This window comes from Pelecanus crispus, chromosome 1 (genome assembly GCF_030463565.1).
Source record: "Pelecanus crispus isolate bPelCri1 chromosome 1, bPelCri1.pri, whole genome shotgun sequence".
NCBI lineage: Eukaryota > Metazoa > Chordata > Aves > Pelecaniformes > Pelecanidae > Pelecanus > Pelecanus crispus.
In genome coordinates, this window is record NC_134643.1 from 103,239,704 (window position 1) to 103,311,792 (window position 72,089).

Sequence of the window (72,089 nt, forward strand, 5' to 3'; positions counted from 1 at the left end):
GATCTTACAACTCCTTTCCCTTCACTTTCTATTCTCTCTGAACAGGCCAATATCTCTTGCCCAGGAAGACCATCAGTTATCATGGTGACAGTTATTGATTTTAATTAAAGTAGCAGAAAGAAGCTGAATGTATTAAGCCCTATTCTTCCACGTTCCAGGTATCAAAATAAATGGTACTGAGAATTTACACTGACACAATCACATATTTATGCTTATGTCCAAAGCTACAGCCAATCTGCGCAAGAGATGCCAACAGAACACTCCAACAGCTTTAATTAGTATAGAAAGCTGATTTGATGGTAGGAACAACATGTAATAGTCTTGGCACCAGCAACTCACCAGGAGAAGGGAGTCCCTATTGCAGTGAAAAACTTGATGGGCAGCAGTAGTCACTTAATTTGTTTATATAACCAAGCAAGCTGGGTTTGCCCCTTTTGTTTTTTCCCCCTATTGCTTACTTCATGCAGGCAAAGAGAGCAAATGTTTGGGTTAACATCCAGCTACTCACAATTACAGCTTGAAATGCCTGCCAACTGCATAAATCTCACAAGCCATGAAAAGGAAAAAGGCTTTTTCCTAGAATAAGAGACCTAGACACACATACATGTACACAGAAAACAGGAGTACAGTCCACTCCTCAGCTATGTATTCTGTCAAAGATTCCCAATATCGTTCACAAGCGATAACTAAATCTTGACATCCCCAAGTTGCAGAAAACCATTTCAGTCATGGACTTCAGAGAAGTAAACTGATTCAGAAAGGCTGTGTTTCATCTAAACTTGCACAATGTGCTTTTGTTGAGGGTTTGGGTTTTTTCTGTCCTATCAGAAACATCACCTTGTAATACAGCTTTGCTGCCTTGCGAGAATTGACAAAATGATGTTCACAAGGCACAGGGCACACCATTTGGTAAGTGTCAGATACAAAGACTGTTACTCTAATGATCAAAAGAAATCTATTGATCTCTCAACCTTCATCTGATCGATGGGATCAAATTGGTTTTAAATGTGATCCCACTGTATTTTAGAGTAAGCCGACTGATGGACAGACTTATGCAGTCTATCTTCCCTTTGGAGATTTCAGGTATACATTGTTATGTGCATGGATTGGCAGATTTTTTTCTGTGTATTACATTTTTGTTGTGGAATCCCTGCAGAAAAATAAAGTGGTTGCCTTTTCCCAATGATTGCCATGTATTGCTTAGATATTAATTGGCAATTTTACTTATCAGGGCAATTTTTCCTACTTTCTCTCAAACAACAAAAAGATGATATAAAATCCATAACAGCCTTGTTCCGTCTGTAAATCCATATGGTTTTTAGTATATGCCCTTGAAGTACTGATGCATTTGGGGACAAACACATTGCAAATAAACAAGTTTAATATACAGCATTACAGTTTTAGAATGCAAAAATTCATCATGCCTTGAAAGGTAAAATTCCACTGCATTCCTGTAACAGATATCCTTGTCTTGCACGTTGTAATACATTGCTGTCATCTGAATGTTTATTCCTTTCTCTACAATACTATTTGAACAGGTACCTCACTTCAATAAATGAAAGATGTAATAGAAGAGCCGTTTGGCAGCCTGAATTTTGTCCATCTCTTTTCCCAAGCATCTGTGGATTTGGCCATTTCCTTGATAGTTCCTCCTCTGTTTGATTTTCTGCCTGCATCTTACAGGCATGGAGATTTCAGGGGACCTGATGTGACTGCAGGTCCTTTTGGAACAATATGCTGAACAACTTTTACCATCCCTGCTGGCTGAGTGACACATATTGAGCACAGGTATGTGTCTCTGATCAGGGTCATAGAGGAGAACCAGCTGCTTCTGAGGCAGTTCTGAAGTCAAATAAAAGCAATTCCATGCTAGTCAGGAGAATCGTCTGAACCAGTGACTCTTGTCCCTAGACAACAGTGTTAAGCAAGAGATTCACCATGTGCAGCAATTTTCTGTGCCACCTACAGAGAGACTTGGCAGAAATGTAGTATGACATTAACAACTGTCACTTACTTACTCAATTTGCACAGAGAAAAATTAAATTGTTTCCACTCATTTTGAGCTTTGACAAGGGAAACAGGATGCTAATGTTTCCAGCATGCACTGTCTGGGGTAGACTGCAGCATAAACATCCATCAATCCTGAAACCAATTACTATTCTTCTAATGTCCGTCACAGCAGACGCCATTTTGTTTCCATGAATATTCATTAATCAGACCACTACACATTACTGATAAGTTCAAGGAGGCTTTCCTTTTCATGAAATACAGGCTAAAACTTACTACAGTATAAATACATTATAATGTATGTGGCCAAATTTTGCCAGTATGTTGCAATTCATTCACAGCGCCACTGGAAATTCTCTAGACGTGTCACTTTTTGGCTTGGTCTGAGTTAATGACTAAAGTGGCACACACAAAGGATTTCGGGAGGTTGTGCAAGCATTTATCCACCAGCAGATATCCTGTCTTTGGCTTCTTTCAGGGAATGACCCTTAAATCATGGAATGAACAGGAGAAAAAGAGTATTTCAGAAACCTTGTGCAGCTAAGAGAGGAGTATACCAAAAAGTGGAGAGAATGAGGAGTGCTGAATTTCATGCCACTCTAAGGTGTAATGAAAAAGTCAAATTTTTTTCTGAAGACATGAATCTTGCCAGGTTTTCAAGAGCTCCATGTCTCACTCTCAGCTGACAGAATATAGTCACCTTGGGGTTATATTGAACAGAAGTAGCTATCGATTAGAAAAGCGTTTGCAGATTAGGAGCCTTGCAAAAGAGTTACTCAGCAATCTCTCTTAATTGGATATGTTCAGCACTTGAAAGTTAATTTCTGTCTCCATTTAAGTGAGTCAATATTGTGGAAGCAGCTAGAAAACAGGTCTGGCACAATAAAACTGCAGTTCTGTTCCTATTCGCTTAGATCAGTCTAGTCAAAAGACGAATCTGTCTGCGTTTATTTCAGGTCAAATAACCACTGGCCTCATGCTCTATGAAAAGGCTGTAATGGTTTCCATTTAGCACTGTACCAGGGAGTCATGGACTATACCAAGTTTACAGAATCACAGCTTATCTGGGAAGGGGTCTCTGGTGGTTGCCTAGTCCAAACCCCTCAGCTCAAGCAGGGTCAACTACAGCAGGTTGTGCAGAATCATGTTGGGTTGGGTTTTGAATATCTCAAATGATGGAGACTCCACAACCTCTCCAGGCAGTGTTCCAGTGTTTTGACTCTCCCCTGTAGCAAATTTTTTTTTTATACTGAGCCTTCTCTTCAAGGCTAAAAAATCCTGTCCCTCTCAGCCTCTCCCTGTATGTCCCCATATGTACTCCCTTAATCATCTTTGTGACCTTTGCTTCACTATGCCCATGTCTCCTCTTGTACTGGAGAGGCCAGATCTGGACACAGCACTCAAGATGTGGTCTCACCAGGAATAAGTAGAGCCTCCCTTGACCTTCTGACAAAGTTCTTCCTAATACAGCCTTCTTTGCCACAAGGGTGCATTACTGGCTCATGTTCAATTTTTTTAGTCTACCAAGACCCCCAAGGCATTTTCTGCAAAGCTGCTCCTCAGTCAACCCCCAGCTTATGCTAGGCAAGGACTTTTTCAGCTTCCCATGCTCTGCCAGGTGCACAAGAAACTGGGAGGGGGCACAGCCGGGACAGCTGACCCAGACTCGCCAAAGGGCTGTTCCATACCATATGACATGGTCAGTATATAAACTAGGGGGGAGCTGGCCAAGGGGCTGCGATCACTGCTCAGAAACTGCCTGGGTATCGGTCAGTGGGTGGTGAGCAATTGCATTGTGCGTCACTTGCTTTGTATATTATTATTACTATTATTATCTGCCCTTCCTTTTCTGTCCTATTAAACTGTCTTTATCTCAACCCACAAATTTTACTTTTTTTTCCCCCTGATGCTCCCCCCCCATCCCACTGGGGGGAGGGGGGGGGCAGTGAGCAAATGGCTGTGTGGTGTTAGCTGCCTGCCAGGTTAAACCACAACACCATTATCAAAAAATGTAGTCACAATCCCCCCAGAATTCATGTCCTTCTGACTGTTGGGCTTACAGAGGGTAAGGTACCTCTTCACATGTTTGAAAGCACCAACTGTTCATAGTTGCTGAGGTATATAGTTCTGCAGGAACACAGAAATTAGCTGACCGTGTTCTTCTCTCACTTTGTATAACTGCTGTAAATTCCAGTGCTTTGCACTGATCCAAGTCCACTTGCACAGCTAAAGTTACCAAAAGGAAGTATCAGTACCAAATTAAGATAAAGCTTTCCTAAAGCTCATTTATGATGGGTTCATGTGTCCTTTCTTTCCCTTGACATATGTGATTGTTTCACCCATACTCCCCATCTGCAGTAAAAGAGCAAAACTTTGTGAATGCACCTCCCCTAACTTCCTAAATCCTTTCCTTCCTGAAGAAAGACTTGGTCATGCTATTTTTACTGTGGTAATATGATATATGCTAATAACTTTCTGATTTGGTATCACTAGTGTCTCAGCAATTGTTTTTTCATCATTTAGTTATCTTGTGAAGATTATTAGTCACTGCCAAGGGTGACCTGCTGGCTTTATTGTTAATGGTTAATAAACTATTTTTCTTTGCTTAATTTATACCAAAAATTAAACTCTAAAGGTTATGCTAGATGTTCCTGATCCTAAAGTCCAAGTCTAAAGATGCAGGTATTAAAAAGGTGAGAAGCATGAAAGCAGCACAGCTATTCTTGGGCAAGCATTAATAATTAGATATTACTTTGGAGAAAGGGCAATGTTTCATCTGAAGATGAAGTATTATCTTTGATATCTTTTTGTGCAGTTGGCGGAACATTCCCACTGATTGTGCTTCTAATCTCAAAATAAGCTGGCAGGTTTGCCCTTTTCTAGCTGAAATATAGTCTCTTCTGGGAAACCTTTACCAACACATCCTGAGAATTGTTATGTCCTATTAAAGGTTGTTCACTGATATTTGTAGTATCTTAAATACACACTGCATTATTACAGGTGAATTCTACATTTGCTTAGAGTAAAGATTATGCTGAAAATAAAAGACAAACAGATATTCAAAGGGCTACCTTGTTTAGGAAGCAGACTGTGCTAGACTATTGCTGTATACTACAGAGTTGCTTCAGGAACAGCAAAGTCAGCTGGGGATGAAAAACAGGCAGTTGTCAAAGCCTGGGAGAAATGTCATTATTTGTGATCTCCTACTCTCTAAGAACAAGGGGGTTTGCTCCACAGCCATTTTAGATAGAATAGGCAAAAAACCAGAATGACTGACAACTCCACCAGAGTTACTCTAAAAGATTATTTTGTCTTTTCCCCAGATGGCAGTAGGAATTTCCTCTTTGCGTGTGTGTTTTTTTGGGTGTTTTTGGTTTTGTTTTTTAAAAGGTTGATCACATGAGAAAACACAGGATTACATTGCTTTCATGAAGGAGGAAAATGCATGTTAGCCTCATTTAATTGTTGGGAAAATTTACCTTGGCTTCAAACAAGTAATTTAAAAAAAAAAAAAAGATCTGCTTCCTTACAATAATGAAGAAACTATACCAGAAACTAATGCAATAATTAAATTATCCTTTAGGGCTGGCAAAACAGCTTACACTCCATTTAGTCAGAAATCTACCCTGGAACATCTGATGTTGAGATAATTTAGCTTTTATGTTTGTAACATTTTTAAGGTACCCATTTGTGTTTACCACAGTAGCAAAGGACTGCAATAGTTAGTTTAAAAAAAAAAACCAAACCAAAAAAAACCCCAACCCAACCCCCAAAAACCTGGGGGGGGGGGGGGGGAGGGAAGCCACTTAAAATCCTTTTTAGAACCAGAAGTTAGAGTTCAGTAAAATAATTCCACTAGGTGAATCATTGCAGAGAGAGTTACAATATTGGTTAGCAGACAACATACTGATAACATCTGACTGTTACAATTCAGAAAAAAAAATTATAAAATAAATTAACACAAAGGCCGATTATGATACTACCCATTGTCCTTCACAAAATACATATCATATTTTCTTGTGCTTCTTCTAAACCTGTGTATAGGTACCAGAAAGGTAATGACATGATTTTTTTTTTTTTTTTTCAAATTATTAAAAAAGTCCATAAGAGCAACTCTGCTGCCATCTGCCACGCATCCTTGGGCTAAAAGACAAGTGTCACTGAAAGGTAATTGCATATAAAGTGCTATAGCATGTAATTATTGAATCCCTTTTATTTTAATAGCCACATTTAATCAAGAAGGTTGGTCAAAATGGTTTTATCAAATGTTTTGGTTAACTGGAATCTGAACAGACATTTTCTGAATACAACATTTGCATGAAATGAAAGTCATTTGACCTTGTATGCAGTTGCATATATGTATTTAGAAACAGCACCAATCTGTCTCGAGTCAGTCATACTCAGAATGCCTCATCCAATCTATTTCTCATTGTGAGCTAGCACATCCTGCTGAAGCACGTATCCTGTGTTCCTGCAGCTCTCCAGCAGCAAAATCCATGTGCTCAGGAATCCAGTAAGCAAAACGGAACAGTTGGGTATTTTTAGTTTGTGATAGTCTTAAAGCAAGTGCTATGCACTCACCAGCAAAATATAAAGTCCATTTAGCCTACTTGTTTCATGAAAAAAAAAATTGACACAATAAGTTTAGCTTGTTTGCAAGTTTCTATTAGGTTGCCCATCACAAAAAAATATTTTCCAATATTTATTGTAGAAGAGACAGCTCTTATTACTATTAGTGATAATAGCCATAACCTATGAAAATCAGCCAAAATCTTTACTCCTAAGACTTTAAACACATACATAGAGTATAGACACATTTTAAGCAAGGGTTGGAATTTGTGACCTCCAAACATAAACTTATAATAGTGACATTTATAAATGAATCTTTAAGGTTAATTTAATGACATGAGGTTGAGTACACTGTTAACCTCAGCTGAATAAGTTTTCTCTTTGTATGCTGCAAGTCCTTATTTAACCTCCCCATTTCTTTGTATGCCCTTTGCATTGGAAATCTGTACATACTAAATGAACAAACACAGGCAGAAAAAAATAATCACAGATATATGTTAATATAAGTGGTTTATCTTCATGTGACACTTCAAGGACATATGTTTTACTGGGTGGGATCTGAGTCTGTGTGTCCTGAGTATTCCCTCAACAACAAAGACCTGTAGGAAGTCACTTGTATCATGTCTCGGAGAATACAAAACACAGCTTCACATCCAAAACATATTCTACTGAACAAATTAAATTAGATGCTCCCTACTTTATGAAGTAAATTGAAGCAAACACACCTACATGAATGAATTCTAGATGTTTGACTATTTTAAAAAATAAGAATGGATTGACTTTGGAGGGGAGAATTTTCTGACAAAATGAAGGAGAAATCTTCATCCTCCTTTCATTTTGATTACTGGAGGGGGGAAAAAAAAAACAAACAGGTGGGGAAGAAAGTATGAATAACCAGATAAATTCACATTTGTTTTTCTTACAAGAAATGAGGAAAATAAATTTCAGAACTTAAAAAACCCACAAAACTTTCAAAAAGTAGATCTGTAATTTTATGTATGTCAGACAGCTGAAACACATGAAAAATCGAGTGATGCTACTTAAAGCCAAAAATCACATGCACAGTCCACATTGAGCTGTATTTCACAGAAGTAACAAGGACAGTAATTACAGAATAAAATATAGGCATTTATATTCTAAAATGTGAGTCAGTCTACAAATCCAGTTAAATGTTTCTAACTTTTCCAAAATACATTTTGCAATAACAATATGTACATGGTAATTGAGCCTATGAGAGAGAGGCCTACAGAGTAAGTACGATTATGCATCTCTAAAAGCTTATGAACTGAAAAGATTAAAGTATTTCCTAGGCAGCTGGAATTCAGGAATCTGGTTTTGACAGTGTAATAGGAAAATTGAAAGAAAGAGAGCGTGTGCACAAGGCAGCGTGTGAGAGGGCATGAAAAAGAGTGAGGGTGAGTGAGAAAGCATGAGAGGGAGAGAGCAGTAAGAAAGAGCAAGCAAGAGCAAGTGAGAAAGAACATAAGCGAGCACAAGAGTACGCATGAGTGCGTGCAAGAGCAATAGGAAGAGCAACAGTGAGGGCAAGTCCGAGCAAGTGAGGGCAAGTGCAAGCAAGAAAGCAAGCATGTGACAGCATGTGGAAGAAGGAGAGATTGTCTAAAATGTTCAGTAATGTCAGCTATTAATAACAGATGAAGGAAACTAACTTGTCTCCAGTGAACTGTGTTTTGACCCATTTATTACAGAAGTCAAACACAAGCTAAAAAGTCGGGCTGGGAGCACTGAAGTTCAGCTACTAACACCATGTTTAAAAGCAGTATCAATTAGTTGGATGAGAAAGCAATTAAAAAAAAAAAAAAAAAAAAAAGATCAGCAGAACCCAGGAGAGGCAAGGAAGGAAAGTCCTATAATTGAAATAGGCTATAGTTTCAGTTGCTGGTGATACAAAGTTTCACAGTTTGTGTCATTTCTCTGCCTCCTTCACAAAGCAAAGCTTGCAAGCATGTGTTGATTAAATGACACCATGGATTCATATAGACTAAAACTGTTGCCCTGAAGTGTACCCCCTGATCATTCATTTTGTATTCGAGGTCAAACTCACACTAGACTCTATAAGGAATACATATGAGAGCCCTGGCCCACCAGCATGGATCAACTGATGTGAAAGAATGTAGTGCCCTCATCCATCGCCCACTGCCACCCCACAGCCTCACGTGGAAATGGAATTCTGGGACTGCTTCTGAGAGCAAACAAGTAGCTTGGATCAGTGTTTCCTACATGGGAAGGAAAGGACCCATGTTATGTTATGACCAACCTAGTGGCTTTCTATGAAGGAGTGACTGCATCAGTGGACAAGGGAAAAGCAATGGATGTCATCTATTTGGACTTCTGTAAAGCCTTTGACACAGTCCCCCACAACATCCTTCTCTCGAAATTGGGGATATATGGATTTGATGGGTGGACTGTTCAGTGGATAAGGAATTGGCTGGATGGTCACATCCAGACTGTCGTGGTCAACGGCTCGATGTCCACATGGAGACCGGTGACAAGTGGAGTCCGTCAGGGGTCTGTACTGGGACTGGTGCTATTTAACATCTTCATCAATGACATAGACAGTGGGATTGAGTGCACCCTCAGCAAGTTTGCAGATGACACCAAGCTGAGGGGTCTAAGCAACCTGATGTAGTTAAAGCTGTCCCTGCTCACTGCAGGGGGGTTGGGCTAGATGACCTCTAAAGGTCCCTTCCAACCCAAAGCATTCTATGATTCTATGTTCAAAGTGAAAGCAAAAATAAGGTGGGAAAGGAGGAGGAGTGGCTCTAGAAACACAGCCTGAAATTAGCTGAAACTAGCTCCAGTCCTTGCAAGAAGCAGTTTGGGTTTTGGCTTCACTATGGCTGAGTTTCTGTATCCTGTTACTTACTTCTGTTTATGACTTGCAGGTTTGCAAGTTTGATGCCTTTTGAAGCATGTCTGTGACCTGCAACTACACCCTTCTGCTATCTGTCCTATTTGACACCAGGAGTCCCACTATTCGTTGCCAGACGATTGGACTACTAAACAGATGCATCTGCCATTTTGCATCAGGCAAGCTAAGATGAGTTCAGGTCATGCTGCCCTTGCATTCAAATGATCAGGTAAGAAAAAGCTGGACTTCCTCAAGGATTTACTTTCCAGGATCACACTTGAATGTTGGGAACCACTACTGTGTACTGCCCCTTTGTTTTTAATTTTAAAAGAAAATCATTTTAGCTTACTTTCTCAAACTAAGAACTTGAAAGACATGTAATTACTCATCCAAATCACTAACCAAAAATATTTCCTCACTTGTACCTATGTTGCATAGTGTAACATTAAAAAACAACCCACACTGAGCAGGAGTCTGCTTACCAAACATCCTTCAACCCTTCTGGAAGCAGTAAAATGCTTCTGCTGAAGGCATGGAATAATTCTAAGAAAACTAAAAAAGGCTTTTCATAGCTCTGGGATTAATGAGATAGGTAGCTTGTCACTACTTGCTCATTATAAAACAAGCTCAGATCAGTAGTGAATAAAAGTCATTAACTTCTGGCAGCAGCTCAGTGACATATGGGAAGAACTGGTGGCCTCAGCTCACTTCTTAGAACATCTAATATTTCTCAATTGTCAGTCCCAGCAGAAAGACTACAGTTTGAATGCAGGCTGGAGAGCTGCTTTCTACACCCTAACTATTACAGCTCATGGAATTTGGAGACTAACAGATGAGCTACACCAGTGGCTGCTGGGAGCTGTCTTCCTTGAGTAGCACACATCAGTTACAAATTAGGTAATTTGGCATCTGCTGTGAATACTGACTTCAAGGCAAAGGGATTTAAAAAAAAAAAAAACAAAACCAAACCAAACTCAAAATATTATGCCCCTTTAACAGTCACAGGTACATATTCAATGCACTTACTGCTCAGTCACTCTGTTTCTCTTAAATCATGGCTTTTCAGTTTATTTCTCTCTCTTCTATTTTGAAGAGCTGCATAAAATGTCTACAGCATTTTCTTTTAATTATAGCTGTGCCTGCAAGAAACTTGGAATTTACAGCTCTTGGAATTTACCAAATAGTGCTACCACACAACTCCCTTGACATACTTTTACAAAAACATGCAGGCAACTGGATAAGCTAGGGTTTTTTTATGGTTTGGGTTTTGGTTTTTTTTTTTCAGTCATAGGAAATACCCATTAAAAATACATAAGTTTGAACAGAAAACTTGTAGTTTGGTCAATGGCTTATTCCACCCAGTCGTGAAGTACAAGTCTCTCTTCGGACTGAGCAGTAAGTCTGAGTCAGACCTGCGGCAGCCTGTGAGTTGAAAGAGGCAAAATATACACAGAGAGAAAATACCTTTTGTTAAACTAAGCCAATAAACTTTGAGGAAAACCCATGCTAAAAATGCTGACAAACTTTTAAGCATGTAAAGTCTTCTTCTAGTAAGCACTGAGACAAGTAAGCTCTTGAGGATCTTCTTTGCAAAAGCTACTACCATGTTTTATGTTATTTAAGTAGTAGAGGTTGAATCCAGACCCAAATTACAAAGTAGTTTCTGTGAAATTTCCATTTATGCAAAAAACCCCTATGTGTAATCTTTCTAATTGGAACAAACAAATCAAAGTTTATGGTGACATATTCTTGTAAGAAACTATTTTGCCCACCAGCTTCAACCAGTTTTGCACTGTGTTTGAACCCAGTATTAAGTTGTCCTGCCTTACACTATACTCTGATGCCATTTACATGTCTGCATTTAATGCAAGTAGAAATAGAAACTAAAATCAAACAAATTAACTCAGCCCCTTTGCCTTAGGGTGTGCAGTTGCTTTTCCTCAACATTTCTTCTCTAAATAGCTACACCATTTTGAGAATAAAAATCAGTTAGTGACAGAAAAGTTGCCACAACACTTTGCTCATGTTGTTTCTCTTGAACTCAAGTCAAGACACTATGAACAAAAATACATGATTTCTTTCCTTTTTTTTTTTGCTATGAAATACCTATTATGAAAAGCATGTTTCACTTCCATTACTGTTACTTACCACCAATCTTTTAACCACTGAGTAATTTGCTGCTGCCTGCACCATAACAGCTAGCAAGCCTGACATGCACAGCTTTGTTTCTCTGTTTTAATACATTGCAACTGAAGATCCTGTACTCAGTCCAAGTAGTACAGTGTGAAATCAGGACAACTATTTTTCCTATAAATTCAGGACCCATTGCTGGCAGTTTAGGACCCTGTTATTGTTCAGGTATCAGAGAAGATGTTTAGACATAATGCACTTCTACCAGTGAAAACATATGTTCCTATAACTTAATGTTATAAGAAAAGGTCAACTGCATTTCAAATAGAGTTAGGTGGAGGTGCAAAAAAAAACAGAAGAAAAAATAGTGGAAAAGCTTTAGGCAAGGACTCGCAGCTTCCATTCTGTTTGCTGTAATAAATATTGAGCAAAGGAAGTCAATGGATCCAGAACACCTAGACAGGGTAAAGTGGTAGCTTAATGGCACATTGAAAACACTGGCTGCCAGAGAAAAGTCTGAGATGGGATGAGCAGTCTCAAAGGAAAACAGACGGATTTTCAAGAACAGAAGCAGACCTCAGTGCTGCCTCAGACACTGGAAAGTGAAGAGCAATGCCATGTTTAATTCAAAGCTAATTGGAGAATCAGGCTGATGACCATAAACATTTTGTTGATTTGCTAGGACAAAAGGTCATAGACCTTTCAGCCTAAGACCATGACATTAGTTGCAACAGTTCACAGGCACAGACAATTACAGAAACAGAAGTTAGCTGTTAAAAAACACTTAAAGCTGTACTATAAAGTAACTACTTTTAAAAAGGGCAAGCATAGCAGCTCACTTAAACCACAAAGTATTCATAAATGCCTCCCTTGTACAATGATGGGAATATAATTATACCCTTTGCTATGCTTTTGTAGAGAGCTTATTTGTGTTTTTAATTTATAACAAAGGTCTTCTCAGTTTCAGATAAAGTATAAGGACTCAAAAGAAAAATCTAAAACTGTGATGTAACTCTTAGACCTCACCCCTGGGAGGGAAAAGAGGAAGAATTTGACTAGTGAAGATCATGCTCAATGTCCTCCTAGCCTTCTGAGGAAGTATTTTCAAATACAGATTTCAAAAAACATTATCAAACTGCAAGAAGGTAGTTCTCCAGGAAGGTCTTAATTATGCAAGAGCTTTGAAACCCAAGACCACCTTTCTGCAATTCTCTCTTCCTCACTTTAAATCTTTTAATAGATGGGTTGTCATCCCTTCTTTGTTCCTTGGTTGCCCTGCAACAGTATCTCCTTTTTATCTCCCCTTTCCTACATCTTTATTCTTCATTCGAAATCAGCTGTGGGGTGTGTGCCTGCTCCACTAGATTGGGTACTAAATTAGAAGCTGCTTTTGCTAGTTGCACACCTGAAAGAATACACATAGTTCCACCTCCAAGGGCACCCAAAGCCATTCTGCCAGTTAAGGAGAGAAAATGCAAGTTCACATAGAAAGAGAAAGCAAGCAGCTGTGAAGAACAAACTCTTAATTATAACAATAAGCTTTGTGTTTCTTCTTTTGCGCAAGCAGTTAAAAAACGTGGGGAAAGTTACTAGAAATTACAAGGAAGGACACAAGTACCACGCTTCAGTTTTGAAGGTAAAGAGGAACATTTCAACCTCCAGCAGCAGCAGTAAATAAGTAAATAAATAAAAATCCTGGTATTCTACAGCAATGCCTCTCATCCCTTCCCCATATCACCATGTCATTATGGACAGTAGGGTAAGACAGTGACCTTCAAGAGAATAACAATGTCAAGAACTCCCACTGAGTTTTGAAATGCCATGGACAGGCACACACTTTAAAGCTACAGTTATGGTTGGTGGGATCTCTCTCCAGTGGAGAAAGTCTAAAATATCTGCAAGACCTGTTAGAGTATCACACACCAGAACTCACACTGTCGTTGCCAACTGCTACAGCAGATAACTAAGTGGGGTGGAGGAGGGGCTGCTTCTTCTGAGGGCAGGAGAGTAATGAAAAAGTTAATTCTACATTGGCAAAATGCAATAAAACACAAGCATTCCGCCAAATTATTTGGAATTGTAGAATCACAATTGTTTCAGCAACTGTGTCATTGAATCCCACACAGCTCCATCTGATGCTTTATTCTAACATTTTTTTTGTAGAGTGTTGCCAACAGTGATTGATCCAAGATGTTAAAACACTCCAATTTTATGTGATTGTGATCTGTAATCAGAAAGAATTTGAGCAGTTAAAACTGACAATTACTTTGGAGTTACTAAAAACCTTCATAAGAGCTGCAAGTGGTCTCCAAAAATTGCCCTCAAGGAAAATAAAAAATATATTATTTGTTTCCTGTTTAGCTGCTTGATTTCTTTTACTCATAGCTTCAGGTTTGGTGTCTCTAAGCTGTGTCTGCACCCATCAGATCTAGAACCTTATTTTTAAATGAGGCCTGAGACCCTGATGCACTTAGCTGAGACTTAGTGCAAATATACCCAATACGCAGATTCATGATAAAAACTGGCAGTGAGTCACTGGCAGCCCTTACGTCAAAAGTCAACTCAGGTGACTGTTGAAATCCAACAGGATTTCATAAAATCCAACAGAATCCAGAGCCCTTTGAATCACAGTTACTGATCTAAGCTGAGGCCTGATTATAGCATTGTCCTGTGCTTCACATTTATTGCTCAAAAAAAAAATAGTAAAACTTATCTTTCTCAATATATTGCTGCATGCAAGTACTGTAACTGTTTGCTTTAGAGTACAAAACCAAGATACACTGTAATAACTTCTGGGCATAAATCTCTGAAGGAGATACCCATTAAGATTAAACAAAAGCCTGGAAGGGCAGCATGAAGTAGACTTTATTACATTTTTAGACAGAAAACAAGGAGTTAGTGTTAAGACAGCAGGGCTGTGCTTCCCAATTTAGTGAGAAGAACATTATTAGCTCATATGATCTTGATTCTAAAGTATCCTGTGAGACATTCTACCTCTACAGCTGAACAATTATCAAAAGGGATTCATTTGCAACTCAAAAATGGTCTCATTTTCTCTGCATTGTTCAGAATGCTTTATAGAACACTATTAAAGGAAATAAGAGTATTTTAGTGCTTAATATGAGTAACCTACATTAAAATAATCTACATTTGTTATGAAAACAAAAAAATCCTAGAACAATAAAAATTGTTTGAACACCTTGGGAAATACTCCCTTTCTATAGTGAGTCTTAAAAAATTAAACTAATTTTATTATGCTATCTTTCTGCAGATGTTTATTATCCATGAATCGATGGGTTACTAGGCTTAATCATGATCCCTCTATTAAAGCAAGTGGTAGCATTGATTTACAGAGTATCAAGGGACAACACCTTTCTCTCTCACCTGCCCTCGGTTTTTCTACCAGTGAAGTCCTAATTATGACTATATAGGAGAGTGTGATATGCAGCCAAGTTACATTCCAGTCAATACACATCCTGTAAGCTCCCAATAAGCACCACACATAGGACAGGGCAACATTTGTTATTGAGTAGCTTAGCTGAAACACATAGTTTCAGTCAGCACACATTTATTCACAAGACCAGGAAATATTTTTTGTTCAATTAAAAGAAAATAAAGCTCAGGACTTACATGAAATTCACGAAACAAGGATTCTGTTAATCATCTATAGTCCCAGTTTAATCTCCAGCAGATCTGTCAGCCAAAGATTCCCATTTGCTCAAGCTACTGATAATGCATTCCAAAAAAATACAAGCAGTAAGTTCCCTCATCCTGGGAGCAGCCAGCTACTTTTTCCTGCAATGTGCCATCCACTTCTCAACCGATTAAGTTTCAAGAGATATTTACCACCCACACTTACAAAGGGAAAGAATATGAAAAAAAAAAAAAAATCAGCCAACCTCTCTAAAGTCTCCTTCTCTGGGGCCACCTTTACCTGAGACAATGACAGGTACTCACTGACACAAAACTAGAGCCCACACTCAAGCACCCTGGATCTTTTTCCCACAGCTGCAGAGGAAAGTCCACAGTGACAGCTTCAGTTGGAAGGCCCTGTCCTCTTGCCAACAGACCTGAAAATGTTTGCTAAATAGGTATGGGATGCTACTGATAAAAACGTTATGATCCTACAGAAACCTGAAAGGGTTGTGAATGCCTTGATACAGGCACTTGACATTTTGTGAGAGTTTGTTCTATTGTTCAAGGTAGAGATGAGCACTCAGGAAATGACAGGAGTCAATCAAAGCCAATATAATATTATCTTCCTCCTGATTTTAATTTGAAACCCTGCATAAAAATGTATTATAAAGATGAAACCTAAATCAATGCTCCCTGGCAAACACACAAGAAACATCTTGGTGCCAAGTGTTTCCAGCTGTACAATAGTTTTGCCAGAATTTATCCATCCTGAGTGCTTGCCACACCACAAACAGCTTTAATCGGAGCTCCTAATCCACAGAAGGTCTCTAAACCAAGTTGCCTTGATGGTTTTTTGTTTCCTCTTTCCTTCCACCATTTCTCCTGTGCCTACTGAATCCCAGAGTCACTGCTGCCTTTGTGGTATGTCACAGATTTTGTACTAAGCTGCTGTTGTCACATTACTACCTTGGTTTTCAGCCACAGTAAATATACAAGTGGCAGCACATTAAAACTAAAAATTTATAGCTCTAAGAAATTATAGTTTAAGTTGCTATTCATCAACATAATTGGATGTTAATAATAGGGTGTACAGTGCTGGCATTCATATTAGGTACACATGCTATACATTTATTAAGTATAATTCATTCTCCTGAAGTTCTAATGAGGGCTGCTTAATTCCAGCTTTAATCAAATGTCAGAGGAGCCAGAAACCCAAGCAGAGACTGTTTTTCACAGGTGGCATTTTGTGAATAAGTCAAACAGATTTTTTAGTGTTAAGTGTGATTATACTTGGCTTTATCTCTGCCCACATACATTCTTTTGCCTATTTGCATTTATTTGTCTTGCAGCTCGTAACTGGAGATGAATGGAACTGTATGTTATGTTCTGATTGTCTGCTTGTTCCAGTAACTATTCTTCATTGTATGACTACCTTTAATGGATATATAGTATATATTTGAAGACAGGTGGGGGAAAAAAAGGTAATTTGGAGATTTTCAAGCATGTTTTTGAGATATTTTTGAGCTACATATTATGTGAGCTTTTTCAGCTGCATGCAAACAAGCTGATACATGCTTTTGAGCTATTATGCTAAATGCTATGATCATGTTAAGTATTCGCTCTTTTGTCAGAAAGTTCTGCCATTGGCACAAGATTAAAAAAGAGAAACTAGTAACAGCTCATAATATTTGATAATCTCTAACTGTCATCCACCATCACTGTCAGTCACAATCTGAATGCAAACTGGTACATAGACATGTTCTTAAAAAGAAAGGAAATTCATTGATCACAGAATTACTGCATCCTGTACCCTTGAGAGGACCATTCCAACCCCTCTTTTCTCTGGCACATGCTATGAAGAAAATGGAAAGGGATATGGTGAAACACAGCAATGAGCACCAAGAAAGACCCAAAATAAAGTGACCTTTTAATCACCTGCTTTGGAGAACAAATTTTGCATCTTTGTGGTAGTAAACCTAAGATACTCTGATGACATTCTGATTATCTTCACAAAAAACTTGGCTTCTAACACTGATTTCTCCCACAAATTTGGAAACTCATCTTCTGATTGAACAAATTTAGAATACTCCCTTATCACCACCAATTTCTCATGTAGCATGATCAGCCACCAAAATGGTTGCTTAAAAGCAACAGTATACTCTCAAATAATAAACTCCCCAAAGGTAAGCATATCTATTCCTGTAAAAAACAGTAACCATCTGAAAAATCCCCCCAAAAGCACTTTTACATAACTAAGCCCTCAGACTTCATTTTGCTCTGAGAAGAATATACCCCCTCTGCAACCAAAAAGCTGTTTACACAGCAGAGCACTCATTTAAGGAATTAAGTCAGATTTTGAAAGAAGCACCCAAACGCTGTGCAAGAACTTCTGTAAAAGCCTCTGGTCCCACCCCTGTGTTTGCTCCATGTCATTCAGAGCTAGTGCCTATACAGAAAGATCACCAACTAATTGTGACATATGCTTTCTTGAAAAAAGTCCTCCTAGAACCAACTATTCTAATCTTCAGATCCCTCCCTATCCCTACTACATAAGGAGATGGAGTCTACCCTGAAAGGAGCACTCCAGATACATTAAATGAATCTAGAGCAAGCCTGAGTAAGTGTAAGGCTTGTCACATCTCTGCTACTAACACAGTAAAATAACCCTACAGCAGAACCATCAACATCTTACCTCTGCATTTCTGGGAACATAACACTTAATCCACTGTCCCAGGTGCCCTTCCAGTATCTACACAGATTAATCTGAACAACCATTTCAAACCAAAATAAAGTTATACAGACAAAAATGTCCACTTGCCAGCAAGGGAACACAAAACAATCACTCCATTTTCTGATCTTTCATTCCTGAGTGATAAATCATAACTCTACTGGGCATTTAAAATCATAGGTCTGTCCTTGCCATATAGATAACCACTTTATCTCCTTTCCCAACAACTTTGTAATCTACAGGTATAAGATAGTACTCTCTTTCAATCAAACTCACAGCCTAGCTAGTTGAAGTCATAAAGATTGTTCCCAACATGTATTTAGTTTTGAAGTCTGCTACTACCTTTTCTGATTTGATGAGTGGCTTGGACACCTGATAGCTTGTATTTTATTTCCAAACTAGTTTCACTTTTCATGTATTTAAAAGAGATCAACTCTACCTTCACAGCTCATATATGTCACTGGACTTAGATCATCGTGAGTGAGTACAACAGATCTTCCACTGGAAACTAGACATAGCATGTCCACCATGGAAAATCACCTTTTTGCTATGGTAATAAACATGTAGATAGAATGAACTCTCTTACATATCAGTTGCAGAAAATACTGAAATTTGCTATCAAGATTTCTGAAATAAGCAGAAGAAGGATTTATCAAAGATGTAGTACATTGGTATGCAAACACTACTTACATCAAGTATCCCTGATATTATTCAGTCTCTGTTACTCATTTATTTTTAAAATGTTAGAATTCTATCTTACTTTATTAAAATCAGACCACTACATAAATACATGCTGTTGCATAAATAATTTCTGCATGTTAGCTTTTGTAAGTCATGCCATTGTGTTCACAGGCATGCAGGACTACAAGATCTGCCCTTGAGCATGTAATTTGTTTTGGGGAGAACTGATACAAAAGCAGAAGAAAAATTACACCCCTTTTGCAGTCATATTACTTTCATATACACACTGTGCAATCCTAGCATGAGTTTAACAGAGCAAGTATGAAAAGTGCCATCTTGGTAGTTATAAAGATGCCACGTATAGTTAAGTGCCACAATTATTAAAAGCCTAAACCATTGTTTAAAAATTAATGCACTTCCTGTACAAAAAAAAAGAGGGTATCTCAAGGTCTTGGAGAATGTGTGTTTTTCCACCAAGATGTATTTGACAGCTGTTGTACAGTAGTTAACCATCACAATATCCAAGGAGTGAAGTGATTCTTCAAATGGCAGTGGAACAACTAATAGCAATGTGGCACCAATTATCTGGTGCATATCTTTTCCTTGAAGAGTCTACCCGTTTTATGTACTCCTGATTCCTTTAAAGTAACTCTGAAAACTGAAAACTGTTTGTACAGTCTGCAACATCTCTGCAATTGCTTTCACACAGACATTAGTCTTTTTCTTTTCTTTCTAGTAATCCTATAGTTTGCAAATCTGGAAAATCCTGCTGACTCTCAGCAGTCCACCTTACATTTTAGATTTGGTTCCAAAACCAGCACTTAAACTTTTTCCATTTACTCTGTGTGTCATAGTCTCATGTAATCAATCATATGTTTTATGAGGCGGGGCGGGGGGGAAGCGGTGCAAAATCAGAAACTCTTTAAGGCTCTAATCAACACAGGGAGTTGTTTCCAGGACCTGAGACTGACAGAGAAACAAAGATTCAGTGTAGCAGCTGCTAGAGAAACTTGTTTGTGGTTTTGGGTTTGTTTTTTTTTTTTTTAATAAAGTTGCTAAAGGACTTGAAACAAACAAACAAAAAATATGCATAATGCATAAGAGAACTTACAAGTAGCAGTCAGAAGCAGGCTGTACGACGGGCAGTCTGATGGCACAGTGGCACTGCAGCTTATGTAGAAGAGAATTTAATGTTGAGAGCACCAGGAAACCAGTCATAGGTTTTACAAAGTGGGAAAAGATATGCTGGACTGCAGATTTCCCAGGCCTGTCATCCCATGATTTTTATTCCTCCCACCCAGGAAACAAAAAAAGACCCCAAACAACAATAGGCAGATGTGAAAAGTTGTTTCAGAGCCTCTTGTTTACAAAAAGCTCAGATAATGGTATGTAGATACTCCTTGAGAGTAAACCCCAGGCTCAGCAGGCCTGCAGGATGCGCCTGGGCTCTTGGTATCACAGCAGGGTTGGAATAACACAGCCCCCCAAAGAGCTCAGCTGTGCATGGCTACCTGTTGCACAGCCTGGGAACGGTGAATCCAGAGCAGCTGCAAAACCATAAAAAGAGGTGAATTGCCTGCCCATTTAAGTCAATTGTACCCAACCAAATTCAGCCTCCTGGCTCTCAAGCAGTGACCTACCTCTAAGCAAAAATCCCAAAGGCTGGAAAATCAGCTATTACAAGTGTCAAAGAAGAGGTTGTTATCAGCCAAGGAGGGACACAGAACTAGGTAAACACAAACATGATGCCTCCCATTCCCTATGTCCAGATGAAAAGAACATTTTAAGGACTATGGTTGCTTCCAGTAGCATTTTGTCTGGCTGTGCTGAGCAAATCAATTGGTAAATACTGCTACCGCTTAAATACCTTATTGCCTGAACAGAATTAACTGCTTTAAGTTTTGATAAACGCCTGATAGAAAGACAGAAGGAAGAAAGCCCTGTTGCAGAAAGCAACTTGAACTCAACAAAACTACATTAAATCAATAAACTTAAGCAGATATAAAGTTTCAACCAGACCAGAGTTTAGCAGAACTGTAAGGAAAGGAAATATGATTCCATTGCTGTAAGTGCTAGATCAGCTTAGCTATACCTACTTTATCAGCACCATTTTTGTGGAACAAGCCTTTGGTCCAGAAGTGAGTGATTCTCAAACTGGCTCACATGTTCCACAGAAGCCATTGAAATCTTGGAGCTATTTACAAGTCTAAGAGCTTTGTCACATGCCTAAATATTACCCACAGTTACCTAAGAAAGACTTAACACACAGCCAATTTGCAGTTGGAGGAGTCCTCTCTCAAATTTCCATTGTGTGCCACAAAAAGCTCAGGGAGATGTGGTCCCTGACAGAACCCCCTTTTCCCAGCATACAGGAGACCTATCTAGCACAAAGTGTGGCCATTGTGCCTCTGCTTTCTGACCTGTAGGTCAGCTGAAATGGAAACAGCGCTCATACTCTGGGAGACACGAACCCGGTGTTGTGTAAACTTAGTCTTTTAGAGGTGCGCTTGTGACTACTATCACCCAAATAATCTTACAAGAGTTTTACATTCGGAACTACTATTAAGAGGTAGCTTAAACTGCTATTGGCATACAGTATATTTTATTTGAAGAATTTAGGGGTTCAGTGTTTTAGGAAACTTACAGCCCAGGAAGACATTAGCTGCAGTCAACTACAAGCGTACTAGATGCTACTAAACATCCATTCTCTACAGGCTTAAATGCAGGAATGTCATCAACCCTCTTCTGCGGGAGTTCATCTTCTAGTAAGAAAATGGCATTTCTACTTTGAATCCCTGTTCCACTTTAAGAATTCCACCCCAACCCCTTTTTTTTTTTCTCTTGATCCTTAGGTACTTGCTTTAAGAGAAGATAAAGAACTTTGTGAGCTCATAACACCATCCCTGTTATAATTTTTTTTTAAAGGCAGGCTGCTCTGGTGAACAAATAATCAAATAACATCTTCATTTGACATTGCTTCCCTTAACAGGTGTCTCCTAAGAAGCATGATCTTTGGGACATGATATGCCACAAGCCCAGAAAACAATTAGGTTTTCTAAATTAATCAGAGAAGTGTTAATTTGATTAAACGAGTACTGTCTGAATATCATAGCATCCAGGTTACTGATCAAGACCTTGGATACTATCCAAACATCACTTTTAAACAAAAAATTTATGTTGAAAACAAAGTGGGTAAGTCTGCTTTCCTGTTGTAATGTTAAAATCTTTTACATAGAACTAAAATGTATACGGTATAAATTTTATTTTTTAAGGAATTTATCAAAAGGAGAGCTGAACTTTACATTAAAAGGCCTGTTTAACAGTAGGTATTTCCTACAAAAAATAAATAGGTCTCTGGTAAAAGCTGTAATTTCAACAGTCAGCAGACAAGTTAGCAAAATAGGATGAGGCAAGCACATCACAGAGTGGCTGGTCCACTTCTTCATTCCAGTGTTCAGTCCTGTTGTTGTGGTTCTGGAAACAAGACAACTGAGGACATTCATATGGCATTTTGCGTACCTTATTCCATAACTCAGGTTGGAAATCAGACACAATATACACAACTACAAAATCATTTGAGTGTTGCTAGATGACCCAAGTATACCTATGTGTCTTCATGCCTGATGCTCTTTGCTCTGTAACAACCATCAAAGAGTAATATATGCGGGCACACCGTCACACAGCTGACTTAAGATAAGTGAACAAAATATCTAGCTCAGTGTCAAAATAATCACAGTTCAGAAGAGTCTCTGTTCAAACTGAATTACTTGCAGTCTTCTCAATTTACCTTGGAACTTCTCCCATTTTAAGATTACATCATCTCATTAAGACACTCATTCTCCCACCTAATACCTCAGTATCTAACTCTGGAGATCAAGTCTGTCAATGCCTGTGGTAATTCACAATAAAAATACAGTGACATTTCAAAAATCTGAAAGCCTTATTGCATGTACACTTTCTGATAAGCTGATAAAATAGAGACCTTCATTCTGAAGTGCAGACATTTTGACATCTTTCAGCAGTGCTAAAGAATGCTGTTAACAAGAATAAATTAATCTCCCTTATGATGTTGAAGGTAAGAATTTATCCTCCACTGAAAACTTCCCTGTCAAGTTCTTAAGAGATCAGATGTTACTGTGGATAAAGGATCTTGAATGAGAAATAAAATCAGTAAAATAACCAAGGAATCTAAACTTTTTTTTTTTTTAATCAAAACACAGCCTTACTGGCATTTATAGATTTTATCCAGCTACAACAAGTTTACATCAGATCAAACAGAAGTGTTAAGAAAAATCTCAATTTATTATACCAAAACCAAATCTAACTTCCAAACTGGAAGTCTGGAATGTGCTTAAGACCGATGCAAAAGAACTGTTTCATACCTGTTTAAGTGGAACCTTTTTAATTCAGTATTTCAGTTTCATTTTAGAACACTTCAGTGGCCCATATGAAACACATGAGTAAGGTTACTCATCCTCTGTGGAACAGGAGACAGCCCATCATACACTGCATTGTTACCCTTGTAGAAAGTCTTAACAGAAAACAGAGACTGAAACATCATCCTTCTACTCAGAGGTAGTCTCTCCAGAATAAAAAAAAAAAATTACAGAAGAAAGAAAAACAGTAGAAGTTTAAGCTTACTGCATACACAATAACCCTATCACAACAGAACATGTTTTCTGCAGCAATTGGCCAGGGACCCCTCACCATCCCTCTCCCAGAAAGACAACACCTGTGCAGAATCATTTGGAGAAGAAACAAGCAGCACAGCAGATTTATTTTAGCCTGGTCTTTATCAGACTTAAAATATGGAAGTCTGCTCCAAAATACTGCAGCTACTAGGATAAAGTCTGTGATCAACCCACATTAATGAAAAGTCAGTGACTCAGAGCTGTATAAAACACCCACTAAGAATCAGTGTTCACTGACTGCAGCAAAACCAGAAGCACGAGGTACCCTCAAAGCACTCCCACAACAGCTGAGGGAAGAAGTGGCACAGGTGCCTAGACTGGCCCAGCTTTAAGCACCTGAGGTTCTCAGATTCAGATATTTCAGGCTTGTTATACAGCTGAGAGAGGTATTCCCAGGAGATTGTTCAAAACTTCAGAAAGGTTGACTTGCCCTCTGAAGATGCCTCTTTCTCTCCCTGCATTACCAGAGGATAGAGACTAGGGAGACTATGTTCCTTAAAATTGCAGCAGTATGAAGTGATGCTAGTAGGATCAGGATTTAGCTAAGAACAGAAAATTTGTACAGTTCAAATCTGTAAGAAAATTAAATTATAGTGGCAGCCACTGAATTTATGACGACTTGAGTAATTCATGGTATCATGTTAAAATATCAATGAGGGAAGCAATTAATGTTATCGCTGACCATAGCATACAGCAATAAAGAACAATGAACGTACAATTATTAGTGACCAAAACCAGCAGATACACATAAATTTAAGACTGAAAATAATAAAAAAATGTATTCTTTCCTCATTGGAGAATGAAACATTTCCATGTTTTCCCAGTTCTCAAAGACCAATTAAACGTTTTGTAGTGTACCAAAAATACTAGGCTATAAGGAAAATAAAGAAAGGAAACCAGAGAGAGGACAGAATGGGTACTTTTAAGGAATATGTTTAAACTTGTTCATTTTTAATGTTAAAAGGTGTTGGTGATAGGCTTTTTCTTATATTGATCTATGAATATGAGAAACCATGGAATCGAATATTTTCAGAAAAAGTAAGGGAAGCTAAGGTGTTAGGAGAAGAAACAAGTCTTGGCTTTACTTTAATTCATTAAAATATTATCAGAGGGCTAATATTGCACCATAGCATCTGCTGATGTAACATTGTTTAAGTGCTTTCTAGAATAAGGCACTTAAAACCCCACTCATAAAATTTAAAACTACAAATTTACAAATTTTAGTCATTAATTGATACAACAGTAATATATTATATTTACATATGAATTTCAACTTCTCAACTTTGAAAGGTCTGCACAAGTGTTAATTGGGTAGTTCTTCTCTGAGGAAGTGCATTACTCTAGCATAATGGGGAAAAAAGATAAAAACAGATAGGAAAAAAGATGTAATTCAGTATTTCTCACTCCTGAGCTCTCTCCAGCCTAGAACCTCATGCTGCTTCATAAAAACCTGTGATGAGATATCCTAGAAACTGAACACTATTTGTTCAAGTCAAAGGATTCACAGATCAGAAGCACAGTGTGCTAGCTCACGATTTTTGACGGCTTGTCAGTGGCGGTACCAGAAATCTCTGTATCCAGCTGCTTGCGCCATCCCTACCCCAACATAGCCCTACTGGCTAATGCAGCAGTTCCTGCAGTCTATCCACTGCTATGCCAACATACTTCATAGCTGGGTGCTGTTAACTTCAAATACCATCTATTTCAACCAGGATATGAGCTCAGCAGATGAGGGGACACTGATCATCTATTCTGCTACTAGGCAGTAACTCCACCAGTGATGGGCAGATGGCAGGCACAAGAGCCTCTTAACTCCTCCTCATAACCACATCATGGATTGGATTCATTTTAGATCACAGTGAAATCTTGTAGACTGGAAACAGGAATGCCTTGACATTGGGCACCTGGGTTGCAGAAGGAGAAATGAAAAAAGCCAAAAACATTGCTGAATCCATGGTCTAACTTTCACTTATCTCCAGAATCTTAAAATATGGAATGGTGTGAAGGAGGACAAATGTGTCTGGGTACTATAGATTCCTGGAAATATCCAGTGTTTGGCAACATCCAGCCTGTAACGTACCTGTGAAATAAACATATTTCTTCAAATATTCCAAGCATATTAGCAGCTTCAACTCATTCCTCTGACTTCTGTAGCTCACTGTACGAAATATGTTTCTAAAAGAAACTTTCAAATCATAATGGAAAAAGCGTAGACGTTTTGTAGTGTGTTCTGACGTCTTAGCATTTCCTGAAAACAATGGCTGGATTGAACGACAGGAGATGCATTTTCTCCCTACTCAGTCCTACTTAGGTTTAGCTGGAGACTGACAGCACTCGCACAACATGGTGCAGAATAAGGTCACAGCAGGCACAGCTTTCAGTGTCCCTGTATGACAAGACTACTTAGCTTTTATTGATGAAGGATACATATTGGTCTACCAGAATCAGCTTTGGTTGTATTCAATGAGCTATATGCTTGAGGTAAACAAGAAAGCTGATTTGGAGGGGCAAGTCAGTGGTTGCAAATCCTTTTCCTACACAAAACCAAGATTATTTAATTGAACTCTGCCTGCTGCTACACTATTTCCAGACATATTGAACAGCAGTCTGGGTTTTCCAGACAATTATTTGCCCTCTGTTTCATTACATACATCTCTCTGCACTTTCTTGCAACCATATGGGCTACTGTAAAAATACCAAAGCCACCAACAACAGCTTTAGTTATAAATAGCCCTAGGAGAAAGTAATCTAAGCTTTGGGATGAGCAGGTGTGAAAATTACACACACCTGGGAAAAAATGGCATTCTGTAACACCCTCTGATATGGCTAGCATGCATATTAGCAAACACTCGCCACAGCTCCTTTAGCACATTTAATTTAATTTAGCATTAACAAAACTATGGAAGCTGAAGGAAAGGACAAAGACCTCCATAAACCTATGAACAGCTTCCCCTTGCCGCTTGAGACACAAATACTACCATTTCCCCTAAAACTGTGATCTTTGATAAAACTATCCTTTTATACTAACATAAAAAGTTATTAGTATTCAGCAGTGGAAGCTCTGGAGAGCTATTTCTAACAGTTTAAAAATAGAATTAAAAAAATGTTCCTTTAAACATCACCAAGGGAAATTGCACAGTCAGGAGAGAAATTGCTTACAGTTATGCACAAACCCGTGGTACTTAAGAGGACATAAAGGCCTTCAGTCACAGAGCATTCATTTGTGTCCTTGGGAACACAGGGAAAGGGGAAAGAGAACTTGAAGCTAAGCATTTGCAATGTCTTTTTGAGAGTGGGTTCAAAGGACTCTGTGCAAAACAGCTGTTTGGATACAGTAAAAAGAGTACAGAACTGTGTGCAAAGGATGAACAACTAACTGACAGTCAAAAGCCATCTCCTTTGGATGCACAGGTAGGTTAGGAAACTCATCAGTTCTAGTCATTGAAAGAAGAAAAATGTTTCCTAAAAGCATCTTTATCTTCCTAGACCATAGGAAACTATCAGGTAACTGAGGTGCCCATAGACCTCTCCTCAGTGTCTTTCCATTTTCTGGGCACTCTTCATTCATCAAGAAGCAGTGTAGCATAAAGATACAGGGACACATGGCTCAAAATTCATATCCAGTATGAATGTGATCTCATAGATCACGTTTCTACCATCCCACAAAGTTTTAAAATGTTCCTTAAGATCCCATGAAGGTGAGAAGCGGAGCATATGGATCAAATCATGATGTGGTGAGTACCGAAATCTCCTAACTCCCCATTCACAAAATCATGAGCACTTATGGACCAGAGCACTGGTCCATATGCTATGGTCCGAGCTATGCAGAGTGGCATTTTAAGAAGGAAGAGGATACTTCTCTATAATATAGAGTTCAGAAAATAAGATTTTCCCTGTGTTTGTTAAGGGTACAGGACAACGAACATTTTGTATTTCCAAAGTGAAGAGAGATGAAAAATGCTGTCACAGCTATGCTCCAACAAGAAGACTCAATGGAAGCAAACACTGAATCTGGATAATATGGGATTTCTTTCCTCCCCAGCCCCCTCTTTTTATCCCCTAAGGCCTTAGATCACAGTTTAATGGCATGTTACAATAATAAAAATTTTTCACATAGCCACTTAAAAGGATTTATTGTAGTTCCGTACAATACCATTTGTTTATTTCTCTTCTGAAATTATGTTTTCTCTCTACTAAGCTGAGGGTAATAGCTGTTGAATACTGATTAGGGTTTTCCTTATTTGATTACTGTTAATTAGAGTCAAGCATGTAGTGCATCAGACAGGAGGACTGCAGATCATCGTGACACTTCAAACAGCCTGTTTAACTTCAGCAGAGACTGTTCGAAGTTTGGGGTCGGGATAAATCGTCAGTAGAGCTGTTTATGCATAGTTGTGTAACATTACACAGCATGGGGTACTGGACTGTTTGGTTAATTAGTTTAAGAGCCTCTCAGTGGCAGTTCACCTCCAGGTTTACAATTCAAAATTGCAATTAGCATGAAACAGTTTTCTTTTTTGGTCCAATTTCTCCCACACAAATCGTTCTCACAGATGTCTCGCCTAAGAAACCCAGGACCGTAGCCAGTCAACATTCACTCACTCTCTTCAACTGGTATCTCTATGGGACGTCTAAAGTAACATCAAAGAGTTAGGCTAATCCCAACTGATCCTGGAAAAAGTCCAGGGTTTCCTGAGGCTTTAAGGCTGTGATTAAAGAATACACCTGTCTGCCCCAGTAATGAGGTCAGACTGTTTCTGCCAACAACAGGCACCTCCTGGAGGAACTGTCAGGAAAAGGTGCAAATATGAAGCAGTCAAACAGCCATTCAGCATCAAGTAACAGTCTCTACAAAGCCACATCTATTACAGAACTGCGCTCCAAGTCCTGAATCAAGTCCCTCTTCTTCATATGGCAAATAAACTGCAAATGACATATGGTGCTGAATTACTTCACATACAGTGCTGGAATTTGTTGGTTTTGTTTAGGTTAGCTGAAGGTAATGCAACCTATACAGAAGGTATCTGAAACAGGGACAACTTAAAATTTACTTGAACTTCAAAAGCAGAAGGAAATACTATCCTCTCCCCCGAGTACTCAGGGATATAGACATTTAACAGTGAATCCATAACCATGCAGAAAGTCAATCATAAAGTTTGTATTTCAGTTTACAATTAAGTGACATCTTTGTATATGTTCTCAATACTACAGTGATTTATCTTACAGCCTTATCAGCTGAGCTTAGCAGGTTACAGGCGTTAAAAAACTAACCTGCTACCCCTCACATCAGCCAACAACAAGATATTAAAAAGGAGTGAAATGGGCTCGAAAGAGAAATAAATTTTTCCAATCAAGAAAATAGTTTCTCACATACTACATTCTATTGACTGCATTAGTAGAATAGTAGAATCTTCTTCTACCTTATGTCAGACTCACTATCTGTTCAGACCCATCTGCTTGTGCTAATTTCAGGGTCAAGCAATTAAGACATGAGGGTCTTCCACATATCTGGGTCACAGTTATTCAGAGGAATGACTGGTATTCATTAGTCACATATAAAATTAACTGCATTATGCCAGACAGAGACAGACCCATCACATGGCATTGAAAACAAAACCTTTTGTTTCCAAGTTATTCACCATTTATTGTAAAAATATGTTTAACAAGAGATTGGATTAAAGGTAAAGACATACTTTTTGGAGAAAACAGTTTCAATTCTTTAAGATGATATTTCTTTTATATATATTTAAAACAGAGTTTCAGCCATCAGGAACTGCAGGAAATTCTCTCTTCTGCTAATGTTATTGAGGCAACAGTGTTATATTGATGGTGCAGTTTTACCTGGGACCACTGTCTCCAGCAATCTGTAAATGCTCTGGCACTAATGATATTCCCAGTGCTCTGGCAAAGCTTGTCAACTGCTCCTCAACCCCTCTCCAAGAAGGGTACCAAAGGACCTGTGCTGAACATCAGCACAAGAGGCTGAATTCCTTAGACCATTCAGGAGGCTGCCAATGCCTAACTGGTAACATGTTCACAACAGGGCTTCACCTACCCCTGTCCAGAAAAGATTATGGCATGCTGCTTATCCACACAGACAAAGGGAAGGGCTAGGAGACTTCAAGTGATAAAAAAATGCTTTGCTTTTCTGTGGTATTTTCTGTTTATTAGTTATTGTATCAAACCACAATGTTTCATGTGCTGCTCTTGAACCTATGCCTGCAACGTCTTAGAAAGTGAGGCAATTACTTGTACTTTTTTTAAAGGGTTTCATGTTTTGCTAAGCCTTAGAATGTTACATTAAACAACTTTCATTACTGTTTATAATAATTCTTGATCTTGATCAATTCATATACTTAACTTTCTTGACAATTAAATACATCATGAAACTTCTCCAAGTTTGCTTTCTTCGCACTTTTCTTAAGACTCTTCTCAGAGCTGTCTCGAGAGCCTACTGAAAAATTATCTTATTTCTGTCTTAAATGAACACAGAAATCCTAAAATCCTAAAGTAATCTACCCATTGCCAAAACAAAACTCCCTTTCTACAACTATTAAACCACTCAACTGTGGGACTAAAGATACTCTGCTAATTATTCTCACTTTTAATGAACATCATATGATTCTGCTATACTACGCCTTCCTCTTATCAAGTGCACTGCTTGTTTTTCTTTCTGCTTTTGGTAGTCATCACTTCACAAAAACACCCTTGATTCTGCTATGCCTGCAGCCATACAGAGTTATTTGTGTTCCAGGAGAGAGTTAAAAAACAATCCAATCCCAGCCACCAACTCAAGGGTGAAGACAACCAAACCAATGTGGTGGTTCACACTTAAGACTGGGAAACATTCCAAGTTTGAGAAAGAAGGGAATGTTTCTTTTGTCTTACCATTTGAGGTAGAGTGGTGGGGGGTACATTGTCTGCCACCATCACCACGACACTAGCTTACATAGCTCTACAACCAAAGGCAACTTGAAAGTAAACAGTTTAAATCAGAGAGCATAAACTTTTAGTTTTATGTGCATGGATTTTGTTGGGTTTTTTTCCTTAGGATAATTACAATTACATTTTTATGGAAAATACAAGTGGTTTGCCTTGTTCTAATAGTGCAATAAAAAAGTTACTGTAAAACAGAGTGGACTTTCAATAAGCAAAGAATTTTCAAAAGGTAATATATATTGGCCCTGTATATTATTTAAAGATATTAGATGTTCCAGTAATATTAATATTTAATTTACAATTAGAGAGAGAATATCCCTGTTCCATCAGACACCTACCTACTACAGAACTCATTCCATTTGTCATTAATTCATTTTTTTTAATGCTTGAACCTCCAGTTATGTTTTCACTGCATTAACAACAAGCATTTGAAGCATTGCTGAATTAATTTCAGGGAATTTCTTCAGCCATTTTTTGTGACTGTCCTACAGTCACCATGAAACAAATGAACTGTCTGCATATGGTATCTCCTACATAGCTTTGGATGATCCTTTTTACTCCAGTCTCAGGAAGCACCATGACCAGCAGGCTGTGGTAGAACATACAGTTGGGGAAATTGTGGCATAAGTTTCTTCCATCTTGTGATTAATGGACAGTGGGATGAACCTTGCTCCTGAATCCAGCTCATTGATGTTTGCGGGCTTTCCTTAGAGATGTAAAAAATGGGCAGGAAAGCAGGACAGAAAACAACTTTAAGCAAGTCGCTTTTGACAGGATCCTCATTAGGTCCATCCTCCTACCGTGTTGGCAGCACCGCCAACACCCAGGCCCTTTCTGCTTCCTACTTACCAAACCTCTTACTGACTACCATAACTGTGAAGGCAATCTGGTTTAGTGCACAACATCTACGTGGCAAAGGTGTTTTTCCTAATGTTTAACCAAAATCTTGCTGCACTTCAGGACCATACTGGTGTTGAACAGACAACATACAACTCCCATTATACAGCCATTCACCTTTTCCACATCAACATAATACTGCTTATTGCCTTTCAGCTTCTGATCTGCCCCCTGCCCCGATTATGCTGTTCAGTTGATCATTCCTTTTTCTACAAAGAAATTCTCCCTCTTGAACAACATCTTATTTGTTATAGCCAGTTTTTCCATTTTGTAGAGATAATTTTAAAATCTAACCTTGTCTTCTGACATTCTTGCAGTCCATCCCAGCTTCAAATCTAATATCCACACATGCTATTCCATCATCCAGGTCATTAATAAATATGTTGAACTGTATTAGAGCCTAGACAGGTCCCTGCAGAATCCCAGTCAGTTCTTTCTTTCATTTTGACAATTGATCACTGATAGTGCTCTAAATACAATTTTCAAAACAACATTGCACCATCCTTATTAATTTCTTCCACATTATGGTTCCCAAGCCTGCCTATGAGACTGTCATATAGGACAGTGTAAAAAACCTTAACAAAGTCAGGATATGTGACACCTACCATCTCTTCTCTAACCACAAGGCTTGTTACCCTGGGGAGGATTTGAGAAGGAAATTAGATTGGTTTGACATCATTTGTTCTCAACAACTCCATGCTGACTGTTAATCATTTCCCCGTGTTCTTTTCAGGGCTGTTGACTTTGGCTTTAATGCTCTGGGCAAAAGTAACATAATTTTGATAGTAATAGCAGGATCAATCCTACACTTAATAACAAACTTTGTCCTAAATTCCTTTATTAAAATTTTACAGAATGTGAGAACTGACAATACTCAGCTATTAGAGACCATAAACAGAAATACTCAGTTATCTGTAACTTTTAAATTAGACAAGTATGAGGGCAAACAAATAATAAATCTCCAGCGTCTTAAAAGAGACCAAATTAAATTGGATGAATAATTTCAGTTGTCATAATTACAAAATTAGAGTATTAAAAAAAAGCTTGCCAGAAAGACATGGTGTTAAAGCATATTGCTAGTAGTGCTGATCCTCTCACTGAAATGTGATTGAGTAAGAAAGGCTTACTGTAAGTGAGCTAAACACATTGATGTCCTAACTATCTTTACTTAGTGTTTGCTATTTAAATGCTTATTTACTGCAGTCTGAACCCAGGTTTCAGATTATCAGCAATGCCAACTAAAAGCATCACCATCTGTTTTGCTTTATCAGAAACACTCCACAGAATGTAGCTCATAGATCACAGATGGAGGCCTATTTGGCCACTACAATTTCCTACATGGCTCTTTGAAAAGCTTCCTATTTGTTCTACAGAATGCATACTCATGGGTCCATGTTCTGGATTGAGCCTGCAAAGCAGCTGGCTCAGATCACAACTCTCTTCTGCAGTCCTTCAGATGTGAACAGTAATTGGGCTGTGGCTGTATGAATAAGTCTGGCAAATTGCTTCCTGATGACCTGTTCCCCAAGAACCCCGGTCATCAGACCAAGACACAGGCATATCATCTGGCATCATGAGGACACATCAAGTCATAACAGAGGAATGTACATATATGGCAAATTAAGTTATATGATTGCATAAACACTGTCAATTGATGACTTTGCTCTTCACATTCCTGATGTTCATTTCAGTCATGGAAAAAATGCAATTTCAATAAGATGAGGAGGTTAGCACTGAAGTACTTCCAAAATGTTCTGTTGCATTTGTAGCATGAAAAGCTGAGTACATAAGTGACAACTGAGTATGTTAGTTACAACCAAGGATGCAATCTCAATGGAACCATCACACTACCAAGACAACTTGCATCATGCAATGAAAGATTGGATTTAAGCCCAGTGTCCAAGTCAATTTGAGGCCCTTCACAGCTAAAGTCCTATCCACTGTTATTTTTACACTTCCACTTTCTCATCTCGAAAGATGCTGGAGGAGACTGTCTCTATGAAAACTAAAAAATAAAACCCCCACTCTGCAGAGAGGTAAGCTCTGCACTTGACAAGAACAGTTTTGATTGATTTGTACATAAATAGAGAGACCAAGAATAGTTGAAAGATGCAATCTCAAAAAAAAAAGACTTGATGTAGACTTTGTAAAAGAAGGCTGCAGGGCTTTGTTTGCATTTACATTCATAGGCACTCTCATCCTACTTTTAAGTATCTTATCTGAACAATTTGTTCCTTTACCTCTGCAGCTTCCATTGTTTCCTCCGGCTGCTATTCTAAAAAAATCTTATGTTTGAAATCTAATCAAGCCTGAATGTATCCAGCACACAGCTTGTTTTTTTATTACTAGTTAGTCTAAGAAATCAAAGAAAAATTACTACAGTTTTCCCTTAAGACAGTTCTGATCTTGGAGAGTAATGAAGGGTGTTGTAGGAAGAAGGGGGAGACATCACACAAGGAGACAATGACAATAAAGGAAGATGATGTTAAGTGATGTTAAGTAATATTAAGTATTAAGCTGAAGTTAAGGACCGAGTTTCAAGTTGTTCTCAGTGTGGAATATTTGATTCTCAATAAGCCTATGTCTAAGAGACATGAAATTGAGCCTGAAAATAGTCTCTCAGCTTTTCAAAAGGAAGGTTGTAATAAATGATGGCAGTGTGTGAGTCGGTTTGGTTCAACTGCAAGGCCAGAAATACAACAGAAGCCACTCGAAAAGCAGGGGAAAAAACCCAATGGTATTCCTGGGAGATGTAGTGTTGGGCAGAGTACTTCTGTGGTAGTGGAGCTAACTGGGACTAAAGTTTAAGGAAGGGCAGGTGGACAGAGCTCCTTACGATGGATGACCCCACCCTTTCCTTTCCCACCTGTGACAGAGGCCAGCATGATGGATGCCCTGAGTCACCAAACAGACATTGAATTTAGTCATCATATACTACTGCTGGCCTGCAAGTTTGTATGCCAAGCTGGGCTTCACAGTGAATGTTTATTCCAAAACATGTGATGTCTTCTAAAATTAGTTCAGAAATTGTGAATGGAAGATAGTCTCTCACAATGACAAATGGGGGTCGCTTGTTTATAAAACACACAAATTTGCATACAACTCCACAGGATCCCACAGTGCATATTATCAAAGATTTAAAAGCTCAGTTTTTTCACTTGGATCCATTCTGCAAAGCATGTCTCCTTATAGATCAACATCAGCTGTACATAATAAACACAGGCTTAAGTGTAACAAATAGAACATGGACCTCCTTGAAATACAATAAAAAAAAAATTCATCAAAACCCCCTTAGGTCCTGGCTCCATCCCTACACAAACAAAATGCCAGTATATATCTGGCATATTTATCTATAATTTTCAGAGCTACATCCCTTGAAAGGGAAACTCAGTCATTCTTACCCATGCTCAGCAGTCCAGAGACTGATACCTCATTTCAGTAGCTGATTTTCATCTGCGTTTACAGCACCCAAATGCTACTGAACGTATTCTGAAGGTTCACACAAATCTATGAGAACTGCACAGATAAGACAGTATAATGCTAATCATCAGTTTCCAATGATCTAAGTGATTTTGTTAAATAACTCCATCATGGAAATTGGCAGAATCTCCCCCAGAGACAAGAAGAAAGCAGAGCAGGATAGGCAGTATTCTCAGTCTGCGACATGAGAGGCCTTTGGCTGTGTCTTATTAAGCTTCCCAGAAAACAGATTATTTCACAGCACAGACTTTCAAGCTTTTTAATTCTTTCCTTTTTTTTTTTTTTTTTTTTGACCAAGGATTATTGAGCAGCTGAGGGCACAGGGTACACTTCTGCTCCAAAACAATGCAGCTGCTTTTAGCAGAGGTTCCCTCCCAGTTTGGCCAGCACTGGACACCCCCCACCCTAGCTCTAACACGCCCTCCCTAAGCTATAAGCAGGCAGATGTTTTCACTACATATTTTGCAGGTTCTGGGCCAGGCCCCGCGGCCCGGGCAGCCGGAGGGTGCTGCGAGGGCGCAGCACAGGAGGAGCAGGACTGCCCCACCACGGGGCTTCAGCCGGGCAGGGCCTCCCCGCAGCCAGGCACAGCTCTCGAGGGCCCTGAGGTGGTGCCCATGGAGCCCAGCCACGGCAGCAGGGCCAGGGGACCCTGGCTCCTCTCGGGGCAGGCCTAGGGCCGCAGCTGAGCCAAAATGGCACCCCTGGGCCTCCCAGGGGAGGTTGGTCCAGGATATTAAGGCCTGTGGGTGCTGCCAGGGCCCAAAGGTTCCTGGCAGGCAGGTTTCCAGCAACTGCATGTCTTGTCACCGTGACTAACAGGAGCTATGGACCATTTCAATCAGAAACTGCCAGGTCTAAAAACGGCTTATTTTAACCAAAACTCTCTGCGTTCCTATCTTTCCCAAATTTACATTTGGGAAGCAGCTTAAAGCTAAACAAGAATTAAGTGAAAACAAAACTCAAGCTTGTCCTCCTCCAAACTGAAGTGAAATTTTGAAGTTGCCTGTGGAGCCAAACTTCTGAATTAATTCCTCCTTTAATCAAGAAAGAACAGGATTTTTGGGCATGATGCCTCAAGTGACCCCAACAGGCAATGACACTGCAGCTCCTCCTATAATTTAGGAAACTTGCCCCTGATCAACGTATGAAGCCTAAGGCAGAAATCTGAGAAAAACCCAAGCACCTACCTCCTTATCACATAGCTCCTTTTGGCATGTCCTTTCCCTCAAGGTTTATATTGAATCCCTACATTTTCATATCCCCAATAGCATAAAGAAAGCATTAACAACCTTTATCCTCAAAAGTCCTGAAGCACATACATAACTCAGTCATCTTCACAAGGGAAAAAAGTGACCATAAATCAGCAGAGGTCTGTCTTCACTGACTACTGCTCCAAGGTATCAAAATGGGCTCTTTAGCCAAAACTTTAACTACAAAGTAGCTTTGCAAGTAACAAACAAATAGCATTCACCTTGCTGCAAAATTAAACAGCTGAATTTATTTACTCTATTTTACAAACAAAGTAACCATATCAACCTAAAAGGACAGTATATCAAACATAGTTCTCAGTAAAGAACAGTAAGTAAAAGATATGTCACTTGCTGGCTGAAGATAAAAAAAAAAACACACACCAAATAAAACCACACGCTTTTATCTTAAGTGCACTTAGGAATACAACTACTTTTACCCTCCTATAGCAGGTTATATACACGTTTGTTTCTAAATTGACACCTCCACACAAACATAAGCAATTACATTGTCATCATTCTACTAGACCTTAATTAGCTGCTCACATTAGAAACACCCTTAGACTTCTCTCAGTGTAAGGTTCTGTAATTAGTGTAATTAAGATAATATTTTTATTACATTACTTCAATCTTTTAGGCCACATAATAGGAAACTGAGCACATTTTAAAGTGACTATCCTTTGGAAAAAAAAAAAAAAAAAGCCAAAACAAACAGTCTGATGGACTCATTTGTTCTGCATTATCACACTTGGTCCCACACTCACACCACTTCACCATTAACTGGCAAACTGCACCCAGGTGCTAAAGGAGAATAGATTTGGGCCTTGCAGAAAGACCACCTTTTGTGTGGTACACTTGGCTTACAGCTGAAGTCTATTAGATCAGAAACATGAAGGTTTAGCTGATTTACAGCCTCATTCTGACAGGTAAAAACATTTTCATCATTAACTTGCTGAAGGCACTCTGAAGTGAGTGAAATAAGCTCCAGCTACCCATATATTCATTCTCAACTATGGTCTCACTTCAAAGTTTGATCTTTAACATAAAATACTCACCATCTCTCTTCTGCTTTTCTTTTTGTCTTGATCTCCAGTTTTACTAAGAAATGAAGCCACTTGCAGAGACTGAAAGCCAGAGCAACCTCAGAGGAGAAACATGGAACAAAAGGAAAAAGGTATGGCAACCTACATTTGAATCAATGTTCTTTGCCCTGACTTATAGCTTGAACAATCCTTAGGGGAGTCATCTAGGCAAAATTTTCTTCCTTCCTGAATTGCCATCTTTCCATTTTAGACAGCTGCCAAGGTCTCCAAGAGAACTGCAGAATTCTGAAGCATGAACTGGGGGTTACACATATGTCTTTTCTCCTCCTAATCTGAGAGACGTTTTTGTCTTTTCCCTAGCTCCTTGTTTTAAGAATGATAGTTCATTCTATTATATAAAATAGAGAGCTTAGCTAAAGCAAAAAGACAAGCAGTAGTTAATTCATCCTCAATATTCAAAAACTGATAACAAGGTGCATACAGAATTCAGCTGTGGTATTCCTTACTCTGAGTGATAATTCAGCACTGCATCTGAAGACACTGGTCTTTGAACGTTTACTTAGAGGTTTAATAGCACCAATAATAAAATTAAAAAAAAAAATGCTTAAATCCCTCAACCTTTTAAAGTTTAAATATTGCTTAGAAATGAAGAAACACCAGTGAGGAATAAATGGAGTGTCTAATTCAGATTCTTGGAGGTTTGAACTTTGGGGAATTCAAATTCAGCCTAAACTCCATAGGAAAAGCAGACAGCAATCCCTGGTATCTTGCCTGGTTCAAATCTTAAGTTCATAAAAGCACTTCTGATGACAGGTTTCAGTGATCCAGAGCATCAACAGTGCCCTCAATGTCCCTCCACTGAATGGATTGGCTTGTGGGGTTAACCTCTTATCTTCAGGTTTAAAAGTCACCGTTAAAACCAGAACATCCAGAAAATTAATTGCCATCGTGAACTGTAAGATGCACTCTATCTCCGTGTAGATTTCTGTAACTGCTTTCCTCTCTAGCCCATCAGGCTTGAGAGGTGCAGACCGGAATGGGTCTGGTTTGAAGAAAGCTTTCTCTCATCTTCCCATACTAAGGTCTAGAATAGCAAGCATTTCCAGACCTGAAACGTGCCTACAGAGTTTTCACTTCAGATCCCATTCTTTTAATTTTCTGTAGCTTGACTCTCAGCACAGTTCTCCCAGCTCTCATCACAAAGCTACAGCTGCAAAATGCCATTATGAGAAAATCAGCATAGAACTGTCAAGCGCTCTTAAAGTTATGGGTATATTAAACTATTTCTTCCTCAGAATTTATTTCTTTTAATACAGGAGAATTTGAAAGAGTTTTTATAACTCTAGAGCACAGCAGCAAAAATGCCTTTCTTAAACTCATATGCTCTAAATCACTTGCAAAAGCAATTAATCGCATCAGGCACTCCTGTACTCGCTGGTTATCCCACAATTCTTATTATATTCTCTTGTCAAATGCATACACCTCTCACCATTTTTATGCTCCTGGGGTGATTAATTAAATGCTATCACCACATACACCAAAAACCCTTGAGATTTGAATGATAATTCGGGGTATCTCAATATGACGAAAGGTGGGCAGGAGGAGGCTAGTTTGGTCCTTTGCAGACACAAAGGTGAGCTTAATACTACACTTCAACTCATCTACCATTCTAAAAAAAGGATGATTTATATTCTATTACCTCCACACATGACTAGTACCTGAATGAATTAAAGGCTTCCCAAAAGATATTGTCCCTCAGATATCTCTCATAAGCTTAATAGGAAATGGTAGTAGAGAATTCCTGAAGGGAGAGCTGATTCCTTTCCCAGCTCCTTTAATTAAAGGAAGCTTACCTGTAAGCAATTGAGTCTGCTTCTCCCACAGGTCTGACATTTTTCTCAGCCAGGGATAACATGTTCACTGTATCATTGAACAGAAAGAATGGCCATTGTAGGTACCTGCCTTGAGTAATTTACCAGTGGCAGTTTGTCAGATACCTCTAACATATCACAGACAAGTATTTAGTCCAGCTGTCCTTCCGGAAGCTAGTGTGGCAGTACTAAATGGTGTCATATATTGGTGGCAGGTTCCAAGGCCTAAGAAAACACTTCAAAATGGATGCTAGCCTGGTATCCAGAAACTCATCAGCATGTTGTTCCTGAAAAAACTTTAGAAGAGACATAGTTAACAAAGAAGATTCCTTCCTCATGAAGGAATAATATATACATATTATTCTGCAACTGGTTTCTTTCAAGCCTCCGAAAGATCGAGAGATGAGTACAAAAGTTAGAAGAGCAAACAAACACCCTGCCATAATGTCAGTGGAGAAAGGTGCAATCACAAAGCAAACAAAATAAATCCTCAGCATACATGGATTATTAAACTCAGATTATTCATCCATCTGCTACTTGGGCTCAGCTCTCAGATCCAAGAACTAACCCTGTTATTTGTACATCCCAGGTGAACTATAGTTGGCTAGTGTCCAGCACAGCTGCCTTTTCGATATGGTTTGACTATGCGGTATTTACTCCCAGCAAGGCTTGCCATTCCTACAAATGAGATGCACCACATGCCTTTTTCTCCATGCATCAGACACCCACCTTTTCATGCCTCTGTGGCACATTGGCTGCAGTTCATTGATCTTTTCCAGATCATGCAGTGTTATCCATTCCCTGACAGTCTGCAAAACTTCTGGCTGCACGAGCAACTCATACGCATAATGTTAATAAGGATTCTCAATTATCCACCAAATATCCATATGCATATATCCTTCTGTATCTGTATAACAAGTCACTATATTCAACCCATTTACTTGTTTTCAGCCTATCCCGTTATTATCATTTCTCTCTGATACTGTAATTGTGGACACTAGGAGTCAAAGCTTGACAGATACTTAACGCCCACTGTGAATACAAAAGCATTTCATTACTGCTTTTCTAAGAGTTCTAGTTCATACCACGCCTAAACAGATGCTAAAGCATTCGTAAGTATCTGCTAAACAGGTGAATATTTACCAGATGCAGAAGACGACCATTAAGAGAGAATCTGAGCTTGCAGGAACTGTTGTGCCTAAAATACACCTTTGATAAGATGACGCTGGTTTAAGTACCACTTAGATAAAAACCATTATGCACAAGCAATATTACTGCTCTTCTTTTATTGCCTTCAGTGTGAGAGTAAACTGCAGAGAGGCAGCAAGTAGTGCAAGTGCCATTTCCCCTATGTACGTTACTTCGAGTAGCTTCTCTATTTTGTTATAAGTCAAAGATAAGAACTCCAAGTTAGTTGTTCACTGCTATTTTACTAACGGAGCATGCTAGATGTACCTGCCCTTATAAGGGTGCAGGTGTGCTGAGACACTGCAAAGTGCACATGAGGCATTTGCTCAGCAAAAGGAAACTCCTCAATAAATATGGCAGTGGAAGAAAGGTGAAAATATCTTCCTTTTATAAGTGACTAATTGTATACACATAAATAGTTAAGTTGCCAACTTGGGTCCATTTGTAGCAGCATATTTTCACTAAGTATAGGTCCAAAATCCTGTTTTGTTCAATTATGAATAGTGTAGATACTGGACTCTGATTTATTAACAAGATAGCTCATGTGAATTGCAAAGAATATTTCCATGGGGTAATTTGTTTTTTAAGATCTCTCTCAAAACCCAGTACTTCAGACAAAGCAATAACATTTTCTTATATCTATTCAGAAGTAGAGAAGCAGTTCTCCCTCTTCTTTTATATCCCTTAAAATAGGAATAATGCCTTAAAAAAAGAGATGGTTTAAAATCAAATGACACAATGTTATTGTTCTCTATGTTATGACCTATACAGTCTATATCCTAGAAGACTTAATCCTTTGGGGTTAATGACACTTTAGAGAGTCAACTAAAATTAAATATATGCTCTACTGTCATCCACAAGGTGCCAATTGCTGTAGCAAGTGTAAATAAACAGAAGCACAAAGACTGCCCAAAGTCTACACAACCTCCAAAGGTCTTACATAATTTTTTTTTTTTAATTGAATAACAAGTTGGTAAAGCATTGCCTCCTCATATAGAAAGCAAAAGAGCCAAGCTTTTTTTTTTTTTTTTTCCTTTTTGTCTAAAGCATTTTAGAATATTCAGGACAAACACTTGTTTCTGATCCGTTCCTGCCCCTATCACTCCTGGCAGAAATAAAAGAAGGGAACCTGTCAGGGCAAGTCTATTCACCCAAATATCCAGCCAGGGACTGGGCCTTTTTATTCTGTTCCAGTAAAGAAACTTGATCAATTGATACTGTGCTATAGAAGAACACTACCTTCACTTTTACTACATAAATCAAGATGCACACTGGAATGACTCCTATCCTTCCACCTTCCTTTGGTGGAATTGCACTAACAGAAGTAACGTCACCACTTGACTCAGGCCTTGCAAATACACTGTGGATGGATGGACGTGAAGTCTTTCATTATTGAATTAAAGTATGGAGCTGACTAAATTGATATAAAATGACTGACTTTCTGTTTTACTTTCAAAACCATTTGAAAACTGAAATGAATACTTTCCCAGTGAGCATTTATCATCCTATTATATTCACCTGGGGGATGTTAATGATTTTGGACTACTGCCTCTAGCCCTTACCTCACCTCCAAGTGGATATTATGTGATGGCAGTGCACATTTCATAAAGATGTATTGCTGATTATATTTCCATTAAAGAATATAGCCAAGTCTGACTTCTAATTTTCCCAGACTAATCTGCTACTGAGAGCTTTCCTGAACTGATGAGTTCATTGCAGAGAAAGGATTTCTTTCCCCTCCTCTTGCAATTTGCATAAACACATGTCCAGAGTGTGAGAATAAGTTAATTAGGTTCGTCCACAATAATTAGAATAGTGACACAACCTCTTTACTTTAGCAAAGTGCTCTTCATTCAATTACTCTTTTTGCTTCATAGAAGCTCAATTCCTCTTTTAGCAAAACATCTCAAAAGAAATAAAATTTTAGACTAGGGGCTGCTTGTACCTCCCAAAAGACAGCTAAGCATGTGTTTGAATGTACCAGATAGACATTGCTGAAAAATTATAGGCTTACACCTAGTCAAAATAACAATTCTGTACTGTATGTAGATTCTTTTCCTTTATACCAGTACTAAATTAACATGTAGGAAATACGCTAGGGAATGATACCATTTTGAAAGCATCATGCTTGTCAATCAGATATTGAATTGAAGTATGCAGGTGTTGGCATTTGCACAAGGAGCAAATTTCCTTATCCAAATGGTGGTCTTGAAAGAAAGTCACCTGCCTTTCAGTTCTGCTTTTCAAATGTTCTAGTACAAAATAATAGACTGTTGAGCATCCTACCTCCTCCAATTTGGCTTTAAAGATAAGCTTGCTTGCCCTGGGCCCTGTTTATTCTCTTCCTAGACCTGGAATTATGTTCTTTGACTACTGACTTTTATAAAGGGAGATTCATACTTGTGCTGTGTTTATTCCAAGAAATGAGGGGTATTCCTGTTACTGAACTTGAATAGAAGTAGCTAAGACATGCTAGGATATTAAAAAATGAGGGTACACTCGAAACAATAGAGAATTCTGAACCACACTTAAAGCGAGCAAAATAAGGGGTACTTATTGCATGAGTCACACTAGCTGCATATGGTGACACCTCCTGAGTTATATTCTAGTATTTGTTTTTAATTATTAATGTGTTTTGCTTTGTTTAGGTTTATTTATTTATTTATTTTCTGATCCATAAAGCTCATCTCACATTAGCAGCACAGATTTCTTGTCAAGGCTGTTCTGCAAACCCTACTGTTTGGAACGTTAACATTCAGGTGAAATATCTGTGTTTGACCCACTTTTATACTTCCCTAAAAATGTAAATATGTTACTGTAATTGCCTTCACCAAGTATCATTAAGATGAGTCATGGAAAAAACAACATTGTATATCATGAAATACAAAGCCAACTAGTGTATAGTCCAAGAACAGCAGCATGGGAAACATGCTAATTTCCACATGGAAAGATACGTTAAACATAACTTTGCATTTGTTTTTGTTTGTTTGTTTGTTTGCTTGGGTTTTTATGTTTTCTCTATAGATATTTGCATGAATTAATGTTTGTCCAAAAGCGGGAGAACACACCGTATCAAGTCCTAAGGTATGTTTTCTTGTAAGAAAAGATATTATGCAACATCCACATATAAATAATACTTCAAGAATCCAGCTGAATCCTAGTACAAACATATGGATAAATTAGCTAACCTGGAATGTTTTTCCTAAGCAGGATTCCCGGACTGGTTCACTATTGAGATCACTTACATGGGTCTCTGGAGACTTTGGTTCTCCTTGTAGCTGTGTACGTAGACTGCTAAATGTTACTGGTCTCTACCATGCCCTGCGCCTCAGTTTCCTCATTTGTAAGATGCTGATACTGGTCTTCTGCTTATAGTGTGTTGAGTGTATTCCTGGAAAAAAAAAAAAAAAAAAAGAGTCAATATGAGAGGGATACATACGAAGTTGAGAAACAGGAGAACATTTCTTTTTTACTATAAAGCCCTGAAAATCAGAGCAGTACCCTTTGCAAATTAGGGCTGACACTTCAGCTGGAATTGTATATTTGACTGGAGCCAAAGTAAAATATACAACAGATGTGCTTTTCATTTTCCAAGTTATGCATCATTACTAGGTGATTAAGTATGATTCTACTTTTCAATCCTGTTAGCATTGCAGAGCCATGTAAAAGAATCACAGATCTCCAATCACTCAACAAAACTGTCCATCAGAAAAAAAGAGAAGAAATTAGAAGGTGTAAAGTCAGAATATCTGTCACATCTTCCAATAAACATCATCAGGGTTTAAGAGCTGGAGGAAGGAGCATTGGTGCTGAACAAAGCTATATCCCCATTATTTGTGGGGTTTTGAAGGAAAAAGATGGGGGAAATGATCTGGAACAGAGGTACATCAGTCCCATTAAAAAACACTCAGCTTTGTAAATAATTAAAAACGATCACATTAGGGATCTGCCTTCCATTTCATTCTTCCTGGAATCGTAGCACATACAATGAAGTTTGTGGTCACACAGTGCAAAGTTCTCTGTATGGTCTTAGCTGTCTAAAAACTTTCTCTTCTAAGAGAAAATATCACATACTGCAGTGCTGAATTTAGTCTCAAGAAGGGGATTCTTTGTCCTTTAGAGACCAAAGAACTTCTCAGCTACCGGAAAGGCTAGACAGTGCAGTGAACCGAAAAACAGCATGCACTCACAAAGCATCTAGTATAAGGGAAGCACTCACAAAGCATCCAGTATAAGGCAATCAAGTTTTAAAGTGATCTTTCAAAGACTGATTTTTTTACCTTCTTGACCAGGAGAGGAACATCACATAACTGAAAACTGAACAAAACCAACCTGCCTTTGATTCTGATACTAAGCAGGGATCGTAATACAATATTAAAAAGGAGAGGACTATAAGAGATATTTTCTATAGATTGGATAATAATTTAAATTGAGATTTAAGAATTTATTCTGGTTTTGACAAAATGGAAATTAAGATAATAAACTAAAGGAATAATAAAATATTTTTTTAAGGTTTCTGTAATAAAGCAAACCATGCAATGGGATTTATCCAAACATATTTCATAGAATCATAGAATCGTTTAGGTTGGAAAAGACCTTTAAGATCATCCAGTCCAACCATTAACCTACACTACCAAGTCCACACTAAACCAATTAAGGGTAGACTAGACTAAACCATGTCCCGAAGTGCCACATCTACCCATTTTTTGAACACTTCCAGGAACACACTCTAATACAACTGCTCCAGTATCTTCTATTGATTTCTCAAGTTTTTCCTAGGGTTCTCAAACACACAATGCTTTTTGCATTAAAGTCTGGATTTGGCAAAGCACTAACAACATGCTTAACTGCATATGATCTAGATTTGCCCACATACGCAAACACTAGGCTGATAAAAAGGCAACTCATCCCTTTCACTGTTTAGACTGCAAAGCTGAAACCAGTTTGCATAAGCATCTAACATAATTAGGTCACTCTTTACATAAGCATCTGCTTAACTTTAATGTTCATATTTCACTCGTCCATCTAAATCTTGGGAGTTGCTTTAACTTTAGCAGGTTAGTAGCATGGAATGATTACAGCATTTTCCTAGGACTAGAATGCCAACAAAATATGACTTGGCTAGTTACACAGTGCATTAAAAGGATGAATCACTTTTTTTAAGGCCCATTTTTATGGACTGGAATACACAGTAGATCTCAGGAGGACTTCTTGTGTATATCATTATGAAACTAATTTTTAAACTGATAACTTAAGATATGTCCATCCACTAGTGCACAGATGATACTTGAAAAGTGTTATTCATTTACAATTTGCAGATATTTAAATAAGGTTATGTCCATTTAAGAGGATTTTTAAATTAAAGAAAAAAAGAAAAACTAACAAACTATTTCAGAGCTGTTTCATAACAGCTTAATGAAGGATTAATCAATAAATGAGAAATTGTGAGCATTTCACTCTTGAGGGAGAGAAGGAATGAGAAACAAAACACTGTGCTGACAATTCACAGCAGCACCCTCTTTCAGCTAGGGGAAAACTAGCTAGGAGAATTTCCTGGAATTGTAAAAGAAATAACCAGTAGTTCAGATCTCAGGCAGCTCTTTAAAATTCTCCTCTAATTTATTATTACCAAAAGCTAATGAACCCTAACCCAGAAGCTATCAGTGGAGACCTATCGACCAGCCTTTCCTTTTCCTACAATCATTAATGGCTACATCTCTGAAGTTAAAGAGCTAGAGAACTACCACAAGGTCACACCACAAGCACAGAAGTCATGTCTAGCTCTGTGTCCCCATCTTTTTGGCTGCCCTCAAAGATGACACCAATGGAACTAAGCCATTGTGAATTGTTCTTTCTCCAAACACAGATAAATTAATTTCCGTCCTGCAGCTAGGGGAAGATATGCTATTCTTGATCAATAACACTCTGCTGCCACCTATTAAACAAGATGCGCACCATGTACTGGGAAAATAACAGTCAGGAGCTTGATGCCTATTTCCCAGTCCTTTTCAATCCCAGTCAGCACTGTGAGGTTTTAGGATATGGACAAGAAGGTCACTAGACTCAGACCATATGACCAGCATGGGTAAGACCTTGCAATCTCTTGCACCCTAGACAGCAAAGTAATATCTGCAGAAGGTGTTTCATGTGGAACTTAGGACAAGGATGCTAGGAATATTCATGACAGAAAAGTGTTTCATAGTGAGACTCTGCATCACATCTTTAGCAACCTGTTGTTGCCAGCAATGTTTTTCTTTACCACCCCTTCTCCACAGACTGTAACCTCTAGCCCATCTCTCTGGGAGCACTGCCAGTACCAAGCAGCCTGCCCCTGAGACTGCTGCCTAGGTGCACCCTCACAACACAGGCAACTTCCATCGCTGGCACCTGAGCATGGCCATAACATATCAATATTTTCTTAATGTTTTGGGCCCTTGTTTGTGACATCTGGAAGTATCACCAGGGTTCCATGTGGCCCATCAGGTGAATTATTGCCTGAGTGCAAAGATCGGACATCAGCCCCAACAGTTAAAAAAAAAAAAACAAACCCAAAAAACCAACAAAAACCAACGACCATCCAAAGGGATTTTATTTTTCCTCAATGTGTGGATACAGGGTTGAGCTGACAGTCAAGTAACATCTCAGTTTATGGCTGTAAAACACCTCTGTATGTTTCAGCCAGGGCATCTTATAATTTCATCTTTCCTACTCTCACAGAAAGCTGTCTTTACAAGGGTCAGGCACCGTACTTTCACAGACTCCATAGTGAGCTAGAAAAAGAACAAGGGAGTGCAGCCAGCAGGGCTGCTGGTATCCCACAGCCCCACATGCTGGGCCTCCTGCTGTATCAAGGTCCTGGGTCCTGAGACAGACTATACAGAGCTTTTTCAGCAGAGTTCCTGGTGGCTGACAGCTCCTTGTCAGTTAAAAGCAGAAGCTTGCTTTTATTTGCCTTTTTGTAACTTCAGTAGCAGTTAATTGGGGCTAAAATGTTACTGACACTCGTTGTCTAGTGCACATCAGGGCTTTTCAGAGCCTTCAGAAAAATCAACAAGATCAGGAGCATATCCAGACCTCCAGCTCCTGGTTTTGATTCTCAAGCAGGTGCAACTCTTCTGTTTCCCAGCTCAGGGGAATGTTCCATTTGGCTAGCTGAAAACTGTATTAAAAATGCTAGTACCCTAGAAACCAAGAAAACCTGCTCTGATCTACAGGAAAATTGCTTCCAAAAGTACCCAGTGTTTGACAAATCGAATGCTTTGATATTTACACCAGGTCCTAGAAGCTAATAATTTTTTTGCTGTGGCTAGTCTAGGGAGCTCAGCATGTATTGCAGCTTGGTTTCTGTAGGAGAGTAACATGATACAGCTCTAGACTGTCAGAAAACTTTGCTAACTGTGTCACAGCAAATATGGTTAATTAAGGAATGCGGAGCTTTCTTTACTTTCTGACAACTAGATTTTTAAGTCTCTGAGTGAATAAGGTCTGTTCTGCCGCAGACAATTATTTCTAGCCAGTTTTATTTGCTTCCACCGCAGACTTAATAGGTAATGTAGACACAGATTATTTTTCTTCCAGTGGGCTGTTCACAATATGAACACCTACCATCCTTTAGTCTGTACTTCATAAAATATTTAGAGAAAAATTTGGTTCCAACAGAAACAAAATTTAATCTAGAAAATGCTGTGCTGACTTACAGCTTTATTAACTTAATGATTGTGATTTTGGTCACAAAACAGTGCTGTGATGCTTTTTTGAAATAAGTTTCCAAATCTTTATTAGAAAGTGTTTTGTTTTCCCAAGGCAGAACTCTGATACCTCAATGCAAGTCAGCAGGAACAGTCCAAAGACAATGTAAACATTCTAGGACAGATCATTATTAATGCATTCTTTCCAACTAAATGATAAAAGCCATATCCTTTCTATGATTGGTAATAAAAGTCAAGGTCCAAACAAATGAGTTGGTTTAGTATCACAACAGAAAATACAATTTTCTGATTAATTTAAAAAAATGGTTTTGACTAATGCTTTACACTAACCATATGCTCAACAACAAATTTTGGGCATAAAATATTAAGCACTTATGGTAGTAACTTTGGTGCTAACTGTTACAGAACTCTTAAGATTTAGATGATCATCACATTAATTCAGGCTGAGAAATGTGAAAAACAACACAGAACACCAGAGGAACCAAAAAGGTCATATACACAGTATCTAAACACTAGACTGAAATATCAACTAAGCTATTAGCAAATGTTAATATGTTAATTGTCCATGGCAAAGGGCATTGGGTTTAGAAAAGGGCACATTTCTTTAAAAGCAAGTATATGTGGCCAGACCACCAGCTGCTTCAAAAGACGCTTTTGCTGTGTCTATAAATATCACATACTTTAAGTCTAAGATTTGTATTTAGTCAAACCAAATAAAAAGGTAAACAAATAATAAGGTAAACAAAACACAAATAAGAAACGTTTCCTCATTTTCCTTGGGTAGTGCATTTGGCAAACAACACTAAGATTAGTTTTCACTGGCATAAGTCAGAATATGATGAACTTTTAAAATATTATCTTTTGCCATTCATGCAAAGTACAATCCAGATTAATACACAAATGCCTGTTTGCTTAGGATCAGTTTTTATAGACAGAATAGGCATTATTGCAAAACTTTTGCCAATACAGATAAGGTGAGCTTTTGTAGGTTTATTTGGGCATATAGATCAGGTTAATCTTGATGATATTTACATAACAAAATGCTCTTTCCTCCTAAGGTAAGCTTAGATTTAGAACTTGATCTTTAAATTAGAGTTTGTCCATGACTTTTCATTCAGTAACAGTGCCTCAGACACCAGGTTTAGGCAGTATCCCACAAATAGGTTGGACTTAAATTGGGGTTTCTACTCTAACTAATAAAGAAGTTGGAGACCTAACTTATTTAAGCAGGCTGTGAGAATGCTCCATGACTCCAAGGAGTAACTTGGTCAATTTAGGGTCAGAGAAGAGTGAGCCCAGGTAGTCTGTGTCGGTGTTTATGTAACCAAAGACAACAAAAATACAAAGTATATTTCCAGACTGAAAATCTGAGAGGAGTTACAAGTTGTGCTTCCTTCCTTTGTCTGTGTCCAGCCCTTTTTCCAAAGCTGCATAATTAGGTGAGGGCAGAGATGATAACTTAGAGGTGGTATGAACTCTCTACTGTCATCTTCAAACACAGTGGGAACCAAAAAGAAGTTTTCTCTCTGTTCCTGCAAGGAATATTTGCCTCTGACAATTGTATGCTTTTCTCTGAAGAGCTGGGCAGAGACTATATGAAGGGCAGTTACCACGTAAGAGAGACCACAGAAATTATCACACAGAACCAAACCAATGTTTCTACCTCTTACATGACAGCAAGAAAAGCTATTTCTGTGCAGCCTTCATGTATTGAGTACCATGCCAGTGTTATAGAAACACAAAACCTGCAACACAGTCATTGGCAGGGAGCATAGCAGTATTCAAACCTTTCAAATAAAGAATGTAAAATACTCATTTCAACTCTTTTAATAGGTGGATAAGGCTAGTTTTTAATCCATCTCTCTTATTCATGTATTCATTTTTTGCCTTCTCTTAACTCCCTAGACTGCAAAACTAGAGCAAACAGGCTGGTGATTTTATGCAAGGTCAACAGAAATGTCAAAATAAATCTGAGAAGAAAAGAGAAATAGAGTATCAGAATATGATCTCAATCATATGATGATTATTAATATGGAATAAGGGAGTTAATTCTATACAAGGTCAAGGTCTCTCAAAAACCCTCCAAATTCCAGCTTAGCAAAGTAATGATGTTAATGAGATGAAAAAAGTGTGTTACGCTCACAGGCTAAGAAAGTGTGCAAACGGCATAATCTCTGACATATATCCTCTGCTTCCGAGCTTAATGCTTGTTGCTGCCATAAAGGAATTCACCTGGTATGTGTTCACAATCATGGCTGAAATGTGAAAGACCCAAGCTCCCTTCAAACAAAACAGTAATTTCTAAGTGTAAGAAACCTTCCTTGTGTGTCACAAGGTGTTAGTCATGTCAACAGAAAGCAAGCTCAGTTAATACAGTATTTTTCAAGTCAGACGTAAGATGTTCACAAAAATAACAGAAGGGAGAAAAAACAGCTCAATCAAAACACAGTCTGTATCATACCCTTTGAGGGGGTTCATTGCAACTTGTGTTTGGTTTCCTTAGCATTTTTCTCCTCTTACTAGCTTTTCCTTGTTAATGACTGAAACAGTCAAGTGATGTTTACCTACAACAGATAACATTAAATTAAATACCAAGTCACTTGTCATTTTGATCATTGGAAAATAAGAAAAAAACCAAAGGAACAACTAGACACAAATACCCAACACCAGCAGGAAAGTGATCTCAGATGTGACTGGCACTGTACAGCAAGCAATAAAGTGAATGGGACTTTACAACATCAGAGTTGGATGTCAAAGTTCAGAGCTTTTTGTATTGTTGCTACACATTGCTGTCTCTTTTATATGATAGGAGGTCTACAGTGCAGACTCCTTTACTGAGACATCTCTCTTTTTTGGTTCTGTGTGTAATGAGTCACATGAAATCAGCCATTTTGTTTCAAATTATGGTCCCAAGCAAGGTTTTTTGTCTGTGGAGTCTAATGGAAGGCAATTAATCCCTGGCAATATAAAGCTTTAATCATACGAAAAATGTCTAATCACTCTGTTTATAATCTCTTGGAGCAGAATCTAATGCAGAAACTCTGTGCTCAAGTCCTAACTTTCCTTTTTAATGAGTGTCAAACCCTGACTTCCTTTAAAGTTTAAGGCATGCATTAGTCCTAACACACATGCTTCTATGAAATACCTAGTTACGACTTTCACTGAGACAAACACTGTAAAGTGAATGGGATTATCATTTCAAGTACAGGTTGTTGGCTAGGTCAGTGTACTGCCATGCTGTGAGTCTTGCAAGAATTTGTGTGTTGTCCCTAATGAGAATTTCAGCATTATGAGTTCAGGGAAAGGCTCAATCTTTTTTTTTTTTTTTTCCTATTCTGATCTATCAGCTTTTTGACATAGTAGCAAGATTTTTAAAAACACTAATGCTCTAAAACCCACTAGAGTTATACAGGCAAGACAGAATTTGCACAGCACTTAGAGTTTGAAAATTTGCTTTTGAGTTTAACCATGAATCTCTGAGAACTTCTGATAAGATATGGACTCTCATGCTCATCAGCTGAAGTATTCCTTCACAGAAGCAGCTTTGCTTCTGAAGTGATAAAATAAGCTTCCCTGATACTGTGGCAGCCACTCCTACATTTCCTTGCCATTCTAAGTAGCAAGAACAATTGTGCACAGGAGAATGTACAGCTCTCTGTCTGTCTATTAAGTTTTACAGACAAAGAGCTCTGAACATCAGTGGTTTTTTGTTATGTGGACAACAGTTCATCAGCAACTGGACTGAAATAACCAGTCTTGGTCTCATGTACTACCCATTGCACAACTGAACAGACAATGGCTGAACGGTTTTCAACTCTTATTGGGGTAGTCTATTTGAAACAGATGGTTCATCAAATAAAGTCTCTCTCATCCATGCTCTTTTGGTTTTCCTTCACAAAAGAATCGGTTTCAGCACTTGGCTGACAAATGCAGCTGTTGATCATCAGTTCTGTCCAGTCATATTGCTGAAGGTAGAGTTCATTTGCACAACTGCATTCATTTTCACCAATACATTCCTTTCCCTAACACTCACTACCCCTTTTTATATTCAATGAGTCTTAAAAATCTCTGGATTCAGTTGAAATAATGAGACAAGATGAATTGGAAAGAAAATAATCTCTTAGACATGTATGCTCTTCTATCAAGAATAAATGGGTTGTGCAATTGAGATCTCACTAGAAAAAGGCCTTCAAATAGGTCAGCAATACAGACTTGTAGGAATAATTCTGTACTAGTCAGGAATTTTAGCATGTCAGCTGCAAACAGTCCAATCCCAGGTACCAGCTTCAGATGGTATACATAACACAACTCCACCAGCGTTGCCAGAGACTATGGGTCATACTTAGTCTGCTGGATCTTAAGCAGCAATAACTGAAAAGGAGGGGAAAAGGCAATTTTGTTCCTCCTACAGTTGACAGTTTTATGTGCTCTCCAGTTTTTGACGAACAGCAGAATTTCCTTTTTTCCTCCTTTCATCTCTATTCACATGTCAACTTTTTGAGCACAACGCTGAAAAATGTCAGTTGTCATATCCAGACTCTAGTAATACTTTCATATTGACTTTCAGGCAGCTACAGCAATGCCGTTTAAATGTATATTGACTTACCTGTAACAAAGACACAGCTTTCAGTTTCTGCACAGTTTTGCACTCTCTGATGACACTATGCACTGCTTACAGTCAGAAGTTATCACTCAAAAGCTACATTACACATATATGGCAGAGCTGAAGATGGATGTTTAGTGCAAAAATCCCTTTGAATAATGTTTTTCATCTTAAAATCTCAAACTGCTGTATCATGTATTAGATGGATTAGGCAATAAAAACACCCCCTCCTTTTTTTTTTTAAGAAAACTTTCAATACATATTCTGACACTGAGAAGAAAACTACTTTACTTATTGCCTCAGGGTAAGTACTCATACTCCTCATCATATGTTCATGATCTTTTTTTCTGATTGACAAATGGATACACAAAAGGGCTGATGCTCCTTCAACTCCCGTTGCACTTAAGGTACTGAAATTCCTGGAGGAAGTCCCCTGTCTCACTGAAATACCTGTGCTAAATTCATTTTGGCTGCACTCTTCCAATAAGTCACCTGGGAAAGTTGCTTTTCAGTCAAAAGTTTTCCTTTTCAGTATTTTAGTAAACTACAAAACAGTCAGCTAGTGAAGTTCACAGCTGGGCTGGCAGTGACATTATTATTGCTCCTCACCGTGCCATTTTGTCCTAACAGTGGTCTCAAAAAGTATGACTGTGTTAAGTCATCAGCTATGACTCCAGCATAAACGTCATCTCTGGAGGCAAGAAAATTCAGGAGCAGTAGCCAATAGCAAAGACATCTTTCACAAACAAGTTTGTAGCATTAGCACATACCATGCCTTCTCACAGAGGTACATGCATGTCAGGAAGGACTACACTGCTTACCACGTTTCCCTTCCACTCCACTCCTCCACACCATTTCATATCATCATATAATCCACAGCACTAACTATGTAGGCTTTCTAATAAGTATTTCTGAAAAAATTTGTGACAGCTGTCTGTAAAAAGTCATTTGAGCCTTTTTTTTTTTTTTTTTTTTTTTTCCACAACAGCTACATCCATAAAGCTCCACCCTTTTGGTATCCAATACACACTGGCGTGCAAAATAAAATATGGAGTATTTCCACATGAAATATGTCCACACTGCAATATCACCAAAATCTGCCAGGTGCTAAGTTCCAATCAGTCACAATGATCTTTCTTTAATTAATCTAATAGTTAGCTTCAAATAGTCAGTCTTTTCATGACTCAAATTGTCACTAAATGTCATTTCAAGATCACAGGTGATTCTCTTTTATGTGTGGAGCATTTGCATTGTCTGAAAGCAATAAATATTACCACCAACACTCAGAAATTACCTTCTAAAACAGAATAGTGTCTGCACCAAAGAATTTTTATTATCCCACATTTCATAAGTAAAAAGTAAGTTCAACTATATTCTCACATCATCTTGTGAACATAGATTTCAAAAGTATCATGTAGATTACTCTTGCCAAAGAAAGTTTACCTTGCAAAAATGCCTTCCACATGATTGAGAATTACACTTGGTGTCCCAAGAAGATGGCTCTTTATCCTAGGTCACTGTGACTACATACAGACAAATTGGCTTTGGATATGTGTTAAATCTCTGCCCTGCTCAGTCTTTAATTTTATAATTAAACAAATAAAATGTTTTGTCATACATATCAGTTTCTAAGATATCCTGGAAGTCTTTCTACAACCTGCTCCAAAAGTTATTTCTGCATTTTTAAAAAGTGGCAGCTGATTTTGATTATAAAGACAACCTTTACAAAACTACAAGGTCATCTTGTATAGACAGATTGAAACCATAAATTACTCCTAAGTCAAATCCTTCAGGTCTTACTGCTGTAAGATCCTTTGATTAACTTCAATGGCAATTTGTCACAGTTTGAAATTTCATTACAATTGCTTATGCTTTAAAAAAAAAAGTCCATATGCCTTTCCAGCTAATTTGGCAGTGTTCTTGGCACAAGAAAAATGTGTTAAAGGAGCTGCCCATGCTGCCGTTGCAACTGTGAATGCTCCTGAGCTTTTCAGGCAGCAACAGTTCCCATACTGACAATTATTAACGACATCTTGAAGAATTCTACAACTGTTCCATTAGGGAAAATCAAGTATCATCAAAGGATTGCCAAGTATTACTCTTTTTCTGTGATACAAAGGTGCCTGTCAGTAGGTGTCAAGGGGGATACATTTAGGTCTTTTACAGTCAGATGACAGGAGTTAATATAGGGACATCTTTATCATGAGGGGAGAAAGGGAAGCAGAAAGAGGTTGGGCAGATTTTTTATTTTTATTCTGTGTTAAACATGACAGAAAAAACACCTTTTTTTTTTTTTCCTTTTTTCTTTTTCCTAAAGGAGAGAAAAAACATAAAATCCATACAAGAAGTCATATTTTCTCTGTCAGTTGTAGAATACACTTTTGTCAGTGTGAAGATTATGTTTTTCTAAAATTTCCTCATGAATTCCTGAAAGTGTAAAGTGGGGAAAAAAGTAGCAAATAAAATATCAGGACAATGTGATTATGGCCAGGGAGGATGTCAGAAGGAGCTCCCTTATCTTCCTTTTTCCATTATTTACCTATTCATACTGCAGTAACCATTTCCCTGTCAATGAGCTTGTCACCTTCATATCCAAGTTGAAACACCAGACTGAACACTGTAACTCCCAGAATACAGGTGTTGCAAACCCAGCTTTGATATGAAAGAAACCCAGGCTGAAACTGTATAACTTAAAATGTTATTTCCTTAAATATAAGCAGTTACATTTTGAGGACAGATATGAAGTATTTTTAAGCATAAATATAAAATTCTATAAAATTCTTACACAGTATTACCATTTAAAATAAAGCTCCCCAGTTAAAGTTATTGGAAAATATGAGAGTAATAATACAATCGACTGAAACAAGCCCTCTAACAGAGGGATTTTAATAAAAATTTTTTACAGTCTTCAGAAGTCTATCTTCTGAGACTGTTTATTATTTTACAGTTACCACCTGTTTCTAAAAGGGAAATTTTTTTTTTTCTTCATGCTTAGCAATGCAAAATGTAAATTATTGCTTTGTTTCTTAAATCCAGCCTATCAAAACCACTATGCAAACAAAGGATGTTACCTGGCTTTCTCCATAAGCAGAGTTCATTTTTTGTACCCCAGCATATTTTCATCTATCCTCAAATAAACTCAGATGAATTTTTGGAGGGGTGGGGGGCAGAACAGAATTGGTCTAACTACAGGGAAAGGAGAAGTACAAATGTGTAATCTTTTCATCCTTATATTTAAGAAAACAAGGCAGGAAAGTATGAAGTCTTACATAGCCTGTTTTTTTTTTTTGCATGGAATTTTTAGGCACAGGGTGAATAATCAGGTTGCAGAGTAAGGAGTTCTGCCCAGAAAGTCCAGTGCATCAGCAGTCTCCCAATTGTAGGTATACCAGGAGGAGTCAAGATTAGATCTTCTGTGATGATTTTCAAGATCATCGATTTTGTCCATGAGGGAATGTTTGGGGTTTTTTTCTGTCGCTGTCAGCACTGTCTGCTGAAAAGTAGTTTAGATTGTCCTTGGCTTTATTAATTCTTTCCTCTCTTGCAGTTATTCTTGATGCTATATCAGCCACATAAGGTCACATAAACTGTTTATACTTGTGCTTTAATTGAAGGCACAACACACATTAAATGGGAGACATTACCTGCTTTTGTTTCAGCTAAGAACACTTGAAGGTCCATGTCTTTGATGTAGTCTTTTCTTAGAGTCATTTCTGACTAAGCTGCTAAGTGTATTAAGATCACTATTGATGCAGACACTGTACCTGAAAGAAAATACCCGATTCACAGCATCTGAGGCCTGCAATCGATTCTCAGGATGAGAACTAGAATGCTGAGCATTCAGAAAATGGTTGATTACTAGAGTCCTATGGAAAAAGAAAAAGTAAATACAGCTTTTTCCTCCCCATTTCTATATACTAATGGTACCTAAGATCACATCGATGCAAGATACATGGACGTAGCATGATAAACAGACTGCACCAAGAGTTTTGACAGCTGTGGACATGGGATGGCAGCATGCCATAATACCATCTCCTCCTTAACACGGCATAGTATGTTTTAGGCTTTTCCATTATGTTATCCCACGTGTAGAAAAACCCAAGTTGCTAATTAGCTTGAGAAAGAAATTGCACATGCTTCTATTTTGTTCTTTCAACAAAACACTCAATAAGTTGAATGAACTAAAGCATTTAAAATAATTAAGAACTAAAGATACAATTAGAAATCTTTGATTTTCCAAAATAAGTTTTCCTTCCCCCTTTGTCAAAGATAAAAAAATGGAAAATTTCATGTGAAAAAACACTTATAATTTGTCCCGGAAAGCTCTTCTATCAAAGAATCTCTTTCTACTTGGCCAAACTAGAAACAAAGTATTTCAGATAGGTAATCTTTTATAAAAGGTTTTGGTTTTAAACTCTTAATCACTACATAACTTTTTGGCATAATGAAACATAAGAAACTGCAAAAAAGATTCTTTCCAGTTCTTTTCTACAGCTGGCTTCTTTGGCCAGGCTGCAGCTCCAGTGAAAGGGACAGTATAGTGAATCCTGAGAGTCACATATATGGATTTTCCATGGAATTTCTGTGTTCATAAAGGAACTATCACCCAGCCAGGGAAGTTTCTTCTTTAGTGGACAGAAGTATATAAATCCAATTCCGTCTTCTAAGAAACTAATGAGGCTTAAAACAAATAACATGTTTGCTGCTGGACTGACTGAAGCTTAAAAAGAAGATAGGATTTTGTGTTGTTTTCCCATTTTTATGTATATTTTGGGCTGCCTTGTTGCACCAAAAATCTTAGTATTTCAACCGAAGAGGCACTTAGCTAGGGAATATTTGAGGTTTCAAAGATGAATATGGAGAAGTTAGTAAACTGAGATAACCAAAGACATGAAATCTGGCTAAAGTTTGTTATTGCTGTGCTCATGGGACCCATTGTTTGTCTCTCCTCTTCTTTCAGAGACTTAAGTGTCAGCACAGAAAGAAACCGCATTTAAGAGCTCTTCCAGTGGAAAGAGTAGAGCTGACACCTGCGTTAAGAGAGGGACAAGGGCTCAACTGCCTGGATTCATGTTACAGACAGACCAAAACATATAAGTCTGATTTTCATGCTACTTTTAACTTGAATGATACATGACAAAGCCCTTGCCTTTACTGTCTAGCAGTGGAGATCCTAGTGGTGACATCTGCATAGACATTAGTGATGCAGGTAAGAAAAGTATGACTCTCTTCCATTGCCAACAGGTGCCATTGCACAGCCAGTTTGTTTCATTAGCTTAAAGTTTCAGGCTGGATACCTTAAAAACCAATTAGCTTAAGGTTAACAGTCTAAGGCGATAGCTTGAGAAACTATTTCATTAAAAGGTTCTGGGACTAAAGTATCTTTAAGTCATGACCACCTGTCAGTCAAATTTAAGCTTTCCTTTTTTTTTTTTTATTATTTTGACCACTTTATGTACAATGCAGAAAGAATAAAAAAAGGCTCAAACTTACAAAGCAGCTAAATAATGCATTTCAGATGATTTAATAAAATTAAATTGAAACCAGTGTCAAGACTTGTATTACCTGATCTTGATGATTCTCTGAATAAAAAATAACCCACCTACCAAGAGGCCATATTCCTTACTCTCTTTACATGTGTACCCAGAAACAGAAATGAAAGTCTGAAAAAAATAAAATACCAAGAATAAAAAGTGTCTTGTCACATGTCCAGTGAGGACAAAAAGCAATCTATTTCCACAAAAAAATATTTTTCCCTTGCCACAGTACATTACCAAAATAGGAACACATATGTAGAAATAATAGTTTCATCTTCAGTATACTTGATATTATTATATGCATGACCATAAAGCAATGCTGCATTCTACTGTTTTACTGGCTCAGTTTTAATGCACCCTTCACCATTCTTCCCCCCCCCCACCCCCCGCAAAAGAAATCCCAATACCTTATTGAATAACATTGGCCTGTGCAAAATGGTAAAGGCAAAAGCAGAGAAAAACCTCATGTTCTAATGTAGGAACATTTGGGACTGCTGAGAAATTCAACTCCCTCTTTCAACCAGCTTGAACATTTTACCTAGGCAATTAAGTCCCTATGTAAAGTGAAAAAAGTTGGTTAAAAGTTCACACTGCTCTTTGCCATAGAATTAATCTCTGGAATAGAAAAATGGTGGAAAAAAACTTTCAGTAGAAAGGACAAGCTTCAGAAAGGTCATATGTTCCGCTTGTAAACAGACTGTGAATTCAAGCACTCCCTCCACCCTACTCTAGCTTTGGCTTTACAATAGCACATTGTACCGCTCATTGATATTCTCCCAGCTGTCACCTACTTGGATCTCTTGTATGTCAGCAGACCAGATTTCACCAGAAGACATATGCCTAAATTCTTCCAGACTGAAGGATTCAGACACTTAAGGAAGACAGGAAAAAGCAAAAAAGAAATAAATGCACTTGCAACCCCAATCCTCACAAAACAACAAAATATACCCTATCATATATTGCAAAGAATAGTAAATAGTTCTCATACATACAGATTTCCCAGGAAAGCTTGATTTCCCTATAAAAAAGACCCTGGAATTTACCATGTTTTTTTTCCTAAATTGAGGTGTTTGTGTTGTTTCAGCATTCAGTGAATATTTCAGGGAAACCTAAAGGAGATATTACACAAGAAAGAAAAAAGTGAGAGAGTAAAGATGTGACAGCCGTGAAACCAGATATACCACAGCTATGGAAAAGATGTCCCACTGCAGGCACACATTGAAATGCTGTTTTCCCAGAGCTGGCTATACTCCATACAGCTTTGATTGCATTTGCCTTACAGAGCATCTTACATCAGCAAGTTCTGAAAAAGATTACCTGTGTACACTGATAGCAGCTCTTTTCTTCTGGGTGTATGCACCTTTAGCTCAGCTCTCAAGTGAGTAGTTCACAAAGTGGCAGCAGTCTGTGCTGAACTGTGTGGAGCTCAGCAGGCACCAAGAAACCCTCCTGAGAAGCAAGGTAACACTAGCACAGTTCACTTCTGCCGAGTTCTTGTTAACATACTCATGCTGCTGCACACTTTGCAGACTATTGCATCCTCTGCTCACAGAGACATCACTGTGGTTGATTTTTCTTTACAACTTTAATCTGAAAACTAATCACCATCTTAAAATATCTGATAAGAGGGTATACATGTCACCTACATATACTGACAAGTAATTTGGTGTTCTTAGAAATTAATTACTAGCGAACTTTTGAACACCATAGAATCATAGAATAGTTTGGGTTGGAAGGAATCTTTAAAGGTCATCTAGTCCAGTCCTCCCTGCAATGAGCAGGGTCATCTTCAACTAGATCAGGTTGCTCAGAGTCCCCTCCAACCTGGCCTTGCACACTTCCAGGGATGGGGCATCCACAGCTTCTGTGGGCAACCTGTTCCAGTACCTCACCGCCCTCATTGTCAAAAAATTTCCTTATATCTAGTCTGAATCTACCCTCTTTTTTATTTTAAAACTATTACCCCTTGTCCTATCGCTACAGACCCTACTAAAAAGTCTGTCCCCATCTTTCTTATAAGCCCCCTTTAAGTATTGAAAGACCGCAATAAGGTCTCCCCACAGCCTTCTCTTCTCCAAGCTGAACAACCCCAACTCTCTTAGCTTTTCTTCATTGGAGAGGTGCTCCATCCCTCTGGTCATCTTCATGGCCCTCCTCTGGACTCACTCCAACAGGTCCATGTCCTTATATTGGGGGCCCCAGAGATGAACACAGTACTCCAGGTGGGGTCTCACGAGAGCAGAGTAGAGGGGGAGAATTGCCTCCCTCGACCTGCTGGCCACGCTTCTTTTGATGCAGCCCAGGATACGGCTGGCTTTCTGGGCTGCAAGCGTATATTGTTGGCTCATGTCCAGCTTTTCATCCAGCAGAGCCCCCCAGACCTTTGCCTCAGGGCTGCTCTCAATCCCTTCATTCCCCAGCCTGTATTGGTACTGGGGGGGCTAGTGGGTTTTGAATGTTGTATTGTGAACCTCAAAAGTCAGCAGAAATGAGTGTGCCTGCTTATTTCAAGCTACTTTTTTTCTGGTTTATTCCTCCTGTCTTTCCTAGTCTGAACTCAGAGAAGCGTCAAGAAAAGTAGAAATATCATTCAGGACATTAAGTCAGAAAAATGGAGTTCACTTTAAAGCTTAAGCACAGGAAACAAGTATTTTATTTCAATAACCTCTATTTATCATGACTGTAGAATTAGGGGCTCAAGTGATGTTCCTGATCAGGCTTCAGCAATTCCTCCAACCTGGAAGAATCTCTGAAGATGACAGAGCAAAGTGTGACTCTTGTTCTAATGCATTTGATCCTTGGATGCCATCATAACCTGCTACACAGATCCACTGCTTTGCTGTAGGTTTGCTAATGCATAAATAGTAACACTTGCATCTGTTGCTCCAAGAATTAACTGATTTCTCATCTCTCAGTAGGTATTACAAAGTTTTGTGAGGATAAACAAAGCTAAGGTCTTACAGGATATAAATTTGGCTTGGCTTTATTCAAGCTCGTGTACTTCATCATCATCACCACAAGGCATTCAGGAACCAAAACTTCCTGTGCGGAAAGACTTTGGCACAGTATTTGCTCTTTGGAAAAGGTTATGTCTGTAGCCAAGAGAGATGTTGGGTTGAAAGGAACAGGTCATTTACAGAGAAGGATGGTTTGACATAGCATGAAGACCAGAAAGATGTGGCCTTCAGAGAAATATTCTGAGAGTTGTTGAGGGTTTCTTGAGTGGGAGAAGAGAAGCAGCAACAGTTTGGGAAAGGGAATGGAAATTCATCTGGTGTGTGAAAAAGCTACATCTCTACTACCTTTTCCACAGAAGCAATGCCAACTGTGATCAGATGGAGTAGTGCAGGAGACTACACATTCAAATAACTATGTAGGGGACAAAAGCTACAAGCTAGATCAAACTCCTGGTGTCAGTACTCATCCCCTATTCCCATTCACTTGTCTCCACTTTGTATAGAACCAGCTGTTTTAGAGGAATGCTTTGCAAGTACCCCCATAAACATGCACATGATGGTTTTGCCTTTGGAAATGTCCCTTTCTAGCCCCAAAATCTTAAGTCAAACACAGAGTCCAGAGCACAGAGATACGAGTACCCACTTTTCTTTCCTTTTTTTTTTAAAAACAAACAAACAAACAACAAAAAAACACCCCACAACTTTTAACTCAAGCTGTAGCTATGTTCACTCCATGTATTTAGATGCTTTTAAAACTTTACCGTTAACTGAGTACCATAAAAATGCCTGTTAGCGAAAGATACCCAAGTACAGTATAGATCAAATATATCAAGTTCTTCTTTAGTTATTAATTCATTTCACTTTATTGACACAGATGACCCATCTTCTTTTTGTTTATCTATATGAATAAATATAAAGTCTTGTCTGTTACTTACGCTGTTACTCTTGCTGGTGTTATAAAGATTAAATGAGGCAGGGTTCACAAAGCATTTTGGGAACTTTGTGTTCTACTGGTATTCATTATTTAGTAAGACATGGGGACTTCCCATCTGGCCTTCAGCAGGTCTTTTAGCCTCTACACCTTTTCTGTACTATTTGTTTGTTAGGAAAAAAAAAAAAAAAAGGTAACTCTCAATGGTAACTCAGAAGGTTTTCTTTTAGACAGTTCATAAACCAAGTGAAGCAGTCAATCACTGTTAAAATGGTCTGGCTTCTTTCATTTTGGATATTGGCAGTTTGCATATACCAGATCCAGGTATGTTGCTTGAGCTATTTGCCAAGAGTAACTTCTAGAAAGATCCTCCACTAGGTCAATTCATTTACCTCTTTCCTTTTTCTCTTTATCAGTTCTGGAACTCTGTTTTGAGGTTACAGTGAAGCCCAGTGAGATCTGTACTGTGGGCATGTATTTAGCAATTAGATATTAGTAGTGGCATACAAATTGTTTCCTTATCTGCCACAGCAGTATTTCGGCTGGTGGTTTGCAAGTGTGCCAGGATATTCATGGGATGAGCTGCCACAGATGTCTCTGCTGAATCTTCAGTGTTATTGACTCTGCTGAGATGGTATCTCTCAATAACAACTCATGCTGGAGCCAAACATTTCTACAAATTCCCTCATTCCTAGACACTGTGTCTCACTGATGCTTGGATGACCTCATTAGGGTGAGGAGCAGCTTTTGCAGGAAGGAGAAAGGACTGTATGTTGCCAAGAATGATTTCTGTATATTTTAGCAGTTATGGGATTTTCTAAAACTTCTTTATAGTTCCAGTGTTTCAGAAATACACCATTGTGTAGGTATTTTCCTCCTCATCCCTAGATTTCTGAAACTTCTAAGCTGGGAACAGTTTTTCCCAGATTGGTTTTTGCTTGTAATTAGTTCCATCCTCCAACACTGAAAGAAAATACACCTCAGTTTTAAGAAAGTGTTATCATACCAAACCTCATATTTCTGCATATATTGGACGGATAGTAATTTAATGTGGAAGCATGCAAAAGTCCCCTTATGCTATGTGTTATCCAAACAAACAGGAAAACAACATATTAAACAACTGTATTGTACATTTAGATGGACTGTTGGATAGAGGCCAAGACAAGGGAAGGCAGAATAGGTGTGGAAAGACAAAGTGGCTTTAAACCAAGGTCACTCAGAAGATCTGTGGCAGGTCCAGGAACAAGGAGAACTCAGACTCTTTGCTCACCAGGCAGTACCTTGCAACAAACCCTGGAAACGGTGTGCACACATTAAATTCCCCGAACCATTTCGTTATGAAGTTTCACATTTTTCTATGCTAAAAATGTCAACATATGTTGATTTCCCATTTCTGTAAGACATATCTTTCCCTCATCCTCATCATTGCTCTTACCACCTACACTAGGTCATCCCAGTCCTAGAAAATGGTTCCACTAGATCACAAAAGAATGGGCAAACACCAAGAACAACCAGGTGCAATCATTCTCCAGGTAAAGTATCACATGAGGGTTCATTCTTTTTCCAAATTTGTCTAAGTGCCTTTAAATGCATCAGTTTTCTATCATTCATAAACTGTTTTAAATCCAGTCCTTAATCACTTATGATAATATTTAATGTGGTGCTGTATAAGTCCCTTATTGCACAGTTCATTCTAATGCTAATCATCTCTCTTATACCGGTATAGCTGGGACCAACCATGGCATAAGTTCTTCTAATACACGGATTTTACTTTTTGCATGGGATATGAGATTCATCAGAACACCAATCTGGAATTCACAGTTCAATTAATTTTTCATTTTATTTTAATGGCCTTTCCACAAAGCAACTCACTAGCATTTGTTTTATTATTACTATAAACTTTCACTGCATGGCTTCCCTGATCAAAACACATTACAAGAAAATTTCTTCTCTTTCCATGATTTAGATATGGTTTAATGACAATAAATGAAACATCATATTATGAGAACAATCCCCTCAATAAACACATGAAACTCTTAGAGATCCAGAGCCAGAAAGCATTTTCAACTCTATCTGTTACTTTAATGGACCTGCATTCACACAAGGTCCCAATTCCATGCAGTAAAATCTGTGGCACATGAAATCATCTAAATACGAATGAATAGCTCAGTAGGATAGCACTCTTGTGAGCACAGAATTGAAAAAGCAGAATTTCTCCATAACTTACTGTCGTGGTTTAGCCCCAGCCAGCAACTAAGCACCACGCAGCCGCTCGCTCACTTCTCCTACCCTGGTGGGGTGGGGGAGAGAATCAGAGGAGTAAGAGTGAAAAAAAACCACTCCTGGGTTGAGATAAGAACAGTTTAATAATGGAAATAAAATAAAATAGTAATAACAATAGTAACAATATAATAATAATAATAATATACAAAGCAAGTAATGCACAATGCAATTGCTCACCACCCACCGACCAATACCCAGACAGTTCCCGAGCAGCGATCGCAGCTCCCCGGCCAACCCCCCCCCAGTTTCTATACTGAGCATGACGTCATGTGGTATGGAATAGCCCTTTGGTCAGTTTGGATCAACTATTCTGGCTGTGCCCCCTCCCAGTTTCTTGTGTACCTGGATCAGCATGTTATCAACATTCTTCTCCTACTAAATCCAAACCACAGCACTGTGCCTGCTACTAGGAAGAAAATTAACTCTATCCCAGCCGAAACCAGGACACTTACTTTCATCAGCTTGACAGTGGTTATTTAGGAATGAAAGATTCCCACCCCAAAAGAAGGTGTCTACATACCAATACAGAATTGTAGGAGACAAAATGCCTGACTTTCAAGGAGACTTTTCAGTCTTTAACAAACATCCACCCACAAAAGTTCCTTTTGCATATTTAAGAGAAGTGCTATCTATTTAGAATGAACAACTGCAGTGCAAAGATGAGACTAAAGTAAAATTCCTGCAATTTAAAAATCCACAGCAACAGGACATTCGGAGTCTAGTCTGACTCTGTGCAGCTGGAGGCCCTCCTGAATCTGAAAGCAGCAAGTAGTTGTGTGTTTATCTACAGAACAAGAAACCCCATTTTACAGCATCTGAAATTAGTTGCTATCAAAGACAATCAATCGCTCTGGTTGGGTTGATGGAGTCAGTAATATTTGGCTTGCACAGCTGCAATGTGATATCCAATAGGACCAGACTAAGAAAGAGAAAAGACAGCCATCTATAGATCAAGCAGCTCTCAGACAACACAGGAAAGGACTGTAGTCTGATCCCTCTTGACAAGCTTGCTTGATGATTGCAAAGTACTTTTTATGTTTGCTATCTTCTAAAAGACATTGAGAACACTCTTAGTAAATAATACATGCACAAGTACAACAGAAGTCTAGCTCTTTCTAAACAGCATTATCCTTATTGAGGCTCCAATAAAAGACAAAAATGTTTAAATCAGACATGATTGAACAGGAGAACTCCTATGGAATGAAATATACAGATACATATATACAAGTTAGTGGTTTTGATAGTAGCTTGTAGTCAATTAACTAAAAAGGCAATCCAATAAATCTGTCTCTAACATAGTTTATGGAATTGGCAAAGATCACCATACCCTTGAGTAAGAGACACTGCAAAGCTACTTAAAGCATACTTGAACATGATATGTATGTAATAGTTGTAATGAAAGGGCAGCATCTCCCCACCAGCACTGAGCTGCTTTCTGCCTTTAGAAGAGACTATGTTATTGTCTCCTCTCCTCAGGTAGTAAAAAGGGGCAATGCAAAGTGTCTAGTCTTCCATTCCCAGCCTACCACTCTCTTTCAAGAATGCATTGTAACTCCTAAAGTACTTGCCAGGTAAACTTAAAACTCAGGAAAACTTGGCATTTGTAATTAGTCGTATGTAGAAAGCAGAAAAGGTGTTTATCATTTATGGGCCCCAGCATAGCCAGGCTCTGAACAGAAACATCAGGAAAACCTAAATCAGGGGATCCTCTTCTGAAGCCACCAGCATGCCAAGCAGATGACCAGACCTCCGCCTTTCTCCTGATGTGCCTTTCTCATACCCCACCTATACTACATGCTTTCTCCAGGTGAAACCAAGAGGATCCAAGTGTTAGCTAGGAGTGCTGAATAAGGCCCTTAGACAGACAGGTGTTAATTTGTTCAAATTAAGGATTATCAAATTATTAGACTATCCTGACTTGTTTTCAGTATAGTTCTCCACCTGAAGAAAAGTAAAATCTAAATTCTGAAATTCTCCCTTTAAGCTCCTGCTACATAAGTTTTCAGGTACATATTTTCCCTCATAAATTTGATATTCTATTGGAGCAAATGAGCCAGAAAACAATGCTGAGGGGGCGAAGATTTAGCTCCAGCTACAGGGTCAGCACAACTTTATATACACCTGACATTTTAATCCTCTCAGTTAAGCATGAACCTGAGCAGGAAAAAATATAACTTCCTAAACTAATTTCCATGCATAAACATCAGGGAAGAAATTTTAAGCAGATGAAACTCACAGCTGTTCACCACAGGTTTAACTCCAGATTTCTGTTTATCCATATGTCAAGTACCATTGCAAGATTGAACATTAAAGTTGCTCTTTAGTGTCTGTTCCCAGGCCCCAAATCTTCCTGAGTGATTAGACTTTTGTTTCCTACCTGCAGAAAACATCGCTCTCAATTATAGCTACTTCTAAAGTGTTTTGCACAGTACCTCATGTGTAATGATGTGGGGTTCCCCCCTCGCCCCAACTGGCAAGAGCTCTTATTTTGGTGATTTTGTTAAAACACTAGGAATTACATATGCATGCATTATGCTCATGATGAATGTAAGGGTTAATTATATAAACAGATTAAGAGGGTTTGTTTTGATCAATGTGCTAGAGAATTACATGTTGAGAGAACTTTCCAGCTTTATGAGAGTTAACACACAAATCAATACACTTTTCTACTTGCATATGTCCTTCTCTTATGTCACATCCAATCATTATCTAAGATAATAGATTTTAAAGGTGAAGACTTTTGTTCTTTGTGAACCTACCCTTCTTTCCAAGCTTGATTTTTCCATGAAGCACAATGATGGGTTCCATTCCTATAGCAACCTACACCAAGGTTAAAACACAGCATTGCAACTTCATTATACTTAAAGTATAAATAAAATAATGTATATTGAAGTCATGAGCTCTTCAGAGATCTACTTTGCTTGTTAAAAATGAATAAAACTAAATAGAAAAGTAGAGTATATTGCTCTGTGTATAGTTTCTCCCTGAAAGTCCTGACCTAATAGGTTTTTAATGAGACCTAGACAGTGAATACAAATGAATAAACAGGAATGCTGTAAAATAACATTAGTGTAGGAGAACTAGAAAGTGCTTTTCTATTTCTGGCATTTGAGAAACCCTGATGTGATAGATATTGTGATGATCAATGCAGATTATTTTTTCACTAACAATTGTATATTTTCTTACATTTGAGAGAGGCTGAGAGTCTGACAAACATACCTACTACCCTACTTGTTGTACCCCAATGTAACATCAAATATATAGATTTAGAAGAGATACTAGAAGATAAAACAGGACATAATTACTACTGGCATGCTGAAAATCTGTGGAATAAGTTCATAATGTCATCCAGAATCTTCATTTTGGACCACTGCAGAAAGCAGAGGCCACCTTCATTATGAGCAAAGAGCACAGTCAGTATTGCCTTAAGGTCCTTCATTCGTAAAACCCAAGAAAGACCTGCTCATTCTTGTCCAGATCCCTTTTTTGGTTGGTTGGTTGGTTGATTGGTTTAAATAAATCCATTTCATCTTACCCTACTAATCAAGTAGAAGAAAGGCCAAAAGCAAAACTTGAATGAAAATCAAAGTTACTAATTCAGGAAAAGTTCTATAAGGGTGCTTAGAAAGGAGAATGAGTTCTTGTCACTGGGATTCTGAAGCTTGCTTTGAAAGCATTTTTTCCCCCTTAGGATACTTCCATATTATTTGCTAGATAAGTGCTACAAAAAAAATAATGATTTTCCTAAGATGAGCATGTAAAAGTTGCTCAAGAATATGCCTCAAAATATTGCTTGCTTATTAACATTTAGTTCCCTGGCTTTTGTGTTTACACAATATTCCAAGAGTAAATATGAATGTGACTAGGGTAATGTAGATTGTCCTATATAAGTGTCAGTGTCATTCTTTTTGGAAAATATCACCATAATTTTGACAAAATTATTGATTTTTGTTAGCAAGGCTAATTAAAATACCAATTTTACCCAGAGCAATGGATGCTCTTTTCTGTTGTGGCAACAAACAAAAGCAAATGCATGCACTATTATTAAGCAATTTATCGAGATAAGAATCAGTTTTATTTCCACGTCTACAAACCTATATTACTCATTCATAAATGAATAGCATAAAGGAAAATAGAAAAGCACTGCAGCAAAGAGCCAAATGCCTTACAAAGATGACAGATGTATCTAATCTTATTAGGCACACAGACACTATGTTAATAATTGCATTAACACATGTACAAAACACAGTTCTGCTAGAACACTGTTCATTTGGTCTCCTCATCCTACACAGACTAAGTAGTTCTCTTTCTCACCTTCAAGGATAATTTTAATTCTCTTTCTGGAAATAATCATCCTCTTAAATAAGCATCTCTTCCTTGCTACACTACTGTCTAATGAGGGACTCCAAGCCAATATCCTACCTATGTCTCCAGAGCTCACTTCTCAAAGGAAAGTGTGCATCATGTTAAATACTCTTAAGAGAGATTACCGTTCTTAAGCAATATTGGTTTAGAAATAGGAATTCCAAGAGTACTTCCCCAATCTTTAACAGGATGTGAAATTTTGTCCCAAAATCAGCATATAAAATGTTATTCTTTTATTAGAATATTTAACTGTATATAAAAGAAAGCCTGCAGGAATGACATAACAGCACATAAAGTATCTTTACAGATTTTTCTGTTTTCAAATATATCCAATTTCAGAACCTGTCACAGAAACATGGACAATAAATGATTTTATTTTTCCTTATCCACACTGAAGGACTTCTTTCTCATTTAAACCCAATTAAACTCAGAGTCTAATTCAATCATTCCAGAATTATTTACTACACAATATAAATGCCAAATTGCCAAACAGACATGGGCTTTGACTTGTCTCCCACAGAATAAAAATACTTCAGCTGATAAGCTGGCTTTTAATAACCTTCAGTCTATATATTCATTGCTCAAGGCAATCATTCAAGGAACTTTGGAGAGCAATGAAAACAGAAAAGAGTGAATTTCATTCAAAGCTAAATAAGTTTAGTTAGCTTGGTAAAAGCAATAGTACTTCTTTCCATCGGCGTGAAAAAGTAAGTATTACTAGCACAATTTCTGAAGCACTACTGACTACCCTGAAAGTTAAGACTTAAATTTACTTATACTCCTGATGACCCTGTAACAAGATCATTACTTCATGATACATAAACAAATAATATTAAATAACACAAAACCAAGAACTGCTTTGCATTGGTCCCGGTAAACTGATATTCTTCAGGCTTCAGAAATACAAAGGATTTCATCATACAGCTGGTAGTAGGTTTTGCAGGGTTTAAAGCACTCACCCAATCAACAAAAACTCATTTCTGTTGAATAAAAATAAATAAAATAAGCTACTAACAAACACAGTAAAGTACTTTTAACAAATAGTAGTACCAGAGAGGAGGTGAAAAAAAACTTGGTAAATAAATGGAGGGGGAGGGAAGAAGGAGAAATAAATGCCCCAAACTTTCATATGCAACTCCAGAAGAAGAGCACAAGCCAAAAGCCATGAAAATCCATCAAGATTAATCCACCTGCCTTGGTTTTTTGGTTTTGGTTTGGTTTGGTTTTTTAACATGTGAACAGCTTTCATTGGCTGTTGAGCCATAGCACTTGCCGCTGAACTTTGTTCAAATATTTGTATAGAGAAATCACATCCTTCATAGCTTCACTCAACTGATGCTTAAATTTCCGCTGGAGCACAAGCAGCAAATCCAGTTCCTAGTGGCCATGTCGCCATCAGTTCTGTCACAAAGCAGCTAAACTCATCACCACTCAGCGTGAAAAAACAAAGGTGGAAAAAAAAGGAGAGAGCAACAACTTTCCTAGTGACAGAGCTGCTCTGCCTTCATTGAAAACACATAGTAGTAGAGTGGCCTGAGAAGAAAAAAACACCACATCTTTTCTGCCCACCAGAACTTCTCATGCATAGTGGGAGAGACTTGATTCTTCTTTGTCAAATGGGTCCAGCAAAATCAGACCTTATGCAGACACAGGAATAAAGTGCAAGACCAAATGACAGAACTACACTAGCCTGCACGTCCACTTGAAAGCATAGTTTTACGGCATCACTTCCAGGCACCCAACTGCAAGTTAAGAAAATGCCAGCAGTTGGTACTTATCACTGGCTATATGTCAAATAGTCCTGGCTCCCTTTAGATTCACTATGTAGGGTTGGGCTGCACAATTTTTGCACCTTATTCTCAGCTTTTCCTTTTGATTTGTCAGAAGAATTCAAGACAGGGTCAAATCAATCAAAGTAAATTCAGCAAATCAGATGTAAGTGTAAGTTTAAAGCACTACAAGAGGGATGATGTATCCATTTTTACTAGTTAAATTTGAATGTTTGAAAATATGGATTTATACCTACTGTTGCAAATTTCTCTCCTATCCATGTACTCATCCTGAGAGGAAAAGGGGTGGTTATTTAATCATCTAAGATTTGCTACATGATTACACTATGACCAGGAAGACATACTGGGTTTGATTAACAAGCAAACACTTGGATCTAAACACCAAAAATTAACAAGTTTCTGAAACATTGGTCTTTGGGTGCTCTGACAACTTTCTTACCCTTTTGTCAATCACATGGAATTCGGCTGTTCACACTCTTGAGTACCTGACCCTGTATTTTGAAGTCCCTTCCCTGTAACCTTCCCTTCTCCCTTGATTCTGAGTCTTGCCTCCTGACAAAACATAAACTAACACCTGTCCTAGACAGGCTTGTCTTCAATGCCAAATGGCTGTCCTTCAGACAGGATAAGGGAGAGGCAGAGTTGTAGCCTCTGACTTGAATCGAAGATAGGGCATAAAGAGCTCTGCAGGACCAGATCTTAAATTCAAACAGACTATGGAAGATTGGGGAACTACTGTGATGCAAGTAGGAAACAATATGGTAAGGCAACAGATGAAATGAGCTAATCAGCATTTAGAAAGATACGCAAAGAACTGTCTGAAAGAATCTCCTTATCAAAATCAAGTGGTACCAAAAAAACCCCAACCACGTTAACTCTTAAAAGCTGCAAAAATTGGCCTAGAGTAGCAGAAAACAGCAAAAGGTTTTTATGCTCCAAGTGATATACAATAGCTCAAGAATGATTCAGCAACAGAGGCCAGTTAGAGGGGGCTGGCATCAGTTGCATCCAATTTTAAATATAGGCAATTTGAGTTTAAATTTACAAACCTGGTATTCTTCCCGATGTTCCAGATTTTGCAATGCTTGTGATATGCAACTTCAAAAAATGAGTGCAGCACAAAGCTCTGCTCACACACACAGTCAGTGCATCAATGAACTGCATGGGAGTAAATCCTTCTTGATAAAACTAGCATACAGTATCTCAGCTTCCTGTAGAAGTTGAACATACAAACATGTGGAGAACAGTCATCACGGACTGGAGAGAAAATAGAGCAGAACTTATGGCAGAACGAAACAATGCAAGGAGCAGAGGACAAGAAACAAAGAACTAGTTATCCCACTATCCAGGAGAAAAATAGGACATGAATGATGCCCTCAAGAAGTTAATTACTAACAAAATGTATTTGTAGGGTTTCCCTCTCCACTAAGACAAACCACTTTTTTCATATGATACAACACATAGTTGTTTGCATGGTCACAACATTGGTATGTCATCGTTGCTGTACATCAGGGGACATGCAAAGCTGAGTCCTAAAGCTCTTTAGGAAGTGTTAATAGGAAGAAAACAAACTCAGACCCCTAGCAACAGGGGAACACCTTAACTTACACTAAGACTGTAGAAGCTCTAAGATGAGTCTAAAATATGTGATTTCTGAACAATATAATTTCCTCTAATCCTTCTTGCAGGACTTAGCTTAGTTATTATGTGTCACTTCTAACCCCACAAGCATAGCTTCTTTTTACTTAATTCTTAATGTACCTTGAGTGTGTCAAGACCATTCATGGGTACAAACAGCTGGATTCTTCATCCTCAAATCAGATATTTCTGCAAATATCCAGTCCTAAATAAGCCATCAGATTTGCACATGCTTGACTCTGAATCAACAAATTAGCACACAGACTGCAAAGACAATAAGCTAAGAAAAAATAC